The sequence below is a fragment of the Eschrichtius robustus genome, chromosome 16 (assembly GCF_028021215.1).
Source record: "Eschrichtius robustus isolate mEscRob2 chromosome 16, mEscRob2.pri, whole genome shotgun sequence".
Classification (NCBI taxonomy): Eukaryota; Metazoa; Chordata; class Mammalia; order Artiodactyla; family Eschrichtiidae; genus Eschrichtius; species Eschrichtius robustus.
The window spans coordinates 28,799,963-28,872,051 of record NC_090839.1 but is presented as its reverse complement, the minus strand read 5'-3'; the positions used below and the strand labels follow the sequence as shown (position 1 = coordinate 28,872,051).

The 72,089-nt window shown below is 43.0% G+C and overlaps 1 protein-coding gene across 1 annotated transcript; it reads right to left on the bottom strand.

Moving 5' to 3' along the window:
* Positions 1–13,141: 13,141 nt before the first annotated feature.
* On the bottom strand, positions 13,142–59,808 carry PSMF1 (proteasome inhibitor subunit 1). Its single transcript, XM_068524170.1, has 7 exons — positions 59,513–59,808; positions 53,048–53,200; positions 51,129–51,211; positions 39,225–39,407; positions 16,336–16,389; positions 15,038–15,196; positions 13,142–14,495 (listed from the first exon to the last, which is right to left on the bottom strand). Exons 1-7 carry the CDS (start codon positions 59,639–59,641, stop codon positions 14,444–14,446), a joined length of 813 nt encoding a protein of 270 aa, XP_068380271.1. The 5' UTR covers positions 59,642–59,808; the 3' UTR covers positions 13,142–14,443.
* Between the last annotated feature and the right edge of the window lie 12,281 nt (positions 59,809–72,089).

Here is a 72,089-nt window from a genome sequence, read left to right as displayed (position 1 = left end):
TCTGGTAACAGAAAAAAAAAATTTTTTTAATGCTGAATTTGTAACCTTCCTTCCCCAACTCCCCTAGCTGTAAAGTGCAGCCCCAATTTATTTAGGGAGAAATCAGGCACATTCTGGTGGCCTGAAAATTCTAGCCATATTGATCACATTTGTTCTGTTTCTCTTGTCGACTGTTTCCAGGCTCTGTCCAGACTCTCTTTAAACTACTGACAAAGAAAGGAAGTGGGCCCTAGCAGGCAAGGAGATAAAGGTGTTTGAGGACTGGGGGAGGGCATCGTCCATTCTGAAAGGCCCTAGAGGGCTTTGAGAGTACGTGCCTTCTAGGCCACTGGTGTGAAGACTCTAAAGGGGTCATTTCTGTGAGCCCCCGACCCATGCAGGTCCTACGTACTCCATCTCAGCTGGCCATGTGGGACATTGATCCTAACTGACTCTTCAGGGTGGGAGGATAGGGTGGGCATGGGGTCTGTAGGCTAGAGCAGCCCTGATTATCTGTAACCTGAGCCTTCAGTCCGGTGAGTTGAACATCTGGGCAGTGTAACATCATAGCTTCTACGACGGATCAAATATCTGCTCCTGCTGGCAGGTTTTGCCAGGAGTAGGGGGCTGGGGGAGGGCTGGAGGGGACAAAGGCTATTCAGCTTGGCCTGCCAGGTTCTGTTCCTGGTGTTTAAGAGGTGTGGTTTGAAAAGGACAAAGCCTCAAGATGGTGAAAGATTCACAAGTCAAGTCTCCAAGCGAGATGTAGAGGCAGAAAGTGGCATGAGCCATTCTAGGTAGTAGAATTGAACATCCCAAATGATGGGCCTTTCATATCCAAAATGATAATAAAAATATCAATCCAAGCCAAATGGATTATTGTGAGATATTGTCAGTTTAAATGCAATGGATTGTTTTTAGGGGCTAAATCTATTAGAAGATTAAATCTAGATTAAACCAGGAATCTCAGGTTTTCTCTAAGTCAGAGAAGCCAGCTTTGCATCCTAATACAGAAACTCCTTTAGGAAATGTGTAAAAGGGATGGAGGCAGTCATTACTTTGTCAATGTGTTACGAAAACTTGAGCGATGCCAAAAACATTTCCCCAAGATTGCAGCTGAGATCTCCCAGCCAGTGGATCAGAAACAGGGTCAGGAGGGAGCATGGCGTAGGGTGCCGAGAGCTTTCTTTGCAGGTTTTTTGGGGGTAGGTGTGAAGTGGTCCCAAGGGACCCTGTGGTAGCCGAAATGTGCCTCATCTGCAGGAACTCCCTCTCCCACCCGACAGTCTACTAGGGTCCCCAAACCTTGCTTTTCCTGGTGTATGAGAACAGATAACTGATTTTGGAGTTGGTAAAACCTGGGTTTGAATCCAGGGTCTGCCATTTATTGTCTGTGTGGCCTTGGGCAAGGTACTCTATCTCTCTGAGTATCCTGAGTATTGTTTTCTTTGGGAAGTGGGAGGAATGAAACTTCGGCCTCAGCCTCCTTGCGGGGAGAGGGGGGTTGGTGAAAATCATAGAGAAGTTAGAGGCCTGAGTGTATGAGGTCCAGTTACCATGTTCACGCTCCTTCCCCACGCCAGTTGAAGATAACTGGATTAGGCCTAAAACCTCAGGGTCAACCCTTCTTACTTCTCTCGAGCCTCCCATTCTACCCATCAGCAGATCTTGTTGGTTCCACCTTTGGAATCTGACCCCTGCCCACCCCTCAGCCATAACTGCCTGGCTCAGGTTGCTCATTAGTGCCCTAATTCCTCTACTCTGCCCCAGTTCATGTTCCACTCTGCGGCCAGGCAGATCCTATTCAAAGGTTAATTCGGTCAGGTAGCTCCTCTGCTCGAAACTGTCCTATGGCTCCCTCTCATTCCAGGCAAAAGCCACCTTTTTCGCCAGTCAAGGGTAGATTTACCATCCAGGATCCTCACTTGCCCAGGCTCCTTCCAAGACCCTGGGTCAAACTTTTATTTGTAATTTTGTTTTTTTAAAAGAGGACAGCTCCCTAAATTGCATAAGCTTCAGGTCCATCCCTCACAGTGGCCTATAAAAGGCCTACACAATCTGGGCCCTGTGCCTCTCTGACCTTATCTCCCACCCTAGCCTCTGCTCCCTCCACGGCAGCCATGCTTGCCTCCTGGCAGGCACACTCAACATGCCAGGCACACTCCCACCTCAGGGCCTTTGCACTTGCTGCTCCTGGAAGGCACCCCTTCCCTGTGGGCCTTTGGGCAAACTATTCTACCTCTCTGGTCTTCCAGAGTGAGACTAGAAACCTTCCCACTCTGCCTTCTCTTGGGACTGAGGGGATCAGGAAACACAAGAAGAGGGCTTTCCAAAGTTAAGACCATGGTACCATGTCTGGAGAGCTTTGGAAGGGCAAGAGGAGGGGGAGGAAATGAGGCATTATGAAGAAGCCACAGGAGGCAGGGTTCTAAGGGTTCTGTCTGGGAGGAAAGGGGAGGGTCAGTGGCACTGACAAGAGGCAAGGAGATGCCCTCCAGTTGGGTCTGTTGGTTTCTCCCGAGAGAGTGGGCTCCTCTTGATGTCCCCAAGGAGATGAGTTTCAGCTAAGGGAAGGAGAAGCTAGCTGAGATTCTGCCTGGGTTGGAGTGATAGGGAAGTCCTTGTCAGTGGAGGTACATTAGCATTTACTGGTCAGATGTTGGGTGTCTTCAGGGAGAAGGCATAGTGGAGTTGGGTAGGATTTAGTCACAAGGCTCCCCAGGGTCCCAACTCCCCTCCTTGGAGGAGAGCCTCTGCCTCAATGGCCAGAGCCTGGCTAAAGACAGTAGCAACCCTGGCCCTCTGTATCTTCTTTTCTTTGGCCCCAACACCCTCTTCCCAAGATCAACCCTCTTCCTGGGTCGGGTTGTCCTTGAGCAAATGGGCAGGCCCAGGAGATCTGAATGGTGCAGAGGGCGGCAGGATTACTGCCTTCCTCCTCCAAGGGGACCAAGCACTTCTGAGCTTTCTCCCTACTCCAGTCTCAGAGGGATTGGGGGCAGAGCGCCTTACGGAGAGAGTCCAGTGAGGAGCGCCCACCATGTAGTAGTATAAGGGTACTGGCTCTGGGGTCGGATGGCCTGGATGCTTAGTGGATGTCTAATTCCTCTGAGCTGCTGTTTCTTCATCTGTTAAATGATAGCACCTTCCCCATAAGGCATAGTGAGCAGTAAATGAAATACCTGTAAAGCACTTAGCATAGTGCCTGGCACTTCATAATTCACTCAATAATGTTAACTATTCATTTGTCCGTTCGTTCACACCTATCTGTATTTTTCTCTGGGTGGGGCACTACAGGGACACATGGGCCCTGCCCCTGGGGAAACAGGACAGTGCCCAGAGGGCTGTGTATGTGGGGCCAGGTGGGGGAGTGTTGGCACAGAGGGGGTATCTGATTAAGTTGTGGTCAGAAAAGCCTTTCCTGGAAGGGGTGATGTCTAATAGGATTCTTTTTTTTTTTTTAAACAGGAAGTAGGACTTATAAATTTATTTATTTATTTATGGCTGTGTTGGGTCTTCGTTTCTGTGCGAGGGCTTTCTGTAGTTGCGGTGAGCGGGGGCCACTCTTCACCACGGTGCGCGGGCCTCTCACTGTCGCGGCCTCTCCCGTTGCGGAGCACAGGCTCCAGACGCACAGGCTCAGCAGCCGTGGCTCACGGGCCTAGTTGCTCTGCAGCATGTGGGATCTTCCCAGACCGGGGCACGAACCCGTGTACCCTGCAATGGCAGGCAGATTCTCAACCACCGCGCCACCAGGGAAGCCCAGGATTCTTAAACAATGAGGCAGTATCCAGTGTGGGGTGAGAATGGGGAGCAGGAAAGGTATTCCGGGCAGAGAGGAAAAGCATGAGCAGAGGCTCAGAGGCAGCCTGGTGTGTACTGGGGAGGGGCAGGGGTGGGCGGGAGTCCTGCAGGTTCTGGGCTGGAGTGTTGAGATGAGGCATGCTGAAGAGCAGGGCCATCATAGTGGGGGCTTGCATTTCATCATCTACAGCCTGGGGGCAACCACAGTCCTTAACTCACAGGGTTGTTAGGAGGACTCGGAGTTCATACTGGTATAGCGCATACCTAGGGGCCTGGTACGTGGGGAGAACCCACTGTCAGCCATATGATTGCTTATAGATGTGTGTGGCAGGAAGACTCTTCTTTTTTTTTAAAATTTATTTATTTTATTTTATTTTTGGCTGCGTTGGGTCTTCTTTGCTGCGTGTGGGCTTTCTCTAGTTGCGGTGAGCGGGGGCTACTCTTCGTTGCGGTGCTCGGGCTTCTCATTGTGGTGGCTTCTCTTGTTGTGGAGCACGGGCTCTAGGCGCCTGGGCTTCAGTAGTTGTGGCACATTGGCTCAGTAGCTGTGGCTCGCGGGCTCTAGAGCACAGGCTCAGTAGTTGCAGTGCATGGGCTTAGTTGCTCCACGGCATGTGGGATCTTCCTGGACCAGGGCTCGAATCTGTGTCCCCTGCATTGGCAGGCGGATTCTTAACTACTGCACCACCAAGGAAGCCCCAGGAAGACTCTTCTGAGGGCAGGTGCATTGTAGGGGTGATGCTGGCATTGGGGAGGCCAGTCCATGGGACTGTCCAACTGCAGCCAGAGGACATAACCTTGAACTCCAGGCCTCCATCTCTGCAGCCTGTCCCTTCTCAGCCTCTGAGCTGCCAAGGTCGAGGTGGAGGCTGCTGTTCTCCTGGGCCTGGGGGAAGGTTAGTGAGTGGAAGGATCTTCTGGCAGGAAAGCTGGCCCCAGGGGAGCAGGGAGGACAGGGGAACAAGGCGGCTGCCATGCCAACCTTTTCGCGGGTGGGAGGGCATCGGAGCCAATAATGACTTAGGGTAAAGGGCATTCAGAAAAGGCCATCTCTCTCCCTCTCCCAATTCTTTTCAACCAGTCTCTCCCTATCCTCCTCTTTTTTATTTCTCTGTGTCTACGTCTCCTTTCACTAAAGCCACTCCTGGGGGTTAGGCACCCACAGGTGAGTTGCTACTGTTGCTGACTCACCTGCCAGCCATCTGATTCTCCTCCTGAGAGTTTCCACCCTCCCCCGCCAAAGATGAGAGAAGGGCCCCAAATGCAAATGCCTGTACAGCTTGGCAGGTGACATTCCCGAATGAAGCAGGTGGCGGTGAACAGCAGTGGCAGGATTAAAGGGGTGCCTGCTTCAGCTGGCTAGCTGTTGCCCTGGTGAATGGGCTCAGGGTTGCCAGAGCTCCTGACTTTTCAAGAGCAGCTGGACATCTGGAGCTTTGCGTGGGTAAAAGGATGCTGAAAGGGATTATCCCATTGCCTGAGAGTTGTGACGGGCCAGAACTGAGGACAAGGGAGTGTCCAATGAGATGCCACCTGCTGGGGCCAGACATCCACCCCCTCCCTGGCCCAGGGCTTACTGAGTCACTCATAGAGATGGGGGCACCCTCAAGAAGTGGACTAGACTGCCTCCCAGCTGGAGGCTCACTGAACTACAAGGTCTGCAGACCACTTGAGTGTTTCCCATCCAAGATCCTTCGTTCTTTCAACAAAGACTTAAGCACCATTCTGTGCTAGGTTTTGAGGTATAGCACCAAACAGATGAAAAAGGTTTGGGAAGTATTCTTTTTTGTTTGTTTGTTTTGTTTCTTCTTTTTTTTTTTTTTTTTTTGATCGGCAGCTAAGTTTGCCATCAGTTTTATTTTTTTTTCCCCATCTTTGGCTTGATTGTGTCTTTTGGCTGGATACCCACCAAGAGGCAAACCCAGTTTACAGGTGACAAAATTAATTTCATATTCTTTTTTACTGTTATAATGTGGCTACTAGAAAAATTTTAATTATATATGTGGTTGTCATTGTATGCCTATTGGACAGCACTGGTCTATATGTTTCAGCCAAGTATTATATGTATATACATGTATGTGCACATGATATATCTATAACATGGCTTATATCATCTTTCCATAGCATCTATCACCGTCTTATTACCAAACACTTGAGAGAACTGTTCAATGTCAAAGTGAGTGCCAGCCTTTCAACGTCAGCTGAAAGGGCTGCCCCCATCATCTGAAGTATCCACTTCCAAAGCAGAGAGTACCTGTTGACTCAGTCTGACTCATCTGCCTGACTGACCTTAGTCTGATGTTGCAGAGCCTTGGCAGAGATGACAAACCTCTTGGGAATGTTTTTATTTTTTTCTCATAACCTTACTAGTTCAGAAAGGATTATAACCATCCTGCCAACGGGTATGCACTCCAAATGGCCACACATCCTGGATTAGGCAGGAAATGACTAGGAAAGTATTCTTGAGAGGGCTTGACAAGTATCTTCTGGAGCTCGTGAATTAGTGTGAACATGGAGATGAGGTCTATTTCTGACCTGGAGAATTTCTGATGTGGGAGGCCCATGCAAACAGCCCACGCTGGCTTGAAGGGATGATGGTGCTGGGAATCAGGGAGGAATAAGGGCAGTCCTGCATCCCCTCCCAGTGTTCTGAGGCCCTTGAAGGTAGGCAGGTGAGAGGAGGCTGGAGCTGTGGGGTGGCACAGGTAGCTATGCAGCCCAGCATACTACTTCAAGAAGCAGAGGGGCTATGAGCCTCTTACGGACTGAGAGAGACCCACACTACTCTCTGAGAGTCCAGGATAAAGCTCTCAACACGCCCCCAAATTTGGCATGTTGTCTACTGAAGACTCCAGCATCAAAAACAAACAAAACCTCAGCATGAGTTAGAGTAAGAGCACCTCCCCTGGCCCATCATCATGGCTAGTGAAGAGACACTTCATTTTCCTCCCTTCTTCCTCCCCATCCCACCACAGTGGAGGAGCAAGGGTTCAAAAGGGGTCAGAGGAGACCTCTTGGAACTGGATATAAGTTGGAAAGTTTTAAACTGGACTGGACTGAATTTGAAAATCAAAGTGACCAGTTAGTTATTGGTTGGGCCCTAGATGCTGAGATGAGAAAGGGGGATTTGACAGAGGTTAGTCGGATAAAAGAAAACACTTCATGTTTCTACCATTTCAGTGAACCCGTTATGCGTTATACACATTAGACCAAATATAGTGTTCTTTCTGTGCCAGGCACTCTTCTAAGTCTTTATATCTACTAGCTCACTTAAACCTCACAACCATCTTGGAGAGTGGGTGCTATCATTACTTCCATTTTACAGATGAGGAAGCTGAGGCACAGTCAGGCTAAGTGACTTTCCCAAGGTCACACAGCTGGTAAATAGCAGAGTCAAGACTCAAATTTAATAGCATGCAGGCCAGTCAGAGCACGTTTGTGGATCTGGGCTGTGGGCTGCCACTTTGAGGCTCGTGGTGTAGACATGAATTGGGAAGCTCTGTGGGGGAGAGGAGGGGACAGTTGGGGGAGCACTGAACTTGGGCAGACCCATGGCCTACTTAAATCATGGAATCTCACAGGTGAGCAGGATCTTGGAGGCAGTCAAGCCCACCTTTATCCCCATTTTACTACTGGGGAAAACCAAAAAGGGGGGTGGAACTTGCCCAGGGGCCCCATGGCTCAGGCCACCTCTCTTCTTCCTAGGCTTCTCATGTGAATTTATGTCCTAGGAATCAAGAAGCGTACAGGATGAAACTGTGCTCCTGTGGCTCTAATCTGAAGGAGAGAGGGAAGGCGGAGCTCTGCCTTGGAGGCAGGATACCTAGGTTCAGGTCTCCTTCTCTTAGGGATGCCTGCCTGTCCCCAGGGGAGGGCCATCCTGGATTGGGGAGCAGCAGACACAAGCTTACCCTGGCCCAAAGGCTACCTCTTGCAGCTGCGCATAGGTGGGCGCTGACCAGGGTGCTGAACCTGTATGGCCCCTTCCCCTTACAGCCTCGCTGAGGGGAGAAAAGGAAGCGGGAGGGAAGGGGATTCTCCTATTTTTGTCCCTCAGAGACCAACATGACTGTTTTGGGTACTGTTTAGTAGGAAAGCCTTGGGCTAGGATTTCTGTGGTCTTTGTGGCATAGGTAAGGTCACTCAACTGCTCTGGACCTGCTTTTTATCTGTTCAATGGGGAGAGTAGCTCCCATCCTACCAAACTCAGAAGGCTGGGGCGAGCATCACTTGTGGTCAGAGCACAGAGTCCAAGGCCATTTCTGGGGCCCAGTGAAGCCTCTCAGGAGGTCACCCTTACAGAGAGGCTTTGTGGGCCTGTTTCTTCCTCTGTGGGATAGGGGTTGGGCTGGGTGGTTTCAGATGCTCCTAACCTGGGTGCTTGGGTGCTGTGGCTATAGGTGGAAGTGCTCAGAAACATGAGATACACTTTGCAAACAGGACTGACTTAGGAGTCTTAGACCATCTTGGGAATTATGCAGCACTGTTCTCATACAAGACCTGACTTGTTTTCCAGCTTCAGGAGTGGGTTTTGCCCATACTCCTCGTCTGGACAAGATGTGAGGTCTGGGTACAGCAGTTTTACTAAAAAGAGCACTGGTTTTAGAACCAGCTGACTCAGGTCCCCATCATGGTTCTGCCACCCCTAAAAGAGCAAACCCAGCACCACTTCAACTAATGCTGCTATCAGTGTTTCCTGCGGGAGTAGCCAGGTGTACTACATGAAACAAGGAAAAGCCTAGCACACTGGGGGCACCAGATACAAGCTTGTTTTCTTTGTTGGGTAGCAGCCTAAGGTTCCCCTCCTCTTGTCCATGACCCTCAGTCTTATCTACCCATGTGGCTTCAGTAATGATAGCTGGTAGCCACTGAGCTCCTGCTGTTTATAAGACACATTATTTGGTTGGACCCTGCAACAATCCTGAAGGTAGAGGTGATGCTCATTTTGCAGATAAAGCCACATACCAGCAAAGGGAGGGCTGGAAGTCGCACCCACTCCTGCTTGATTCTGAGAGCCCTGCTTGGCTTTGAGCAAATAACTAGACCTTTCCAAACCCTCTTTTTCTGGCCTAGAAAATGGGGATAGTATTTCATTATGGTTATGATTTGAAGATATAATGTATGCTATTTTACAAGGGTCCATGCCTATTTTAAAACATATATGAAACACATTTGAGTGATATGGGAGAAAAGAATGGAGAGGTTACAGGGGGTAAAACGGAAAAAACTTAAAATAAGGATGTTCTTGCATGCGTTAGTCATAGTATGCCATGAACCGAGAAGACTGACTTGATTCTTTTCACCTGATATCCAGGTAAAGGAAAAAGATATCAGGTTTGTACACTAGAGAGTTTCAAACTTTAAAGTGCACACGAATCATCTGGGCAACTTGTTAAAATGCAGATTCTCATTTAATAAGCCTGGGTGGGGCCTGAGATTGCACATTTCTAGCAAGTTTGTAGGTGATGCTGTTGGTGCTGCTGGTTTGAGTAGCAAGGATGTAGCCTTCCCTTCTCAGGAATTCTCAAACTGGTCTCGTCACATGAATCACCTGAGGAACTTGTAAAAAATGAACTTAAAGGCCCTTGCCTAGTGATTTGGATCCAGGTCTGGGTTGGGGCCCAGGATGTACTGTGTCCTTCGAGCAAGCATCTTAGGAGACTGGTAGGCCTGGGCAAGCTGGAGAAGCATGGCTGTGGTGCTCATCTCTATCAAGGCCCATGCTGTAGACAGACTTGAGACACTGGCTCATCAGAACTCTGTCCCAAATGTGCCTTCCTGAAGGGACAGGGAGGAAAAGGAAACAAGAACATTTTCCCAGGCTCCCTTGCAGCTATGGTTTGAGAGGTGATGTCGGTTCCAACTATCAGATGCATGCAGTTGAGCCTTGCACTTGGAACTGAGCTGAGAGTGGGGGCGGTCAAGGTGGCAGTATGAGGGGATTTAATTTCGGGCGCAGATCTAGGCAGTTGCTGTGAGGCTCTGGAGTTTCCTGATCCCCGGATCAAGGCAATGATGATGCGATCTTGCTGATGTCTGCATCCAAATCTTGTTTAAAAAAGCTGAAGTAGTTTCTGTTTCCTGCAGCCCTCCCACTGTCTCCTCTCTCAGAACCCCTGTCATACTCACAGTACTCACCTTACGTGGCTAATATGGAACATGGCCTTTCCTCATGGTCATCCAATCTCCTCTATTAGACTGCACTATCAGCCTAAGCAGGGACAGGCCCTGCCACTAGTGAGGTGTTCCAACCTCATGTCATTGCTGCTCTCTGCACTCTAGGGTCTATCTTTAGTCACCTGGGTCTTGCCACTCACTGGCCACCACCCTCACTGCCTGCCACTTCTACTTGTGACACACCCTCTGGGTCAGGTTCAGGGTCCAGCACAGCTGGAGTGACTTAGGGTGTGCCGTGTGGTATCCCAAGGACAAACAAGAGCTGGGGGCTTGGATGCCTGCCTTTGAACCTCTCTTTTGGTGCAAAAAGTCAATAGTGGTCCATAAGCATGTTAAGTTGTATAAAAGACAAATGTGAGGATATGCATGTGAGGGATCTTTCCTCTCCTTGGTGGTGGGACCTGTCTCATTGGAACTGCCCAAAGTAGACAAGATTAGAAGGTGACAGATATTCATTGCTCCACAGATTCTAATTTTTCTTCTGTGAAGAGGCATGGATCAGTAATAGAATGTCATTAATGAGAGTAGAAAGGGAGGCCATGAAGGAAGCTGGATTTCAAAGAATGAGGTTGTTATGGGGCTTGCTACCCACTTTCTAACTACATGTCAACAGGTACTGACCATCCAGCACAGGAATATAAAATCTGTTTTGAACATAATGCATTCTTAGAGTCAGGGTCTTGAGACCAATGATTTCACCACGGAGGCTGACAGAAGCTCATGACTAAGTAGATAAATGCAATGCAATGAAAAACACAGCCAGCTCTAAGAATTAGGAAAGAGGCAAGGCAAGGAAGAGAAGGTGGGAATGTAGGGGCTGCCAGAGATGGTACACATGGTCTATGGCACTTCACTGAAAGACGAAGATTTAGAACCAGACCTTTATTTTACTTGTAAGCCACTGGATCAACAAAGAAATTTCAAACCAAGCAAAAGTGATGCCATGAATCGCGCTAGACCCGGAAAGGTCATGGCAACTTCCCTACAGACAGGACCTTTCCTGTATCACACCCAGCCCTGAAACTTCCCCAAAAGTCAAACCCAAACTCCTCTGTGGCTCACCAGCCGTGGTCATCCCAAGGTGGCTATTACCAAAGCCATAGTCTGCTCCCCAGGGGTGACTGTCTCTGGTCTCTGTTTTGCTTGACCTAGGTCAAAATTCCTTGTTTGTTTAAAAAAGCTAAAGTAGTTTCTGCGGAGAAACCAGAACCCTCACACTCTGCTGGTGGGAATGTAAAATGGTGCAGTCACTTGGGGAAACAGTCTGGCAGTTCCTCAAAAAAATTGAGTTATCATATGATCCGGCAACTCCACTCCTAGGTGATATACCCAAGAGAACCAAAAACATATGACCACACAAAAACTTGTACGTAAATGTTCATAGCAGCCTTATTCATAATAGCCAAAAAGTGGGAACCACCTAACTGTCCATAAGCTGATAAATGGATAAAGCAAGCGTGGAATATTATTTAGCCATTAAAAGGAATGAATTACTGATACATGCTACAACATGGATGAACCCTGAAAACATTAAGTGAAAGAAGCCAGACATGAAAGACCACATATTGTGTGATTTCCACGTGTAAGAACTGTCCAAAATAGGCACATCTTTAGAGACAGAATATAGACTAGTGGTTACCTGGGGCTGGGAGGAGGGAATGGGGAGTGACTGTTGATGGGTATGGGTTTTCTTTTTGGGGTGATGAAAATGTTCAGGAATCAGACATGGTGATGGATGCACAACACTGTGAATATACTAAAAACACTGAATTGCACACTTTAAAAACCGTGAACTTTATGGGTATGTGAATTATATCCCAATAAAGCTGTATTTTTAAAAAAGAGGAACAGGTTATTAAGTGCTGATATTTATTGCTAAGGCTCCAACCTTTTGGGTTCCACAAAACATATACCCGAACCATTCCCTTTGGCTGCTTGGCTGGAAGGAGGGAAGTGGCCCAGATATACAACACATACCGACAGCCTGACTTGGAAGTTCCTGAAGGCCCCATTCACCTTCCCCCACATAACTAAGACATAGTCCGTGTTCCTCACTGTCCCTGACGCAAGGAGACCCACTCAGAAAACCTGCTGATTCTGCAGGTGGATCACTAAAGTTTCTATTTTCAGAAAACAGAATTATATTTATGGCTATCCTTTCCACTTTTGCTATTAGAAAATCTAAGTGGCGAATTTATTGTTTCAATCTTGTCCTTTCCTTGAATCAGGGTCCTAAAAGTTATCTACTTCTCCCACTTGTCTGATGTTCCTTTAAATGCTTCATTTTATAATAAAAGATGCTTTTATGAGCAAATTACCCCAAGTCCTTTTGGTTGAAGATATGATCCAGTTTCAAAACAAAAACGTTCTACCCATTTGCTGGCTCTTGAGGAAAAAGGCTATTAATGACTGCATTTGTAGCTCTGCCTGACCTCTGGGTCTTTCTCCAGAGCAGAGCTGTTCTAAAAGCTTCAAGGTGGTCTTTTACTAAATCAGTGCTTGAAATGGGGTCTGCCAGAAATGCCCAGGAAGCCGGCTCATGCTAGCCTCCCCACCTAGTCCCAGCCTCCATCTTGGATTGACCCTGGGCACATATGCCTGTTTAGTTTACTCCTAACCCACTCTCGGGCACAGCAGACAGGCAATTCAGGCTACAGCATATTAGCAGATGCCTCAGGAAGGCTCTGGTAGCCCTCTGCCCACAGATAAATAATACGTCCTAATTTAGGGGAAGGAATCCAAGGAGCTGAGAAGTTTAAGGACCCACCCGTGGCTGAAATGCTAGTTAGGGAGTGAAAGTGACTAGTGCCTTGATCTCTTGCCTCTGAGTCTGGTGCTCTAGAGTGCTCTTTCCACTCCAGCACAGGGGTTCATCACTGACCACATCTGTCAGGCCTCAGGCTGAAAAGGATCTGGAGAACACCAAAGGTCAGATGGGCCTGGACAGAGGGCACAGGTTTCCAGAGGCTGGGGCTCCCTGGGGGTGAAATGCCTTCCTGGGTTGTTTCTTGCATCACCAGCTCCTTCATTCACCCCTATCACACACTCCCCCCAACCCGCCCCCTGCCACTGGCTTTCAGAGACCAGGCTCCCTGCTTGTCCTGAAGTTCATCACCACGCTGCTATGCTTGTGTCTGGGCTGCAAGAGGGGTGAGAGGCACACAGTTGCAGACTCCGTAGGTAAGTACCACAAAAAGCCTTGAACCTTTATTCTTTCCCTTTTGCCCCAGTTCCCAGGGGTCATCAGACATAGAAGCAGACATCAGAATGTTTTACAGCAAGAAAGGCACACCTCAGATTTCGTAGGTAGACACGATGGCCCTGGGAGGGGAAGGGACCTGCTTAGGGTCACTCAGTAAGTTAGTGGGAAAAAGGAGGTTAGCCTTCAGGTCTGTTCTGTTTATTCCTCTGTTCATAGGCTGCCATTGCCCAGGCACAGAGGGACCCAGAGGACTGGCTCAGACAAGCAGAACTGGAAGATTTTGCCCTTTTCAGAATGATGCAGTCTTTCCGCAATGTGCCTGTCCTTGTGAAAGTCATCCTTGTGGCCTATGGGGTTTCCAGTCACTCATTTTCATCCATGAAGCCAGACTGGGACCCATCCTAGTGGTGTCAGGAGCAAGAGCAGTTTATGAAAGGAAGGTGCCTGAGAAGCAAGAACAGGCCCTGGGTAGGAAAAAAGAGTCACTTAGCCCCTCAAAGATTCAAACTCTCGGGGGCTTCCCTGGTGGCGCAGTGGTTGGGAATCTGCCTGCCAGTGCGGGGGACGCGGGTTCGAGCCCTGGTCTGGGAGGATCCCACGTGCCGTGGAGCAGCTAGGCCCGTGAGCCACAATTACTGAGCCTGCGCATCTGGAGCCTGTGCTCCACAACAAGAGAGGCCTCAACAGTGAGAGGCCCGCGCACCGCGATGAAGAGCGATGAAGAGTGGCCCCTGCTCGCCGCAACTGGAGAAAGCACTCGCGCAGAGACGAGGAACCAACACAGCCATAGATAGATAAACAAATAAATAAAATGTCCTTCCCAGGTTTATAAAATCATTAAAAAAAAAAAAAGATTCAAACTCTCAAGTCTCATAAATGGAAGGAACTGAGCAGCAAAGAAGCGTGGGAGACTGGCAACGTGAGTTTTGTATTGACATTTGGTTCTTAATAATAACATCCAAAATGTGTTCTGTTCTTACAGTGCTGCAACTGGGACTGCATCGGGTCGAGGGTATATGTTGCCGGAGTCTCCCTGGGAAGTGGGGAGGAGCTGGTGGTGAGAGACACTGATTTCTCTTTGGGACCTATATGCAGCCAGGTGGACAGCTGCAGCAGGTACCCTGGCCCTGGTAGGGGGTGGGGAGGCAATCCCAGCTGGCCCGCAAACACATGGGCAGAGTCCCTTGCCCCCAGCCCGCAAGAAAACGGTTGCTGATGCGGCCAGCAGTGGCAGCTCCAGGAGAGTAGAGGGAAGGCTGGGATGTTACATTCTTGAGGCCTTCACAGGTACATGTCATCGTAGCCCGGCGGGGGGAGATGGTCTGGGTTAGGTCTGGAATGGAAAGAGGGGCTGGTGAGTTGGGGCGATGGAGAGCCAGGGGCACACAGGCACACAGTGTCCTGAATGGAGGGAGCCTGCCTCCAGAATGATGTGGTGGTTTGTGCAGTTCAAGAGCATGCACTCTAGAGTTGGGTCTGAATTCTTATTCTCCCACCTTGGATTAGTTACTTCATCTTTCAGAGCCTTGATTTCTGCATGTGTGAAATGTGGACAGTAATATCTACCCACAAGTGTTGACATAAGGATCCAATGAGTTCCTGACACCTACAAAAAGTCCATTAAGTGTGAGTAGCAACCCCTCCTCTGAGTCCTCCCTGACGGGAGCTGGGGAAGGGAGGCACTGAGGAATGGGAAGCTCCTGGAAGTCTCCAGGGAGGCATCAGGCAGGTGCCTGGAGGAGGCTCCACTCTCTTGGCAGCAGGGGACAGAGTTAGTGGTGACTCTGCGCCTGGCGTCAGACGCCTTCATTCCTGCAATGCTGAGCTGAGCTGCCATCAGGTCCTACTTCTCAGCATACCTGAGTGAATACCTACCCAGATGGGCTGGTCCCAATGGGTCCAAAGGGGTCAAAGCGTGCTCCCGGGGGCACAGCGCCTGGAGGAAGCCGGTTTGGGAGGCCCGATGATGGGTCAATAAGTGCTCTTGGGAAGCCGGATCTCAGGGGATCCACGATCATGCCACCTCTCCGACACCTGAGGCAAGAAGGAACGATGGGTAAGCAAATGCGGCAAGCAGCTGTTGGAGAAGGAGTGAAGGTGGTGAGAATGGATTAAAAATGACTGGGACATCAACTCTGGATGGTTCAAGCAGACGCACGTGGATGGCTGCCTGAGTGCCAGCAGGAAGTGGGCAAGAGCAACGACACAAAGAGCACACCTTCTCTGGCAATCGTGGCCTCTACTTTCAGCTCTACAGGCTCCCTGAACCCACAAAATTGAGATCCCTGCCATCTCCTGCACCCAAGGGGGACAATTTGATAGAGAACATGTGCCAGAACTTGTCAAGGTCAATGCAGAACCATCACAAGGCTCTGCAGGCTACTACTTTAGGTCTAAGGACTAATGAATTGAGACAATTCATGATGCTAGCTTTTTGCTCTGTTTCCTTAAAGGGTCGCAGGGCAATCCATAATTTGGTTGCCCAAGTCTGGCTCCTGACAGCATCTGTCCCTCATGGAGTTCCATGGATCCGACCTCATGGCTCAAACTAGGATGAATAAGCTGATGTTCCCCAAACTTTGAAGTCACTGTTCAAGCTTAACTGCAGACTTATATGATTTCCCCATGGTCTAAAAGTGAGACACTCAAGCTGGGGACACTTTGCAGCAGAGGTTAAAATCTAAAAGCATTCAGAGAAGACAGTGCCTAGCTGAGGCTGAAATAACTTTGTTGGGGACTTGACAAGAACCACACCAGAGTCTAATGAGGATCAGAGACTCCCCTTACCAAGTGAGGTGACCTCTGAACAGCCCTGAACTGCCCTCAGGTCTGTAGCCCACTGTGTGCTCTTCAGTCTGCACCTGATAGATCCCCATGGTATCCTTCCATCCAAGGGACAGCTGCTGTCTTCCATCAAAACAAGCAGGGCCAGAAAACAACAGAGGAGCTGCCCACTGGGCTTGCTCAGCCACTCCCCAACACTCAGAGCCCTCCTGCACTGCTCCAGGTATGGCAGAGCAGAACAGCGGCAACGCTTTCTCAGCCACTCAGCAACAACTGCTTCCTTCACCCCAAAGGAAGACTGATGAAAAGCTCTAAAATTAGAAGATGAGCTTGGGCTGAAAGGCCATAAGAGCAAGTCGTGTTGCTGTCACCTCCCCAGCAGTACTCACCCAAAGGGGTCTAGGTCCTCTCCCCCGACAGCAAACGGGCCCAGGGGATCACACCTGAAACAAACAAGGGACAATTACTGAAAGTCCCAGAGCAGCCTGGTGCCTGGGCTCCCAGAGGTCCAAACCTGATGCCTTTGGGGACACAAATGTACTCCCAGGCATGGGGGACAGGGGAAGCCCCTGCATGAGACCAGAACACAAGGGATATTTCAAAGTGGTCCTTGGCACAGACTAACACTGAAATTATTACAATGGCAATTACGCGAAAAGAGCTGGACATAAAACTAGAAACATGGAGGATCTCAATAATGTAGAAAGATAAAAATATGAACATTGGTAACCAGATAAATTTTATTTTATTCATACCTTTCTCAGGCTCCTAAAGTGTGTACAAAGAACCAAGAACATTTAGATCAGAAAAATACTATTCTAAAACCCCAAACCAAAAGCTCAGATTTAAAAGCTTCAAAGGGTGGAGTGAGATGGGTGCTCATATACAACTAGAACTGTGCTTCTCAACCTTTTTCTCATTATGGCCCCTGCATGAAATGTTAATATCACAGATACTGCACTGGATAGCCACAAACCATTGTAATTTTGAAGATTTTTTTCACCCCCCAACCAAGAACCAATTTTTGCCCACACTTAGACTGCAGGAGCCAGGAGCATAAATCAGTGCGTGCTTTGTGGAGACTAAGTCTATACTAATATATATATACACACAAAATATACCTGCCTCTCAAAAGCCTTCTGTATCTTTACATTCTGTGATCTGATTATTTTATGCCTAGGTATCCATCTTAAAAAAATAATACATAATTCAAATGAAAATATCATCATAAAGACTTTAACCAAGGGAACAGGATTGGCTGTAAATGGGGACCAGTTAGGCAGATCATGGTAATGCAGCCATGCAAACAATGTTCTTAGAATGTTTTAAAATGATGCGGAAAAATGTTTATGCTCCAGTGTTAACTGTGGGAGAAAAGGGGATTATCAATAGCCTAGGAAATCAACTATGAAAAATGTATATGTGTGTGTGTGTGTGTGTGTGTGTGTGTGTGTGTGTGTGTATATAAATAAAACGAGAAACAAGCATAACTGAAAATTTAAACAGTGACAGTTACACATGGGAGAAGTTTCTTCTTTATACTTTCCTATTTTTTCTATAAAGGATATGGCTATGGATATAATAAAACAAAGAAGATCTGGTATTTGAAAAAGTGTGCTTTGCAATCTGCCTGGAGCCCCGGTGAGCAATACAAACCTGACAGTTCTGGGGTATGGGAGACCTCAGAAAAGCCTGGTAAACAGCAGCTAATCAAAGCTTACAGGTAAGACGCCATTAATTAAGCAACTAGGAAAATAATCCAAAAGTAGGTGCTTCTCCAGTCAGTTCTACCTTATGAGCTGGAAAGGACACCATGATTTAGGTGGACATGGCTCCCAAGGGAAGCAATTTTTCCTGACCTAGGTTATTGTTTCCAAGCCATGGTTCATGGAGCTGGCAGTTAAAACTTTCTGGTGGCCTCCCAACAACCTGCCTCACTGGACAGACCAAGTGGTGCAGAGGGCAGCAAGCATTTTACACTTATCTCCACAAACTGCCCCCTACAGAGCAGCAAACAGAAGGAGCTTCTAGTGGCTATAAAAATGACTTGGAAAACAGAGCCTTGATGGCTCCTGAAACATGAAGCCATCTCTGTTTTTCTCTCCTAGGCCACAGAGCGTGGGGAGGAAAGAAGAGGTAGAGCACAATGGAGGCTAGAAAGGTAGCTGCCAGGCCCACCCCAACAATCTGCATTCTTGCAATTGTCACGGCATATCCTTTAGGCTCACACTCAACACAGTCTAAGTGCAACACATGCACACTTCTGTGAGCTCATTATATTCATTATATACACACCCAGATCCTATAGTCTCAGCACTGGATATCCTGAATGAGGCTCTTGGGATTTAAAAAAAAAAAAAAAAAAGAAACTAATTTTTGTAAATGGTCTCTAGAATCAAGCCCCTAAAACTTCATCTGGTAATCAACTGAAAGAGAGTGCTGTACACTAAATGCTGTAGGCGCAACTGCCTAGCTGGGCCCACTGGACAGGAAGGCCCAGCTTCAAAAGGGGCCCTTTGGGATTGAGGCCCTTTGAAGGCCCTTTGGGATTTGGGGGTGATCCTGACCACACACAATTCCTCCTTATGTGCTCTCCTCTCCTCTTAGATAAAAACAACACGCCTCCCTTGGGCACACAAATCCTGTTGACGCCATGCTTATGGCTGAGGTGGTCTGGTGAACAGGAAAAACCTCAGGACTCTGGGTGGCGGATTGTCTGGCTGGTTGGCAGGGGTCTGTCACAAAACCTTTGCACCTCAGTCTTTTACGATGGAAAATCTAAGTAGTAACACTCAAAGAGTCTGCTGTCATGGTGAAACATAGTATTGGACATGAACAGATTTGTTGACAGGAAAGGCCTGGAAGAATGGAATAATTCCAGCTGCTGATATTTACTGACAGCTTGCTTTGTGTCAGGCACAAATTTAGTTTTTAAAATTTAGTTTGCTAAATTTAGTTTTTAAAATTTAATTTTCTGAATAGGTAATGCCTTCACCAGTTTCAAAATCCAAAACAATACACAGATTGAATTCAAAATTCAAAGGATACATAGATCCATAATCTTAGGCTGGATGTGTTTTGGAATTCAGAATTTTTCATGTTTCAGAAAGGTCAGATGAATGTACCTAACATATTATTGTGTAGTACCCTATAACCAATACCCTAATATTTCTGCAAAATGAATGAGAATTCACACAAAATGAACATATAAGGAGCTTCATGCCACCTCAGTTCAGGTTTTGCTACCAAACAAGGTGTGGCACCAATCTTATGAAAAAAACAAAACAAAATAAAAAAATCAACAACACCTGGTTTTCAGAGCTCTTTTGATTTCAGAGTTGTAAGATAAGAGACTGTGGACCTGTACAAGTAAAAAAATCTCCCTCTTAGCCCTGTCCTCCAGGCTACCCACAGACAACTAATGACATCAGTTTCTTGTATGTTCTTCCGAAGATACTTTGCATATATGAGCAAATATGTATTTCCCCTACTTTTTAAACAGATGGATGTGCTGAGCTCCTTATAAACACTACCTTGTTTTATCTTTGCAATAGCCCTCTGAGGAAGTACAATTTTTTTCCTATTTTACAAACGAGGAAACTGAGGCTCAGAGAAGCAAGTGTTCTTACACATGGCCAGATGGGTAGTAAGTGGCCAAGAATGAATTCACACTAGGTTTACCCAACTTCAAAAGCCATGACCTTTTAATTGGTGTGTTGAGACCATTTACATTTAATGTGGTATGTTTAGATTTAGATCTGCTATTTTATTATTGCTTTTCCAATTGTTCTCTTTCTTTCCTCTATTTTCTCTCTTTTTAATTCAACTTCAGAGTTTTTGACTAGATCTCTTTGTAGTTTTTTCAGTGGTTGCTTGAGGGATTACAATAAACAGATGTAACTTTTCACAGTCTACTGAGAAATAGTATATTACCATTTCAAGTAGAAGGTAGAAACCTTATCAGCATAAGTTAAGTCCTTTCATTCACCTTCCTTGTCTTATATAACATACAATATTGTCATATTATATGACATATATAACTACAATGAATTTGTTCTAATTTTTGCTTTCAATTATAAAACATGTTTTAGAGAAGTCAAGAGAACAGTCTATTATGTTTATCTAGATATTTACCATTCTTATTGCTCTTCCTTTACTCCTGATGTTCCAAGTGTTTATCTGGTATCCCTTCCCTTCTGTCTGAAGAACTTTCATTAGCAATTCCTTCTGAGAAGATCTGTTGACTATGAATTTTCTTTGTATCCTTTTACTAAGAATATCTTAAAACCCTTCAGAAAGAAAGATGACGTATTTGCTGGATATAGAATTCTGGGTCTGACAATCCTTTTTTCTCCATGCTTTAAGAATGGTGGTCTACTTATTTCTGGTTTCCACGTATTCTGATGAGAAATCCATAATCATTCAAATTCTTAGTCCTCTATAAGCAATGTGTGTTTTTCTCTAGTTGCTTTCATGACTTTCGTTTTTAGCAATCTGATTATGTTTGAGCATGGACTTCTTTGGGTTTATCCTACTTAGGATTTGCTGAGCTTTTTAAATCTGGAGGTTTATGTCTTTTGCCAAATCTGAGAAGTTTTCAGCCATTATTTTCTTCAAATAATTTTTCTGTACTACACTCCTTCTCCTCTCCTCCTAAGACTTTCACGACCGCGTTAGCTCTTTTATAATTGTCCTGCAGGTTCTTGAAGCTTTATTTTAAAATATTTTTTCTCTGTATTGTTCAGATGATTTCTACTGATCTAGTTCAAGTACTTAATCTCTCCTCTGTTATCTCTATTCTGCTACTGATTCATCCAGTGAAATTATTTTGATTACTGTATTATTATTTTTCACTTCTAAAATTTCCATTGGGTTCTCTTTTGTACCTTGTTTCTTTGCTGAGATTTTCTATCATTCCATTTGTTTCTAGAATGCCCTCACTTCTCTAAGCATTTTTATAATAGCTGCTTTATATCTCTGTCACATAATTATTCCAACATTTGCATCACATTGGAATACTGGCATCTGTTGATTGTCTTTTTGTGAGCTGAAATTTTCTTGATTCTTTGTATGCCCAATAATTTTGAACACTTTGTTATGAGGTTTGGGGAGAATCCTGGTATTTTTGTCTTAGCAGGCAATCGACCCAGCTGGGTTTGGGATCCAAGTTCAGGTTTCAATGTCAGTTCTGTTTGGAAAGCCTTTGCAGTGCTATCCAGTTGTGTACCACATATGTGCTAACCAGTGGTCAGTCTGAGACCTGGCAGTGGGCTATCCGTAGTTCTGTTCTCAAAGTCTTTGGTGTGCTATTTACAATCAGATCCACTTATGTACAGTTTGCAGGTAAGGCCTGGAGTCCATAACTTTATGGAGTTGCTTTCTGAACTCTTCCGTTTCTGTGATCTATCTCCTTGGTACCTTCCAGTTCCCTGGGGCTCCTCTTTTGGTCCTCTGACCAGAAAGCTGGGACGCTGCTTACCTTGCTCTGCCATGTATTTCCCCTGACAGTGCCTGTGTCCACATGTCTATATCAAATGGAGGGAGAACAAAGAAAGAAAAAAAAGCAACAGTGGTTCACTCCATACTCTTGACACGAGTCTTATTGGAAAGGAAAGGTCTTCTCCCTCAGTTTTAAGTTTGTGGACTGTCACATGCTGGAGTATAAAACAATGGAGAAAAGGAAGAAGAAACATGGGAGATTTTCCCCATTCTCTCTTGAGCACTAGACTCCATTCCCCACTCCTTTAGCCAGAATGGAGGGCTGTGCTGGAGTGCTCTCTTTCCATGCCAATATCTAATTCCTTGTTTTGGGCTTCCTTGAGTTCATACTGGAGGCCAGTATGGTGGAATTTCAACCTCTGGTCTTCTTTCCCAATCTATCTGCTACTACTTTCCAGCATCCTCAAATAATTGCTCCATGCATTCTATATAGCTGCAGTCAATGGGAAAGTCAGGAAGGAGTGTGCTTATTCCAGAACCAGAGTCTTCCAAACCTAGGCTCTTAACCGGTACAGAACATCAATATGGCTGCTTTCAACACAGCTGCTGGTCTGCACCCATTGGAGATCACCAGGCGTGAACGCAAAGCTCTCCATCTGCACATCAGAGTTCTTTAGGAGTGCCGGCTGTGCTTTCACAGTGCATCCAGCAGCAATTACCTGAAGATTTCCAGACCCTGATCCCTGAGTCGGTTTTCATGGCATTGTTTGAACCACCTAGGCCAGTTCTGTTCAGGTTGTAATGTGCACATGAATCAGTGGGAGAATCTTGCTAAAATGCAGGTTTTAATTCAGAAGATCAGGGATGGGACCTGAGATCCTTCATTTTCTGAAAGCTCCCACATGATCTGGCATTGCTGGTCTGGGGAGCACCAACGGCTAGGCTGCTTCCCAGCGAGGGTACAAGTTCAGCTGGGGAATTTTTGTGGTCTGGGTTTATTTGCCTTGTCCTGCCAAGTGTGGAAACTTAGGACTGGGAAAATGGAAATGCTGATAGCTATAGACAACAGTGTGTGCACATAAACAAGGAGAGCACCAGTTATGTGCTCTGAGCAAGCAGGGCACTACACCTTTCCTTTTCCCCACCCCTAGATGAACTCATAGGATAGGATATCCTATGAGTTCAAAGGTGAACTGGGGACTGAGAATGGTTGGAAAATACTGAATTTAGGCTAAGTGAACAAAGATTTTCAAAAGAAAGAGAAAGAAAACATATGCATATACTAAAAAATTATAAGAAAAATGTCACCCATCATCTGACTCTAACACAATGACTATTTTTGCTATTCTTTCCTAGTCTTTTTATAAGCATATTTTTAGACAATTATAATAAATATAATTTTAGATCTCACTGTTTTCCTCCACTTGTGTCCTATATTTCTCATGTTGTTTGTCTTTGCTATTAACATTTTTAATGGCCAAATAACAGTCACTCAAGTGAAGCAAATTTGTAAAATTTACTTAATCTTCTACTGTAGGTATTGGTGTATTGCTTCTGGTGTGTGTAACTATAAATAATGCTGTAATTAAAAACTTTCATGCTCATATTTTTTTCCAGGTTAGAAATCGATAACTGTTATTCTTTGCCCATCTGACCACTGTATGATGGGAACAGACAACCTATTTCTCTGGTCAAGAGACAGAAAGCAGTTGTACTCAGGAGCTTCAACTGTACCTGATTTAGATGATTTAGAAGGTTAGATTTAGGTCCTTTAAGCTGATGAGATTTAGATAAGATTTTAGGCTGAGCTGATACAGTAACGGCAAAAGACTCCTCAGAACCCTGGGGGAGGGGAAATGTATTTTGCCTTTGGTAGAAATGTCCCCCTCTCAAGATTCCACACCCCTTAATCCCCAGAATCTGTGAGTGTGATGAGAAATCACTCCTGCATTTATGTTTTCTGGCACAGTTGACCTCAAAAAGGGGGGATTATCTGGGTGGGCTAATCTAATCATATGGACCTTTAAAAGCAGAGAACTTTCTCTAGCTGGTGGCAGAAGTAAAGGTGGAAGGGAAGATTTGAAGCATGAGAAGAACCTGACACACTGCTGTTGGCTTTAAATATGGAGGCAGCCACGTGAGAAGAAATGCAAGAGGTTTAAGGAGGTGAGAGGCCTCCAGCCAATAGCCAGCGAGGAATGGGGTAACAAGAAACTGAATTTGGGTTCAGTTAGCTTACAAATGTTATGGGGATGATGCCTTTCTAAATAATTTAAAAGAAAAAGGAGACTAACTCCAGCAGTGAAAAAGATGCGGAAATGACACCAAAATATAGGGGGAATGCGAATTAATACTACTGTTTAGGGAGGCAACTGGGCAATACGTATCAAAATCTTTAAAAAGAGGCTTAGTCCTTAATATATTAATTCTACTGTCAGGAATGCATGCTAAGGAAATATTCAGATGTGCTCTAAGTTGCATGAAAAGTATGTTCCCTGAAGCATTACCTATGGTAGCCCCAAATTAGAAATGACTTAGGCTGAAAAAAAAAAACCTCCTTGCATCATCCTTGCTTTTTCTTCCCATCATCAGGCCAACCCATAAGCAAGTCCTGCATAGTATACTTCCAAATATATCCCAGATCATCTACATATCTGCCACCACCTACCACCTACCATCATTATTTCTTGCCTGGGTGCCTGTGTCAGCCCCTTACCTGGTCTTTCTGTTTCTACTCTTGTCCCTCTCTAATCCATTCTCTACAAAGGAGCCAGAGGAATTAAAAACAAAAACAAAAAAAGGTAAATAATATCAAGTCCCTGTCTTCCTAAATACACCTAGTGGCTTCCCACTGCTCCTGACAATGACCCCAAGGCTCTACACAAACTGTCCTTTGCTTACCCCTACAGTGTCATCTCCCATCACTCTACCCCACCATGCTCCAACCATACTAGCTTTCTCTTTGTTCTTGGAATAATCCAAGCCAAGACAGTTTCTTTTGAAGCAACTGCTGATATAGGTATCAAAAGGAGAAAATACCCCTTTGAATCCCACACCGATGTTTATGAGCTGTGTTTCTTTGGGCAAGTTGATTAACCTCTCTGTGTCTCAGTTTTCTTTTCTATAAAATGGGGATAACACTAGCACCTATCTCTCATTCTCTTGTTAATGAAGGTTAAAAGAGATTATATTTTATACTTAACGTAATAGCTCAGCACACAGTAAAGGCTCAATAAATATTACCTATGTTAGTTGCCAGAATCTAAGTGGGATTCCTTAAAAAAAAAAAAAAAAAAAGTCAGTGGTTAAAGGGGTCCCAAATGGATCACTTTCTAACCAAAACATTTTGATGGCTTCCATTACCCCAGGATCAAACCCAGCTCCTTAGCACATAAGGCCCTTTGTGATGTGGCCCCCACGTTCACCTATTCTCCCTTCACATGCCAGCACAAGTAATATATAACCCCCTGATCCATCCCCTGCCTATACACACACACACACACACACACACGATGATAAGATGATTTCATAGCCCCATTTGTACCCACTGTTCCCTTGGCCACAAATGCCAATTACTCCCAATACTACAGATTTTTTATTAGTCCTTTAAAATTTAGTTCATCATGCATTATCTCAGTGAAGCCCTTCCTTCTATATCCTATCTCAACCCAGTCCTTCAGAATAATCAACCTTCTCTGAGCAGAAGACCTCAGACATACTTCTTTCACGATTTTAAAAAGAGTTACGGTCTGGAATAAAAGGGGCAATCAGCCCTAATCGACTGTGAACTCCTTGAAGGTTAGGTCCATACCTCATCATGTATTCCCAGTGCCTAGCACAGTATCTGACACATAATTGACACTTAGACCCACTTGGGGCTAAGAAATTGTGTAGAGGATAAAAGCAAAGGTTTCAGAGTTAGACCCAAGTTCAAATTCAGGCTTCACCATTTAACAGCTGTCTGACCTAGGGCAAATCATGAAATCTCTAAGCCTTATTAGTTTTCTTCCCTGTAAAATACAGACAATAGTATCTATTTCTCAGGGTTGTTATAAGGATTAAATGAGAATGTCTACAAAAGCTTAGCACCTGGTACACAATAAAGAGTTTAATAAGTAGTATCCAATATTCTATTATTATAATACAACTTCTGCTCCTTAATGGTTGTGGTCAAGTTACTTACACATGAACCTCAGTTTCATGTAAACTGTAAAAGGGGGATAGCCCTTACTGATCTCATGGGGTTGAGAGGATTAAATAAAAGCATGTGGATGAAATGACTAGTATGTTGTCTGCAACGGTTGGCATTCAATAAAAAGTAGCCATATAAATATTACTGAACTAGCTTTGCCATCCATGGGAAAAAGATCAAAGGGATAAAGATTCCAAGGAAAAGAATGAGGGCAACTATTATTGTTTCACAAGTAATGAAAAATGAAAATTATTAAGGTGGCACAGGTAGAGGATAATTCTTTTCAAAATATGGTGCTAGATCAAAGCTAAAATATGAATCTATCTCACAACACACATAAAAATTAATCTCAAATGGATTATCTTAATATAAAAGGTGAAACAACAAAGCTTCTAGAAAATATGAGAAATTCTACATGACCTTGGGGTAGGGCAAAAATTTCTCAAACAGATCAAAAAAGCATCACATATAAAGGGAAAGTATTGATAAGCCAAACTACATAAAATATTAAGAATGTTTTAATTTAAAAAACACCATTAACAGAGTGAAAAGACAAACTACAAGAGGGAAGATATTTGTAATACATGTATCTGACAAAGGACTTAAATACAGACTATATAAACAATGCCTCAAATCAAAAATAGACAAGACAACCCAACAGAAAAATAAGCAAGAGATTTGAATAGATTCTTCACAAAAGAGTAAATTCAAATGGGCCTGTAAACATTAAAAAAAAAAAAAAAAAAAAAGAGTCAAAATGTGGTCCATGGACCCCTGGGGGGTTCCTGAGACTCTCATTTCAGGGGGTGTCCATGAGGTCAAAACTATTTCATCTTAGAAGCTATTTGCTTTTTTCACTGTGTTGATATTTGCACTGATGGTGCAAAAGCAATGGTGGGTAAAACAGTTGATGCCTTAGCATGAATCAAAGCAGAAGCATTCAACTAGCAGTCACTGTAACCTCCCTCACCAGCCACTCCGACCACTCCCACCCCCATCCAGTTTTGCTTCAGAATGTCCTTAAAGAATCGTTAAAAATTACCAAGTGTTCTAAACTCTCGATCTTTGAGTACACCTCTTTTTAATATTGTGTGATGAAATGGGAAATATGCATAAAGTACTCCTGTTGCATGTAGAAATACAACGGTTGTCTCAAAGAGAAGTACTCGTGCAGTTGTTTAAGTTGCTAGCTGAAGTAGCCGGTTTTTTCATGGAAAACCATTTTTATACAAAACAATGACTGACAGACAAACAAACCATGGTTATTCAGACTGGGCTACACAGTTGATACTTTCTTGAAAACCATGTGAACCTGTTACTTCAAGGAAAATAACTGACAGTATATGTTGCCAATGATAAAATTCAACCTTTCAAGTGAAAATTAGCAATTTGGAAATCTGTATTCACCACTAGCTTGACAGCTCTCCCACAGTGATGCTGATGAGATCGGTAATATTGATGAATGTGATTTTTAAAATATTGTGTAATAAAATGTGTCAACATTTAGCGAATCTGCACATCTCAGTGGACCAACAGTTTCCAAATAACCAATTCATGATCTCCCAATAGATAGCATGCACTAGTAAAAGATCCATTAAAAGGGCATGATAGAGCAGTGGATTTTAATGTAATAATGTACAAAAAGTTCACTGATATAGATTCAGATTCTACATTGCAACTAACCCTTTGTGAAAATTAATAAAGGGAAACTAACTAAAATGGAATCAAGAGGCCAGAAGGGAGAGCAGAGCCTTCATGCACGAATCACTTGACATCAACACAGACTCCAGCAGGAAGAGAGTACCTTACATCTCCCGCAGGAAGTAATACTACTTTACTACTGCCAGGAAGAGGAAGAAAGATTTTCTCCTTGTCTGGCAACAGCTCAGCCAATGAAAGAATCTCACAACTCAGCCAATGAAAAGCCATTATACTGCAAACTCCCAGTTTTCTCCTATGGGCTTTAGGTTTATAACAGCCCCTCCCAACTTCCCCTTATTCTCTATAAAAGAACTTCTCCTTTGCTTTACCAGACTTGCATGTGGTGAACCACAGCTGCATGTCCCAAACTGCAATTCTTTGCTGCTCCTGGATAAACCTGTTTTGTTGGTAGTAACTGGCTATTTTATTGTTTTACCTTAACACCTTAAAGAAACTATCACTTATCAAGTTCTGGTATAATGCAAAGAATATCCACAATTACTACTACTCTCTTTTCCAACAACCTATGTTAAGGCTTAAACAAAAACATTATCACCTACAGACTAAATGCAGAAGCAGAAATGAGAATCTAGCTGTCTTCTATGCCACTATTAAAGAGATCTGCAACAATGAAAACAATGTCACTCTTCTCATTAAGTTTTTGATTTGGAAAATAGTTATTTTCATAAAATTTGTTATTTAGGTTAACACACAACAGGTTTATTATTATTTTTAAATGAATGAATAAATGTATATTTAAATTTAAAATTTAAATTTTTAATTAAAAATTTCAGCTATAATTTATAATATGGTAAATATTGATAGATACAACTCAAACAAACAAGAGCTCTTCTGGGGGTCCTAGATAATTTGGGGGAATGCAAGAGAGTTCCTGAGACAAAAAAGCTTGAGATCTGCCAGCACAGAAAATACAACTCCAGGAAATAAAAGAAAACATTTATATACAGATGTTCAGTGTACTATTTAAAATGAAAAATTGGACATTCTTGAAATTCCCTGTGGAGGTTAGGCAAACTACAGCATAGCATATATTAGTAGAATAAAGTATCAGATACTAAAAAGTATATGTTTACCACCTTAGTAATAAACAAAATACAAAATTTTAAAAAGAAAATGTGGAACACAAATATTGGGAACATTTAGAAAATATGTAAAGATATAGACTGAATGGGATTAAAAATGAATTCTGAATGACTTAAATAAGAGCTTTATATCTAAGGATTAGTTTTAGCAAAGCTGGTTAAGCATAGGAAATTTTGATTTTTCAAAACAAAGAACAAGATTTGGGGCATACAGTCTCCTGACTGAGGACAGATGGAGCAAAGGGAAATGGGTTAGAACTGTAATGACAACAACAACAAAAAGTTAGGCTTAGATGAAAAAAAATTCCCTTAGAGATGGCTTGTTTTCAGTATTTCTTCCCTAGAGATCTCAGGAGTAGAACAGACCTAATCTTCACCTTCAATTCTCTATCACAATGGAATGTCCTCTCCATCTATACCAGCATCACACCAATAGCCTCTGACAAGGTCTGGACACACATCACCACACACTTAGTGAAGCAAGACATCCCAACTTCAGTTAGCATCTGGAGGTTTCCAGGTGTGGGACAGGTAATATGGTGTGGAAAGTGAGGGGTGAGACACAGAACTGTATCCTATGGGAAGGGGCAGAGGCTGTTGTTTCCTACTCAGAATGTAAGCCAAGGCTGTTCAGTGATAGGGTAATTAACAACCTGCAGCAGCCAGATGGGCCCTCTGCTTTCCTGCTTTCCCTTCTTCCTGCCCTAAGGCCCCACCCTTAAATCTGGCATTTGTGGGAAAAACAAAAAGGTGAAAGTGTGAGTGGCTGGTTGCCCAGCAACATGGTAGTGATGGGGCTCTCACAAAGAAGTCGTCATTATAGGCATCTGTGCTGACAGAGGAAGGGGGCTGGCAATGGGTGGGGGTGGAGAGTGAAGGGGACTACAGAGGCAAGACCTGTCAATTCACTAGTGGCTGACAAAAAGCCTCCTAAACATTCCGCCTCCTCTTCTAGTTCAGTGTCCCAGTCCCGGGAGATAAGCTTGCCTGAGAAAGATCTAACTGAGTGGGGTTAGGGGATGGATTTTTCTCCATAATCAGTGTGCACTCACTACACTGAACTTGTACACAAATTGATTACATGAACTAACACTGAAGGGTGCAATGGGGAAAGCATAAGCTTCTGAGTCCCATGTAGGGGCAAACCCCAGTCTTCACCCTCCCAGTTAGATAATTCTGGGAAGTTATGCTACCTCCCTTATCCACTGTATACTGTTCTGTAAAAGTAAGGATGCTGCTGATTTCCGTGTAGGACCGCCTGGAAGATGAGCAACCATAAATGAAAACACTTGGTATGGTGGTCAACACATGGTGGACAGCCAAGAAATGGCAGTTTCTCCTATCCTCGATAAGTGGTGGCCAACATGATGACAGAGGAAACAATGTCCATAAAGGTCCTGGGCCCAAATGTAGTTGCCCAGCACACCCTCTGGGTCGATACTCTCACACCTAAGTGGTTCCACAGCATCAAATCCTTTTCTAGGAGGAACAGACTATGTATTTAAAAAAAATAAAAGAAGGTTCTCTCTTTCGGGGAACCCTCTAGTCATTATACCTTCAGTCTCGTTCTCATCTCTGCTTGCTACCTGAATAGGATCCACTGAGTATTTCCTGAGCATCTACTATGTTTTGAGCAATGAGCTCAATACGTGACATCATCATATTCCATGCGAAGAAACCTGAGACAGGTATAATAATTCCCAAGGTGCAGATGAGAAAACCAAGGCTAACTGTGCTCACTGAGAGACAGGCAAAGCTACAAGGCTAGGGTTTGAACCCAGGTGATCAACCTCCAAAGCCTGTGCTGCTAACTGCCATATAATACTCTCTTCTTGACATGGGAGGTAGGTGAGGTAGCAGAAAGAAGGGGAACAAGTTCCATCTGCTAAGAGTGGTATACAGGAGTGATGAGGCTTGGCCCTCTGCCTCACTCCCTCCAATCCACCAGGATCCTGAGCCAAAGACACTAACATCCTCTCTCATCAGCATCCTTCAATGGTTTCCAACTGCCCATGGGGGAGATTCATGTACTTGTCATCAGGGTCCTCTCCTTCACAGCTGTTATAGCCTAGGATTCCGACATGAATTCTTTCTCTAGACAAAATTCAGGGACAGTCCCATGCTTTCAGACCTTGATGCCTCTGGCCTGCTGGTCTCACAACCTGGAACAACCTCCCCACGAAAGGAATCTTAGGAAATAATTCAGACACACGAAAAGGAAAAAAGAAAAGGAGCTTAAGGAATAGTTCTCCTCTTCCCCGTGAAGACACAGCTCAGGCAGCACCTCCTCCAAGAAGTCTTTCCTAGGTTACCTATGAAGGATCTCTGTGCTAACCTCTGCAATGGCACTCTTATTTACTCACCTGTCTCCCACATCAGAGAGAGAGCACATGCCTCAAGAGTAGGGGCCCAGGCCCAGGGATCGCTGAACCCAGAGGGGAACAGTTGCTGAACACAGAATTCATCAAAAATGTGCATGGCATAGGTCCGGGTGATGGAGATACAAAGAGGTGAAAAAGTAGAGCAAAGGGGATATGCACCTGAAAAAAGCCAATAATCTTGCAATTAGACAAAAAATAACTGAGTGGTAGTATTGTCAAAGATGGGGTGAATGCCAGGGCTAGGGTGCCAGGAGTTTTAGTCAGCCAAAGGAACACGAAGGGCAGGATGGGGCAAGACTGGCTGTGCCTGCAGCAGGCCTGTGCTTGGCTGGCACTACTCCCAGCCTCTATTTTCCCATCTTCTAGGCCTAGAACAATGCCCACATATGTCCCAAGGCCTTTCTCAACCCAAAGACTTAGAGCCCTGACACAGTAAATGTTCCCTGAACCAAGGCCCAAAACCACTCGCTGGGTGGAAAGTACTGTACCCTTCCCCTCCCCACTAAGTGGGGAAGCCTGCCCTGGGCTCAGCAACCGGCTCACCACCACCACTGTACCCCTGACCAGCTCTAACCACACCACCTGTTCTTCCAGGGCTCTGCACAGGACAGACTTTCAGGCTGGAGCCCCCATTCTACCCTACTCTTCGCCTGGTTAACATCTCCTCCTGCTTGGAGGTGAGTCCCTTCTTAGGGAAGCCTTCCCTGAACACCAAATGTGGTTCAGGTTCCTCTTCCTACGTGCTTCCAAGTATCCCATTCATCCCCATGAGATGAGGTAAGAGCAGGAGCAAGAATGGCATCACTGGCCTTTGTGAAGCACCCAGCGGGAGATCTAGTGCCCCGCATATAGTGAGCTCAATAAATACAGTGGACTTAAGAACCTACATGACTCCTCAGCATCTAAACTTTAAAATACTTTTTACCTTGAAATAATTAAAGATTCACAGGAAGCTGGAAAAATAGTACAGAGAAATCCTGTGTACCCTCACCCAGTTTTCCCCAACAGTTACACCACCACAAAGATCTCCCTCACGCTATCCCCTTTTATTAACACACCCACAGCCCTGTCCCATCCACAACCTCTGGTAACACTGGTCTGTTTAGTACCTCTATAATTTTGTCATTGCAAAAAATATTATATAAATGGAATCATACAGTACGTGACCTTTTGGAATTGGCTTTTTTCACTCAGCCTGATGACCTTGAGATCCATCTAACTGTTGTGTGTATCAACAATTCATCCCTTTATATTGCTGAGTAGTATTCCACGGAATGGATGTTTGTTTAATCATTCACCAATTGAAGGACATCCAGGTTGCTTCCAGTTTTTGGCTATTACAAATAAAGCTGCTTATGAACATTTGTGGATAGGTTTTTGTGTGGCATAATTTTTATATCTGATAAATGCCCAGGAGTGTGATTCCTGGGTCTTACCATTAAGTGTATGTTTAGTTTAAAAAACTGCCGAACAATTTTCCAGAGTAGCTGTACCATTTTATGTTCCACCAGCAACGTATGAGAGATCCCAGTTCTCTGCACCCTCTCCAGCATTTGGTATCATTACTTTCATTTCAGCTTTTCTAATAGGTATGAAGTATCTCACTGTGGTTTAATTTGCATTTCCCCAATGGCCAGTAATGCTGAACACATTTTCCTGTGCTTATCTGCCATCTGTATATCCTTTTCAGTGTAACATCTCTTCATATCCTTTGCTCATTTTCTAATTGGATTGTTCGTTTTTTTAACCTGTTGAGTTTTAAGATGATCTTTCTAGATACAATTCCTTTGCCAGATATGTGGTTTGCAAACATTCTTTCCCAATCTGTAGGTTATGTTTTTATCCTAACAGGGTCTTTCACAGAACAAAAGTTTTTAATTCTGATGAAGTCCAATTTATTGATTTTTTTTTTTTCTGTTATAGATTGTGCTTTTAGAGTCATATCTAAGAACTCTTCACCAAGCCTTGGATCCTTAAGATTTTCTCCTTTGAGTTCTTCTAAAAGTGTTGTAATATTAAGTTTTACATTTAAATCTACGATCCAATTTGAGTTAAACTATATATAAGGTGTGAGGTTTAGGTCAAGGCTTATTTTTGCTTGTGACTATCCAATTGCTCCATTGATTTGCTTGTGCACCCTAGTCAAAAGTCAACTGGCTATACGTCTGTGGGCCTATTTCTGGGTTCTCTATTCTGTTCTATTGATCTATGAGTCCATCCATCTAATGTAGCTATATAATAAGCCTGAACATTGGGTAGAGTGATTTCTCCCTCTTTATTCATTTTCAAAATTGTTTTAGCTACTACAAATTCCTTTGCCTTTCCAGATAACTTCTGGAATAATCTTGCTCTATCTACAGAAATTTTTGTTGGGATTTTTATAGGAATTCAATTAAACTAGTAAGTCTATTTGTGTAGTATTTGACATCTTTACTATGTTGAGTCTTCCATCCTTGAACATGTTATGTCTCTCCATTTATTTAGGTCTTCTTTGATTATAGTTTTCAGCATAAAAGTCTTAAACATGTTTTGTTAGATTTATACCTAAGTATTTTTTTCAGTGATTGCAAATGGTATTGTATCTTAAATGTCTGTTTCCACGTGTTTACTGCTAATATAGTGAAACATAATTGACTTCTGAATGTTGAACTGGCATCCTGCAACCTTGCTATTATTTTTTTGGGTAGATTCCTTGAGATTTTCCATATAGACCATTATGTCATCTGTGAATATAAACTTCCTTTCTTACCTATATGCCTTTTCTTTTTCTTGCCTTAAGAAAGACAAAGACAAACACAAAACTCTCAGTACTATGCTGAATAAGACTGGTGAGGGTGGATATCCTTGCCTTGTTTCTTAGGGGGAAGGAATCCTTTTGCTAGTATAATGTTGGTCCCATAAAATATTGTTTAGGTATTACCAAACCACTCTCTAGTTGAAGGAAAAATACAAAAGTCTCAATCATGGGCGATTATTATCAGTTCTCTTATAGTTTGATCCTGGGAGCCTCATTTCTATTGTTATATATTCACATTTCCAATTAAGTCAAGGTTAGGACCTTTAAAATTTTTTTTTTACATCTTTATTGGGATATTTCATGTTTCATAAAATTCAGCCACTTAACAATGGTTTTTAGATGTTCACAGTGTGCAATTATTCTAATTTTAGAACATTTTCTGCACCCTAAAAAGACACCTTGTACCCATTAGTCATTCCCCATTCATGCCCTCTAATCCTTCCACCTCAGCTCCTGGCAACCACTAATCTACTTTCTGTTTCTATGGATCTGCCTATTCTGGACATTTCACATAAATGGCTTTTTTCACTTAGCATAATGTTTTCAAGGTTCACACATTGTTGTGACGTGTATCAGTATCAGTACTTCATCCTTTTTTATTGCTGAAATATTCCATCGTATGCATGTATCACATTTCTTTATGCATTCATCCGTTGATGGACATTTAGGTTGTTTCCATTTTTTGGCTATTATGAATAATGTTGCTATGAACATTCATGTACAAAAGCTGTACATGAATATGTGCACAAACAAGTAGTATATCATTGTAGTTTGGATTTCCACTTCCTTAATGATTAATAATGAACATCTTTTCACATGTTTATGGGCCACCTGTACATATTACTTGGAGAAATGTCTATTCAAATCCTTTAACCTTTTTAAAATTGGGTTTTCTTTTCATTACTGAGATGCAAGAGTTCTCTATGTATTCTGGATACAAGTCTCTTGTCAGATATATGATTTGTAAATGCTTTCTCCTATTCTGTGGGCCGTCTTTTCACTTTCTTGATACTGTTCTTTGATGCAACAAAAGGTTTTATTTTTGATGAAGTCCAATTCATTTCTGTTTTCTTTTGTAGCTTGTGCTTTTGGTGTTGTATCTAAGAAACCACCTCTAATACAAGGTCATGAAGATTTATTCTTAAGTTTTCTTCTAGGAGTTTTATAGTTCTATCTAGCTCTTACACTTAGGTCTATGATCCATTTTGAGTCAATTTTTGTGTATAGTTTGAAGAATGGGTCCAACTTCATTCTTTTTCATGTGGATATCCAGTGTCCCAGCACCATCTGAAAAGACTACTGTTTCCCCAATGAACTGTCTTGGCACCCTTGTTGAAATCAATTGCCCATGAATGTATGGGTTATTTCTGGACTCTCAATTCTACTCCCTTGCTTTACATATCTATCCTTATGCCAACAGCACACTGTCTTAATTACTGTAGCTTTGTAATAAGTTTTGAAGTTGGGAACTGTGAGTCCTCCAACTTCGTTTTTTTAAGATTGTTTTAGTTATTCTGGTTCCCTTGCACTTCCATATGAATTTTAGGATCAGCCTGCCAATTTCTACCAGAAAACCCCACAAAAAACCCACACACACAAGCCTCCCCCAACCCCCCTACCCCATACCAAACAAAAAAACTCTGGGATTCTGATTGGGATTGCACTGAGTATGCAGATCAATTTGGGGAGCATTGCCAAATATTGTCTCCCTATCTATGAAACACTGGATATCTTTTTGTTTAAATCTTCCTACTTCTTTCAGCAACATTTTGTAGTTTTCAGTATACAAGTCTTGTACTTCTTTTGTTAAGTTTATTCTTAAGTATTTTATACCTTTGGGGGTTATTACAAATGAGATTATTTCCTTAACTTCATTTTCAGATTGTTTACTACTGGTGTATAGAAAATGCAATTGATTTTTGTTTACTGATCTTATATCATGTCATGCTGCTGAACTCATTCATTAGCTCTAGAAGGTTTTTAAAAAGGATGCCTTAGGATTTTCTATATACAGGATCCCATGTCATTGGCAAATAAAGATTGCTTTCCTTCTAAGTTTCTAATCAGGATACCTTTTATTTCTTTTTCTTGAGTGATTACGCTGGCTGGAGTTTCAAGTACCATGTTGTAGAAAAGTAGCAATAGCAGATATCCTTGTCTTGTTCCTGACCTTACCGGGAAACACTTCCATCTTTCTCCATTAAGTAGGATGTTAGCTGTGTGCTTTGGGAGTTGGGAAAGTCTCCTTCTATTGTTGAATGCTTTTATTGTGAAAGGCTGTTGGATTTTGTCAAATGCTTTTTCTCTATTGAGATGAACATGTGTTTTTTGTCTATTGTTCTATTAATTATGGTATATTACACTGATTTATTTTAAGATGTTAAACCAAACATTCCTGGAATAAATTTCATTTGGTCATGGTGTATAACCCTTTTTATATGTTGCTGGATTTCTTTTGCTAGTATTTTGTTGAGGATTTTTACATTTATATTCATAAGGGATACTGGTTTGTACTTTTCTTGCGATGTCTTTGGTTTTGGTTATCAGGGTTAATACTGGCCTCACAGAATGAGTTGGGAAGTGCTCCTCCCTCTTCTATTTTTTGGAAGAATTTTTGAAGGATTGGTATCAATAAAAAACTCATTATTAAGGAAAGTACAAAGTACAAAGGAAAGTACAAAGTACAAAGTCTAATTTATGAACACCCATGTACCTTTCCATTCAGTTTTAATAATTATCAATATTCTACCATTCTGGGCTTCCCTGGTGGCACAGTGGTTAAGAATCCACCTGCCAATGCAGGGGACACAGGTTCGAGCCCTGGCCCAGGAAGATCCCACATGCTGCGGAGCAACTAAGCCCATGCACCACAACTACTGAGCCTGCGCTCCAGAGCCCGCGAGCCACAACTACTGAGCCCACAAGCCACAATTACTGAGCCCGTGTGCCACAACTACTGAAGCCCACGTGCCTAGAGACTGTGCTCCACAACAACAGAAGCCACCATGATGAGAAGCCCACGCACCGCACCGAAGAGTAGCCCCCGCTTGCTGCAATTAGAGAAAGCTGCACACAGCAAAGAAGAAACAAAGCAGCCAAAAATAAATAAATTAAATAAATAAATTAAAAAACAAAATATTCTACCATTCTTATTTCACCTACACTCATTTCCCAATGTCTCACTCTTTTAGGGGGTGAAATTATTTTAAAGCAAATCCCAGACATATCATTTCACCCTTACATACTTCAGTTAATAAAATTATATATATACAATAGACAAAGACTTCTTTTTTTTTTTTTAACATAACCAGAATTTAATTATTTCACCTAAGAAAATTAGCAGTAACATTATCAAATACCTGGTCCCTGTTCAAATTTCCCCAAATATCTCAAAAATAATTTTAGAATGAGTTTATTTGAATCAAGATCAAAACAAAGTCCAACACTGGATTTAGCTGATAAGACTCTAATTAACAAGCCCCCTCTTCCTTTTCTCCCCATGCCATTATTTGATGAAAAAAAAACAAGATCAATTAATCCTGTAAAAATTTTTCATGTTCCATACATTGGCTGGAACCCATGTATCCTCATGTGTCTCTTTAACTCATTCTTCTACCTCTCATGCTTCTTTTAAACTGGGAGTTCAATCTAGATTCATGTTGTTGTGAACCTACTATTGCATTATATTAGAATACACAAAGTCTGGCTGTCCCACTTTTAGTGTTATGATTGACCTATGGGTTCAGGTGCTATCAGTCTGATTCATCCATTATAAAGTTGCCCATCAACCTTTTACCTAATGGTTTTGGCAACCATTGACAATTTGTGCCTAGTCACTACATTATTTCAGCAGAAGCTGCAATATGGTGATTTTCTCATTCTTTCTGTTCTTCCAAGGCTAGGATTTCTTACCTTCATAATTCCAGATTCAGGTCTATGATTCCCAATTAGGATGGCAGAGTCTCCAGGTGCCCTGGAGGTGTTTTTGTTTGTTACAGTGATTGGAGAGTGCTTATAGCATTTATAGGCAAAGACCAGAGATGCTTCGTGCTCTATAATCCACAGTAGAGCTCCACATAATGAATAATCTACATCCTACACAACTTGCCAAAGTCTTGTTAGACATTCATAGAGATGTAAAGCCTACATAAAATTACCTACCATAAGTTAGTCTAAGGCCATTTTATATGTGAACACAAAGTATTTTTATACTGTTTCAATAAAAATTTTTCCAGAAATGTAACTATAACATAGCACATGCCTGCTTTTGTTACTGTCGAATTCAAAGTAATTCCATATACAAGTGCAAATGCCTATCTTTCTTCCAGTGTAATCATGCTCAGGCATCTACACAATGAAATACACATTATCTTATTAATTACTCACTTTTTATTTCTCATTTATATTATAGTCAGGACTTTATACTGATCCTTTGTGAAACTGTCCATTTGGTAAGTTAGATCATCTATGAATTCCATTTTGAGGCAGTGAAGGAGACTTCAGAGAATATTTGTTTTGAAATAGGAAGTAAATCTGAGAGACCTGAGAATTACTATCTACTTAAGGTCTAAAAGTCTCCCCCAATTTGATTGCTGTCCAGGGCTTATCCTTAAATCTTCCCACCATATTCTGGTTGCATCACAACAGAGCACTGTGCTGGAGTGAGGACACCTGGACCCCCAGCCCTGGCTCTGTCTCTTTATTAGTGGCTGGTGACCTTAGGCAGGTCATCTTAAATAAAGAGGTTAGATCAGACAAGCTGTTCCCAACCTTTCAACCACTTTTTATTATCCTCCACTCTCCCCACAGAACCCAATATTTCCAAGGATTGCCAGAGACTTGCCAATTATTACTTATTATAGTAATTAAACAAATTTCCTATTTATTTAACTAACCAAACGTATATCATTGCAAAACAGAGTCACTTTTAACAACGGCAGCTAACACTTACTGAGTGCTTATTATGGCCGCACAGTGAGCCCTCTCCACAACCCCGCCAACCCCACCATTACTACCACACTGTGGACTCCAAACTGGGACGTGCCATCTCAACTAGAGACTAAGGTGTCCCTGGTCCTTGTCTTCTCCCTCAGAGCAGAAACCTCCAGTCCTAAGTGCTGCCATCCTAATCTGCAAAGACCTTGTATATGACTTGCTTATACCTCATGCTGTTTTGGAAAAGTTTTCAAGTTGTAAAAGAGATCAGGGGACTACAACGAAGTGAAAGGCAAAGAAAGGGAACATTGGGAACATATTTCCTCCAGGAACTTCCAGTATTTCTACATCTTCGCATTTTCCCCAAAAGCCTGGTCCAGGGTCCTGCACAGACAAAGAGCTCTGGAATAAAAAACTGAACTACCTGGGCAGCAACTCTGCAGGGCTGCACACACACCTCAGAGGCACTGACCCTTGGGCAGACTCAGAGGCTGTGTGTGGCCTCTAGAAAGGAGGCAGGCAGCCTTAGGATGCTGGGTTGTTGGGGTGACTAGTAGCAGTACAAGAACTCACTGCTCCACTTACATCTCCACTTTCTATCTCCACATACCAAGACTCTGACAATTCTATTGAAGACACATGGAGGCCAGAGGGGGGTCAAGTGGCAAGATGGTCATGGTTAGAATCCTTCTGCAGAGGAAGGGGCTGCCACTGTGGGCTCTGTACTCACCAGGGAGGCTGCCGGCTGGTATGTGGGTGGTGTGGGTGAATCCGGAGTGGGTCCACCTCTCTGGCAGTGGCAGGGGGCAACTCCTGGTGGGGACTTACGCTAGCCTTGACCCAATGCTCATGGATAGGTGTGATGATCCCAGACACAAGACGAGACCGAAGTTCCTCACTCTTCTTGTAGACCCTGCGGGAAGGAGACGAGGTGTCAACTGCTTGCACCTGGTTGGCAACCCTGCGTACAGTATTTTGGCGGCGGCGGCAGCGGCAATGGCGGCGGTGGCCCTGATAGCTCTTGGCGTCACGCTTGGACTGTTTGCAAGGGTAGGAATGGGCCGCCCGGCGGACCTGGGTGAGGCGGGTAACAGCCTGGCGTTGTCTCCGAGGTTTGGGCCTAAGCTTCTTAGGCATCTGAGTTGCCCCTCCTCGCTTACCACCCCATTAAAAAGCGGTGAGAGTGTAGGGGCACAGGGCCTAGACTGGCTACTCCTCTGTGCCCTGCCCACCCCACCCCACCCCACCCCACCCCACCCTCAGCCTCATTGTGTGTTCATCACATGTCATGGGAAGGGTCATGGAAGGCAAAGGCTCCATGGGGAGGATGAACCAGGTTCCTGGTCCAAGTAGGCAGGGCTCTCAGGGCTTAATGTCCAATTCTGTCACTAACTCAGGGGCCCTTGGAAGGCTGCTCTAGGCCTCTTTTCTCTGCTGGTGAGAGACAAGCAATGTGAGCTATAGCTGAAGTGTTGAGGCAGACTGAGGTAACAGGGAGTGGGCAGGACTCCACAGAGTTCCTAAAAATCTGGTGTTTTAAAATGAGCCATATCCGGGGTCAAAAAGCAAACCTTATAAATCAGGGACATAGAGAGCAGACTGGTGGTTGCCAAGGGGGAGGGGGGTGGGAGAGGATTGGATTGGGAGTTTGGATTAACAGATGCAAACTAGTATATATAAAATGAATAAACAAGGTCCTACTGTATAGCACAGGGAACTACATTCAATATCCTGTGATAAACCATAATGGAAAAGAATATGACAAAGAATGTATGTACATGTATAACTGAATCACTTTACTGTACAGCAGTTATTAACACAACATTGTAATTCAACTATATATCAATAAAAAGTAAGTTAAAAAAAAAGCAAACCTCATAAATGTAAAAAAAAAAACTGAAATCATACAGAGTATGTTCTTTGACCATACGGAATCATACTAAGCATCAAAACTGGAAGGAAGTCTCTAAATACATGGCGTTAAGCAATACAATTCTAGATAATCCATGGATCAAAGAGGAAGTCTTGAAAAAAAATACAAAGTACTGAATAATAATAAAAGTACAACATATTAAATTATGTGAGATTATAGCTAAACAGTGTTGAGAGGAAACTTTATAGCACTAAATGTTTACACTGGAAAAAAGGAAAGAAATCAACAATTTAAATTCTAACCTCAAGAAGCTAGAAAAAGAAGAGCAAATTAAACCAAAAGCAAGCAGAAATAAGGAAATAATAAAGAATAAAAATAAATAAATGAGGGGCTTCCCTGGTGGCGCAGTGGTTGAGAATCTGCCTGCCAATGCAGGGGACACGGGTTCGAGCCCTGGTCTGGGAGGATCCCACATGCCGCGGAGCAACTAGGCCCGTGAGCCACAACTACTGAGCCTGCGCGTCTGGAGCCTGTGCTCCGCAACAAGAGAGGCCACGATAGTGACAGGCCCGCGCACCGCGATGAAGAGTGGCCCCCACTTGCCGCAACTAGAGAAAGCCCTCGCACAGAAACGAAGACCCAACACAGCCATAAATAAATAAATAAATAAAAATAAAAAAATAAACAGGAGCTGTTGTTTTTTTAAAAAAAAAAAAGCATGGTCCCCACACTAGCAGGATCAGCATCGCTTAGAAGCCCATTAGAAATGCAGATTTACAGGCACCTCCCAGAAAAATAAATAAATAAATAAATAAACGAGAAAACAGAAAAACAAGAGAAAATTAAAAAAACAAAAAGCTGGTTCTTTCAAAAAATGAACAAAATTGATAAACTTCCAGCAAGAGCAACAGATATAAAAAGAGAAAAGACACATATCACCAATATCAAGAATGCAATGGGATATTATACAAATCTGTTGCCATTGACAGGATAAAAGAATACTAATAACAACATAATTGAACAACTTAGAATAGACTAATTCTTCAAAAACCACGAACTGTAACAATTTAGGCAAAATGAAATAGATAATCTGAATAGTTCTATTAAAGTAACACAATTCATACTTAAGCACCCCCCAAAAGAAATATCCAGGTCCAGATGATTTCAGTGGAGAAGCCTTCCAAACATTTAAAGAATTAACACCAATTTACAGTCACTTCCAGAAAATACAAGAGAAGGGAACATTTCCCAATTCATTTTTATGAGGCCAGTATTATGCTGATATCAAATCCAGACAAAGACAGTACAAAAAAAAGAAAACTACAGACCACTATTTCCCATGAACTTGGATGCAAAAATGCTCAACAAAATATTAACAAATTAAATTCAAAAATATATAAAAGAATTACATACCATAGGATTTATTGTATGTACGCAAGGCTGGTTCAATAGTTACAAATCCCTACTATATCAATAAGCTAAGAAAAATGATATGGTTATATCAATTGATACAGAAAAGGTATTTGACAAAATCCAACATGATAAATCCATTCATGATAAAAACTCTCAACAACCAGGAACAGAAGAGAACTTCCTCAACATGATACAGAGCATCTACAAAAAAACTACAGCTAACAATATACTTAGTAATGAAAGACTGAGTACTTTGTCTTTAAGACTGGGAACAAGGTAAGGATGTTCTCTCTAACCACTCTTATTTAACATAATACTGGAAGTTCCAGCCACTTCAGTAAGGCAAGAAAAAGAAAATGCACACAGATTAGAAAACAAGGAATGAAACTGCTCCTATTTGCAGATGACATGCCCGTCTATCTTGAAATTCCCAAGGAATTTACCAAATAAACCCCTCCAAGAACACTACGAATTCAGCAAGGTGACAGGATATAAGATCGACACACAAAAATAAACTGCATTTCTATATACTAACAATGGACATTTGAAAATCAAAACCAAGAACGGAACACCATTTATAATCACCTCTCACACCCCAAAAGAACAAAAAACATGTCCAGGACCTATATGTTGAAAATTATAAAATGATGATGAAAGAAACAGAGCAAGACCTAAATAAATGGAGAGACATACCACATTCATAGTAAAAATGTCAATTTTTCCCATTTTAGGTTAAATGATCTGTAAGTTTAATGCAAATCCTATCAAAATCCCAGCAAGGTTTTTTATGGACAAAGAGAAGTTTACTCTAAAGTTTATACAGAAAGGCACAGACTCAAGAATAGTGAAAACCACCTTGACAAAGAAAAAGTGGGCGATCTTGAATCACTCTACTCAATATTCAGGTGTACTACTGATACATAGTTACAATAACAGATACTGTGTGACACTGGCAGAAGAACAGACATAAAGATCAATGGGAGAAAAAAAAGAGAACCCAGAAATAAACCAACACAAGTACAGACAACTGATTTTTGACACAGTTGCAAAAGCAATTCAATGACAAATGGTGTTGGAGCAACTGGACATCCATAGGCAAGAAAATGAACCTCTCCCTAAACCACACAACTTATACAAAAATTACTTTAAAATAGACCACAGACTTAAATGTAAAACATAAAACTATAAAATGTTTAGAAAAAAAAATAGGAGGAAAGCTTTGAGATCTAGAACTAGGCAAAGGGTTCTTACACTTGATGGCAAAAGCTTGATCCATAAAAGCAAAAATTTATCAAATAGCTATTATCAATTAAAAACTTATGCTTTGCAAAAGACCTTGTTAAGTGAATGAAAAAACAAACTACAGGCTGGGAGAAAACATTTATAAACCAAGATCCAACAAAGGAATTGCATCTGAAATATACAAGGAACTGTCACTAGCCATCAGGGAAATGCAAATTGAAACCACAATGAAATACTACTATACATCAGAATAACTAAAATGAAAAATAGTGATAACACCAGAAACTGGTGAAGATACAGAGAAACTAGCACTCATACACTGGTGGTGGATATGTAAAATGGTACAGACACTATGGAAAACTGTTTGGCAGTTTCTTAAAAAACTAAACATGCAATTAACATTGAACTCTTGGCATTACTGTAGAGAAATAAATATGTCCACACAAAAGCCTGTACATGTATGTTCATAGCACTTTTATTTGTAACAGCAAAAAATGAAACAACTCAGATGTCCTTCAACTAGTGAATGGTTAAACAAACTGTGAAATGCCATGCCTACCATACCATGAAATACTACTCAGCAAGACAAAGGGACAAACCATTGATGCATGCAACAACTCAGATGGATCACAAGGGTATTATGCCGAGTGAGAAAGGCCAATCCCAAAAGTTACATACTGTATGATTCCATTTACATAAAATTTTTGAACACTCCCTAACACCATACACGAAAACAAAAACTCAAAATGGAATAAAGATCTAAATGTAAGGCCGGATACTATAAAACTCTTAGAGGAAAACATAGGCAGAACACACTCTGACATAAACTGCAGCAAGATCTTTTTTGATCCACCTCCTAGAGTAATAAAAATAAAAACAAAAATAAACAAGTAGGACCTAATTAAACTTAAAAGCTTTTCCACAGCAAAGGAATCATAAACAAAACAAAAAGACAACCCTCAGAATGGGAGAAAATATTTGCAAATGAATAGACCACCAAGGGTTTAATCTCCAAAGTATACAAACAGCTCATGCAGGTCAATATCAAAAAAAAAACAAAACAAAAAAAATCAAAAATCAAAAAACGGGTGGAAGATCTAAACAGACATTTCTCCAAAGAAGACATACAGATGGCTAAAAAGCACATGAAGAGATGCTCAACATCACTAATCATTACAAAAACACAAATCAAAAGTACAGTGAGGTTATCCCCTCACAAGAGTCAGAATGGCCATCATCAAAAAATCTACAAACAATAAATGCTGGAAAGGGTGTGGAGAAAAGGGAACCCTCCTACGCTGTTGGTGGGAATGTAAATTGGTATAGCCACTATGAAGAACAGTATGAAACTTCCTTAAAAAACTAAAAATAGAGCTACCATATGATCCAGCAATCCCTCTGTGGGTATATATCCAGAGAAAACCATAACTCAAAAAGATACATGCACCCCTATGTTCATTGCAGCACTATTTACAATAGCCAGGACATGGAAGCAACCTAAATGTCCATCGACAGAGGAATGGATAAAGAAGATGTGGCACACATATACAATAGAATATTACTCAGCCATAAAAAAGAATGAAATAATGCCATTTGCAGCAACATGGATGGACCTAGAGATTGTCATACTGAGTGAAGTGAGTCAGACAAAGGCAAATATCATACGATATCACTTATATGTGGAATCTAAAAAAATGGTACAAATGAACTTATCTACAAAACAGAAGTAGAGTCACAGATGTAGAAAACAAACTTATGGTTATTGGGGGAGGGGGGAGGGATAAATTGGGAGATTGGGATTGATGTATACACACGACTACATGTAAAATAGATAACTAATAAGGACCTACTATATAGCACAGGGAACTCTACTCAATATTCTGTAATGACCTATATGGAAAAGAATCTAAAACAGAGTGGTATATATATATATGTATAACTGATTCACTTTGCTGTACACTTAAAACTAACACAACATTGTAAATCAACTATACTCCAATAAAAATTAAAAAAAAAAAAAAAAGACAAAATTTTAGAAATGGAGAATAAATGATGGTGGCCAGGGGGTTAGGGGTGGGGAGGGGGAGCGGGTGTGGCTATAAAAAGCATCAGGAAGGATACTTGTGGTGATGCAAATACTGTCAGTGTATCAATGTCAATATCCTCACTGTAATATTTAAGGTAGTTTTATACAATGTTATAATTGAGATGAAATGTATAAAGGTAAAATGTATAAAGGATACAAGTCTCTCTGTATTATACCTTACAACTTACAACTGCATGTAAGTCTACAGTTATCTCAAAATAAAAAGTTTAATTAAAAAATCACTTATTACATAACCATAAAATCACTGAGATTAGACTAGATCAGTGGTTTCAGGGCTTCCCTGGCATGCAAGGGGGCCCAGGAAGGGCAATGGAGAAAGCCAAGTGGATAGGGCACAAGGACCTCCATTTGCTGTCCCTACTCTTTCCTCCAGAATCCTAAAGAACATGAAGAGATAATTGTACACCCATGTTCAAAGAAGCATTATTCAAAATAGCCAAAAGGTGGAAGCAACGTAAGTGGCCACGAATACCTAGGATAGATGAACGGATAAACAAAATATGGTAAATACGGACAATGGAATATTACGCGTGCTTGAATAAAGAGTTCCATGACTAAAAAGTGTAACACCTGCAATGGTTTAGAAGTTCTAAGGGCCTGTGGTCCATACATCCCTACAAAGATCAGGTTCCTACTTAGAACACAGAACTTTGTACACCATGCTGCTTCCCTGACCAAGTTGGGTAGCGGGGATAAATCTAACTCCTCTTTCCTTTCAGTAAGATGAGCTGTGTGTGATACAGGTGGAAGCCCTCTGATCTCCCTATGCAAAAGGTTTACCTGTAGAACTCAGGTCTGATTAAAAAACTACTGACTCCCAAAGGAGAAGTTCTCGCATGATTTCTAAGCCTTAGGAGAACTGCCATTTTGGTAGTAGCAAAAGACAGCCTGTCATCCTAACATAGTAGAGGCATGACAGAAAGGAACAGGTTTATACTCCTTAGCAAACCAGTTTACTCAACTAGGGGCACAGATTTCTACCTAGAAAAGACATGACATGCCATGACGACCTAACAAGGAGGGCCAGATGGTGGAAGGGGGCCAGAAGCAGGCAGCTCAGTGCTGCTGCCAGAAAGGCAGAGGAGAGAGGGAGGGCCTTATGATCAGGAGAGAGATCCAGACCCCAGCTCTCTGAGCCTCAGTTTCCATGGAGATGATTCCTTGTGATCAGATTTCTTTCGTTTGCATATTCATGAAGGGCTGGGCCCAGCACTAAGCACTCTGTGCTGACATCTCTTCTCATTCTCAGAACACTCGGAGGTAGTCCTACTATGTCATTGTACAGCAATCAAAACACACCCACCCCCAAACACACACAAAACTCCAACAACAAATGTTATTTTAAAAAAGCAAAATGGAGATATTATCATCGTTTCTCTCTCAGTATTGCTGAGGGGACTAAATGCTCTAAGGAGCATGAACAGCCTGGTGTACAGGCCTGGGTTTTTCCAGAGGTTTTGTCAATTTCTCTCCCAATGGAATTCCAGAATGAAAAAGTCAAGGGAGAGGCCACACTCCCCGTGTCCTTCCCTTTACCCTCTTAAGGGGTGAGGTAGGGTCACGGTGTGGGCAGCACCCAGAAGAGCAGCTCTGCCAAGGCCAGGCCTGGCCTCACTTCACTCCTTCATTCCTTTGTCTACTGTGTGAAAAAGACCCAGATCCTGCCCTTAAGGAGATCACAGGCTAGTAGGCAGTTAATCATAAAATACCCACTTATTAAATGCTTAAAAGGTTCAAACATGGGGGGAGCAGGGGAGGCTTCTCTGAGGAGCTGATGTTTAAATGGGAACTGAAGGAAGAAGAGCAGTTGGCTGTGGGAAGCGGCTGGGGAGAGCACTCTCGGCCAAGGGGAGAGCTCTGAAGAGGGAGGAGGCACACGGCACCACAGCTGAGACACAGGAACTAAGTGGGAAGTGGCACAGGATGAGGTTAGAGGGGCTGGGCCCTAGGCTTTAGGCCTCACCAAGGATTCTGTTCTTCATCCTTGGAGAAATGAACACTCACTGAAGGGTTTGGGGTTTCTTTTTTAGATTTAATTTGTAAAAAATTTACCAACACTGTAACCAGTTTAAGTGTACGGTTCAGCAGTATTAAGTATATTCACGTTGTTGTGCTATCACCACCACCACCTATCTTCAAAACGCTTCCTCTTACAAAACTGAAACTCTGTACCCATTAAACAATAATTCTCTATTCTCCCCTCTTCCAATCCCTGGCAACCACTATCTTACTTTCTGTCTCTATGAGTTTGACTATTCTAGGTACCTCATATACGTAGAATCATATAGAATTTGTCTTGTGATTGGCTTATTTTGCTTAGCACAATGTCCTCAAGGTTTATCCATGCTGAAGCATTTGTTAGCATTTCCTTCCTGAGTAATATTCCATTGTCTGTATATACCACAATTTGTTTATCCGTTCATCTGTCCTAGGTATTCATGGGCACTTACACTGCTTCCACCTTTTGGCTACTATGAAAAACACTTCTATGAACGTGGGTGCACAATTATCTCTTTGAGACCCTGCTTTCAGTTCTACTGGGTATATGTCTAGAAGTGGAATTGCTGGATCATATGGTAATTAATTTTCTGAGGAACCACCACACCATTTTTCATAGTTGCTGTACCATTTTACATTTTCACCAACAGTGTACAAGGGTTCCAATTTCTCCACATCCTTACTAATAGTTGTTATTTTGTTTTTTTGATAGTAGCCATCCTAACGTGTGTGAGGTGGTATCACTGAGGGATTTCAAGCAAGACTTTTAATCATAACCTGATCTGTGTTTTAAAAACGTTGGTCCAACTGCTGTGTGGGAAACTGACTGGAGGGTGATGACCAGGAGTGGAAGTTGGGACCTCCTCACATAGAGGATGCGTGAAAGAAGGATGGAGACAAAGAGGGGTGGCCAGAATGATGCGGGCAGGTTGTCTGAAGTCTGGGAGAAGTGGAGTGGGTTCAAGATGGTTATCGCTGATTAGATGCAATTAAATCCAACAGGGTTTCTAGGCAGTTCTCATGACTGAATTTATAGTGATGCCAGGCTTCCGCCAAAACCCTGAAGAGGTCAATGAGGATGGGGATAAAGTCCCCGAAATGGAATAACATGGAAACAAATGGGCCCAACTATCTATCAAACAGATAATTTCATTACACTGATGGACAAACAAGCATTAAATCTAAGTACATTTTGAACACAATACTCTGACGATATACATGCTCAGTGGCACACGGTCAAAGGACAAAAAGAACTGGAAAGAAATTGTATTTGTGACTTTACTTAGTAGATCTGTTCTTGGTCGGCACTGATGTAGCAGTTCAAAAACTATCTGTGTGTATTTTAGAATCAAACAAATGAGTAAGTATTTTAAGGCTGTTGGGCATCAGGGTTCTCAACACAGAAGGGAGTTACAAGTACAGAATAAGAGAACACAAATCCTGCAGTGTTAGATTAAAAATAAAAGTATCAGTTTGAAATGTTAAGGAAAAAAAAAAAAAAAAAACTCCAGGAAAGTTTCCTAGCTCATTTCCCTAAAAAAGCCTGAAAGCAATGACATTCTTCATATTAATGAGCACACTCAGGGCCCAGATTTTGGAAACTATTACCCACCAAAAGAAATCATGTTTCCTTAGAAAAATCCCTGGTTTCAAGGCAGGGGCAAGTAAAGTACAAGGTGAGGGCAGAACACCTTACTGTGCCAGGAAGTGTGAAAACGCTCTGACATGGTGACATGTCAAAAAGACAGGTGAAGTAGCTTGAGAGAATTCCTACTGGTCAACTCTGGAACAAGTTGAGCATTCAAAGAATGACAGAAATGGAATATAACTTTGAATAAAAAATAACCCAGGAGTCTATTTTGATATTTTACGAACTAAAAATAGGGACTTCCCCGGTGGCGAAGCGGTTAAGAATCCACCTGCCAATGCAAGTGACGTGGGTTCGAGCCTTGGTCCGGGAAGATCCCACATGCCGCGGAGCAACTAAGCCCGTGCGCCACAACTACAGAAGCCCGCGTGCCTAGAGCCCATGCTCTGCAACAAGAGAAGCCACCGCAATGAGAAGCCCGCGCACCGCAACGAAGAGTAGCCCCTGCTCGCCTCAACTAGAGAAAGCTCACGTGCAGCAATGAAGACCCAACGCAGCCAAAAATAAATTTAAAAATTTTTTTAATTAAAAATAAGGGGGACAGAGAACAGAAAGCTTTTAATTAAAAAATCTAACTAATAAATGTAGAAAGGATTATAAACATAGAAAATTACTGTTTTATAATCATCACAGTAATAGTTGATTCATGCAAGAATCATCAACAGATGCTAAAACCACTGGGTAAAAGACTGTTGGGAGGCAGAATATTCAGTCTGCTAATACAATACCACAGATCACTTATTAAACACAAAGGAAAACAGATGCCTTTACTGGAGAGAAAGGTGGCAGATACTGTCATAACCAAATGATCAAACTGAACAAAATCAACAATAAGATAGATGTCACGTGCCTGATGTAAAACACTTAGGAGAACACAGCTTCCCTTACATAGTGTTCTTGTTGAAAATGTTCAACCTGAATCAAATGATGAGGAAACACTCTGAATGTTCTACACAACAACTGACCTCAAGTCTTCAAAAATACCAATGCTAAGAACAACAAAAGTCTAGGAAACTGTTCTAGTTGAAAAGTAATTGAAAAGACATGAAAATAAATGCAATGTGTGATATTTGGTTGGATAAGAAAAAAAATACCTCAAACCTAAAACCAAAAGACTAGCTAAAAAGGACACTGCTGGGATGACTACAGAAATCTGAACATGGACTGTGTATTAAATGACATTAATGCATCAATCCTACATTTCCTGATTGTGATTAACAGGAGGGTGTCTGTGTAAGAACAAGGAGATACATGATGAAATATTTAGGGGTTAAGGTTTATAAAGTCCGGAAATAGTTCTCAGATGGTTCAAGAACAAAAAAGCATACAGAAAAACTAAGCAGAAGTGGCAAAATGTTAAAAATTGGTGAACCTAGGTAATGGGTATATGGGTGTTCATTGTTAGTATTTTTGCAAACCCTCTTTTCTGTGGGGTTGCAAATTTCAAAATAAAAAGTCAAGACAAGTCAGACTCGAAGAAAATACTTGCAAAACACATATATGATTAATGACTGTTATCCAAAATATACAAAGAACTCCTAAAACTCAACCATAAGAAAACAACTCGATTAAAAAATGGGCCAAAGACCTGGACACCTCACTAAAGAAGATATACAGATGGCAAATAAGCATATGAAAAGATGCTCAACATCATATGTCATCAGGGAACTGCAAATTAAAACAAAAATGAGATACCACTACACACCTATTAGAATGGCCAAAATCTGAAACACTGACAAGGATGTGGAGCAACAGGGAACTCTCATTCATTGCTGGTGGGAATGCAAAATGGTACAACCACTTTGGAAGACAGTTTGGCAGTTTCTTACAAAAGTAAACACATTCCAACACCACCAAGAATGGAACCTGGGTGATAATGTGTGCCAGCGTAGGTTCATCAACTGTAACAAATGCACTACTCTGGTGGACTGTGAGAGTGCGGGGCAGGGGGGAGGTTCAAGGAAACTCTCTGCACTTACCGCTCAATTTTGCTGTGAACCTAAAACTGCTGTAAAAAATAAAGTCTATTTTAAAAATTGGGGGATGGAGTGTACCAGATTAGGTACACTTTTTCCTCCTAGGAACTCACTCCGACTGACTCCCCTGGCTAGGCCCCATCTCCACCCTGTAGACTTGTGGACTCTTGATTGCATCATTTTATTTCAAGTGGCATTTCCCACGTGAATCTTCTCTTCAAATAAACAGAAAAGAGAAATGAGAAGTGACTGTGCCCAAGAGAGAAAGATCCTTCTGTTAACCTTCCTCCATTCTCTGACACCTCAAGTCCATTCCTTATATCTGGCCACTGGTTCTCTCTTCTTTTTCCCAGGGAAAGGCCAACCCTTAGAAATACCTGTGGAAGTCCACCAGGTGTTCTGAATCGATATAATCATTCAAGTTCAGGGTCAAGTCTGACACTTGCTGTGAGCCATGTTCCTAGAAAAATGAAAATAGAAAATGAGAGACTGGGGTATTTCTGGTCTAATGAGTAAGTGGCGGGGCGAGGGGGGAGAGGAACAACTTAATTACTCAACCTAAAGAAATACATATGGGCACAAAGAGACATATATAAGGACTGTTTGTAATAGATGAAATACATTTCTCATGCTTGGGGACTTCTCTGATCTAGGAATAATGCCTTTCTGAGGCAGAGCCCAGAAAAACCTACTTCCCAGGCTCTTTTGCAGCTTGGACACAGGCATGGAACTGAGGTGCCAAATGGATGCACAACTTCAACTTGGAGGTGAGCACCATGGATAAACAGGCTGAGTAAGGGGCAGACGTCTTGCTATCGAGGGTAGCAGCAAGGGTCACAACATCAGTGGCTCCTGAGAAGGGGCACCTGGGTTGGCAGTCAGCCAGTACCTAATGCCCTGGGGTGGTGGCAGCAGCAGTGGTTTCCATGGCATGGTTTGGAGCAATGCCCTGGAAGCCCAGCCTTGAAACTGTTTCTCCAGCCCTCCCGACAATTCAGTGAGTTACCCCAGTTCTTTTAATAAACCTCACTGTTTAAACAAACCTGAGGGGATTCTGTTGTTTATAACTAAGAACACTGTGTGATACAAAATCTAAACGTTCATCAAAAGGGAGAGGGATAGGGCTTCCCTGGTGGCGCAGTGGTTGAGAATCTGCCTGCCAATGCAGGGGACACGGGTTCCAGCCCTGGTCTGGGAAGATCTCACATGCCATGGAGCAGCTGGGCCCGTGAGCCACAATTACTGAACCTGCGCGTCTGGAGCCTGTGCTCCGCAACAAGAGAGGCCGCGGTAGTGAGAGGCCCGCGCACCGTGATGAAGAGTGGCCCCTGCTTGCCGCAGCTAGAGAAAACCCTCGCACAGAAACGAAGACCCAACACAGCCATAAATAAATAAATAAATAAATAAATAAATAATTTTTTTTTTAAAAAAGGGAGAGGGATAAACAAATCATGGTATTATGGAATACTATACAGTGGCTAAAATGAATAAGGTATAGCTATATGCATTCCCATGTAAAGACCTCCAAAACATATTGAGGGAAAAAAGGCAAAGTGCAGCACAATACAGACTGCATGATACTTTTGTATAAATACAGACAACCAGGCTAAACTTAAAAAAAGAGTCACTGCCCTCAGGGTGCTTATAGTCTATATTACATAGACTACAGAATATTCTGCTATAGTGGTAGAATACAAATATTACACCAAAGCGTAAATAAGTACACTAATTACAGACTGTGTTAAGTACCAGGCAGGAAAATAAAATGATGAAGCAGAGGCATAATTTAGATTTTTCTGGCAGACGAGAGTAAGTAGTCAGGACTGAACTTTTTGAGTAAGTGAAAAACAAGAAGGAGTCAGTCAGGCTAAAGGAAGGGTGGAGGGTGTGTATCTGTGTGAGGCGGCAATGGTACAGAGGAAGAGCTTTCCAGCATAGGAAACAAGAGGTATACAGGCTCCAAGGCAGCAGAAAGCTAAGCTTACCTAAAGAACTAAAAGTAGCCCCCAGGGCTACAATAAGCTTTTTTCTCCCAAGCTGTCCCTGAATGGATTTACCTTAATTTACTTAACTATTCCTCTGTGATGGAAAGTCCCTCCTCTTACAGTAATAGGCAGGGAACATCTCTGAACACAAAGCATTTCTACATTTAGAGTCCTCGCCTCAAAATAAAGTTCTGGAAGTAGGATCACTGAGTAAAGGCTTCACGAACATTGAGGGTTCTTAAATGGGTTTCAAAAAGGTGATCCCAAGGTCTACTCCCATCAGCAGACCCCTCTGTGTCCTAGGGACTCACCAGCACATTGATGATCATGCTGTTCTCCACAGTGACAGCCTTCACAAGGAGCTTTCTGGACCCATCCTTTGACTCATACCGGAGGACATACAGGTCTTTATTGTTGTTCCATTCCGCTGGCAGCAGTTCTGATTTCTTATCATTGGGACCCGGCTGAGAAGACACCAGAGATGAGGGGTGAAAGATCATGACCTCAGATCTAAAAAGGACCTTACAGATAATCTAATCCCACTCCCTCACTTCACTGATGAAGACATGGAGGTCAGGAGAAGTAAAATGTCCAAGGTCCTACAGCAAGTTAGAGGTCTGGGGTCTCTGGACTCCTGCTCTAGTGATCCTCCCTCATATCTGACTGCCTTTGTGACACAGCACTGGAACCTGTCAAGAATCTGTAGCCTTGGTTTAACAATCTCTTCTCTACCCCCCTGTCAAGAATAAGGTCAGTCACCTAAAGGGATACTGTGAAATTCTAAGACAGTGTTTCTCGAAGTTTGGAATTCAGGCCATCTGCAAAGGGATCACAGAAGTGTTGACTAAAACTACAGATCCTAATGTACACCTCTCCAGACTACTGTAGTGTCTTAACAAAAATTATGAACAACTTTCATACAAACAAAATATAGCACACGTACAAGATAAAAAAAGAATTATAAAATGGACACCTATGTATCTACAGCCAGCTTAAGAAACAGAACGTGGCCAGTTCTGCTCAAGCCTTGAGTAGCGTATCCCCGATGAATCTCCCTCCTCCTCCCTCATGGGTAATCACTAGGCTGTTTTTAAAATTTCTTTACTTTTCCTTATAGTTGTGTTACTATACACAAATCCTAAAAATATATTGTTTCAAATGTTTTTGAATTTTATATAAATAGCATCACTTTTATCATCTGCCGTTTTCAATCAATATTGTTTTGAGATTCATCCATGTCAATACACTTAATAGCTGACTCACTGTACAGCGTTCCATTTTTGCTATACAGTTCACAGCCATATAGCCCATCATTGCATGAATATGCTGCAAGTTACACACTCACTTGTTGATGGATATTTGGAGTGCTTCCAGTTTATTTGTTTTGCTATTATAAACAATGTTGCTATGAACACTCTTGTACACATCTCCTAGTACACATATGGATGAACTCCTGTAGAGTATCTCTAGGGGAAGAACTTTTAATTTATAAGATAAAGTCAACTTGTTTTCAAAAGAAGTATGGATTCACACTCCCATGAGCAATGTATGAGAGTTCTTGTTCCACGTGGTCAGCAACATTGCTATTGTCCAATTAAAACATTTTTGCCAACCTAATGGGTGTAAAAATGCATCACTGTGAGTTGTGATGGCCTCATTTCTTTAAAAAAAAAAATCCTAGGACTTTCTTTTTACATACTAACGTTTGAGAAATAGTTCTCAAACTACCTCTATAGTAAAAACTAATACAGTGATTTCCAGGTGGGGAAAGATTTCTTAAATGAGTCCACAAAAGAAAAAAAGTGCTGCCTTTGACACTGCTCATAATTTAAAGCTCCAGATCAACAACAGATACTACAGACAAAGTTAACAGGCAGTCACGGGCTAGGATGAGCTATGTGCCGTGGCTGCAAAAGAAAAGAATTAATAACTAGTACAAAAAGAGAATGCCTGGAAAACGAACAATAAAAATTGGGAACCCACTTGAAAAAGGTATGAACAAGCAAAAGATAAGAGCAGTTAACAGTGTATAAAGGACTATTCAACTTTACTAGCACTCAGACACACGTAGGTTGAAATATGAGATACCAGGATCCACCCATCAGACTGCTGTTATCTATTTTTCTATTTTTTTGCCAGTGTTTGTGTGGGTGTGGGGAGAATGGCAACCTCCAGGTGCTGCTGGTGGCCGTTCACACTCTTACAGCCCCTTTGGAGAGCAATCTGGTAATATTCAGTGCAATTAGATAAGCCGACACCCTGTGACCCAAAACCTTCACTCCTGGAAGAAATTCTGTGCACAGAGGCACAGGGATTATGACAAGGGATCTTCATCACAACCCTGTTGGAGGAACCAAACGGGAGTTAAAATGCAAAATATGTTCACAGTGGAATACTGTGTAGCAGTTAGAAGGAACAAACTAGATCTAATTGCAGTATTATAGATAAAAGTAAACAATGTGACAAAGAAAAGTTTTTTTAAAATGAGATTTACAGCCAGGTACCATTTATGCAAAAAATTTAAAAACACACCAAAAATCTATATATTGTTTTCATAGATGCATAGTTCTACAGCTAAACACGCAGCAAGTGGACTGGGAAGATCTGTATTCATGAGACTACGGTGGGGGGGAGTGGGACCAAAGATGAGAAACAACAACAAAAGACAAAGATCCAGCAACACAGACCTCACACCTCACCAAGGACAACGGAAGGCCAAGAATGGAGATCGTGGGCCTCTCCGCTTTGGTCACCTCTGGGGCTCAGGAATCAAACTGGGAAAGTGGTCCCAAATAAAATTCAAGACATTGCAACTGGCATGGTTTCAAACCTGGCTAAATGACAAGGAAACTCACAGGCCTGAAGCAGAGAAATGAGAGTGACAGAAAACAAAAGTGAAACTAATCAGCCCACTCTGCTAAGAGAAAGAGAAACTATCCCCTCACCCTCAACTGGGTAAATTTCCTATTACATGTTTAGTGTCCTGGATTTAACGTTTACTTTGGAAGCCAAGAATTTGATGACATGCCTTGTCTTTGTTCTATCAAGGGCCTTTGAATTTATATTTATACCTCCACGTACAGCATTCAACCCACCAGAATTTCTTCTTGGAGTATAAATAATTCAGCCTGCTCACTCTCCCATAACCTCAGGCTTCCAGAGCAAGAGAGAATCCTAGGGCCTGGTGAGGCTGATACCTCTCACTGCAGTGGAACCAATGCTCCCCCGCTCAAGGGCTGCCCTGATATGGGAAAACAGGTGGGACTGAAAGAGACTGGCCTTGGTGATATCAAGCCAAACATGGCATTCAACTGCCCTCTAGAGCAGGACATCAAATATCAGACCTCCCAAAGAGCTACGATTGGAAAGCAGCCAAAGTACATGGTTGTGTAAACTCGTTGGGATGAAAAAAAATCTAAGGGGGGCTGAAAACTGCCCAAGGTCATGGTAAGTCAAGTGCAGAGCTGGGTTTGGCATTCAGAGCTCCTGATTGCCCACGCTATGGCTGGAGATTTTTCCCAGCCAGGTCCCCCAGACTGGCCCCCCAAAAGTAAAGATAGTTGTCCCCTTAGGCAAAATCCTGGGGCTGGAAGCATTCTTTAATGGCCATGAGTTCATTCCAGTGTCCCTGGGCTAAAATGCACCCAAGGAAGATCATGTGGGGCATTTTCTCTCTTTTGTCATAATCTTTAGATTCCTACAACAGAAAACAATATTCTCAAAATTAAGTCTATGGCCATCTCTATTCCCTTGCTACTTAAACCACCTGACACAGCTGTAAAGCTCTTATGAGGAGCGGTGCTGACTTCAAGAAAGAAATCCAAATTCAAATATTGAATTTTTTATTGAAGATGTATTGCTCTTCTAATCAAGTTTTATGTACACAATTCCCCTGTACCAGAGGACACAAAACCAAAGAGAAAAGCAGACAATTTAGCTTTCTATTTAACTGTCAACATATTAAATGATCAAGCACACAATTTCAGGACCTTCCTCTCTCTCTTATCACCCCCAGAAGGGTGGGAAGCAGGAGGTGGCTGGAGAGGCAACATAACTTCCTCTGAACTTGGCAAACACTACTGGTCTCAGCTGAGACTGCTGGCCCCACGCTGAAAAACTAAAACCTCTCTTAAATAAACTAATAGGAAAGATGTGCCTCCAAAAGGTTTCTACTCTGAATGAAAGTAAACTCAGCAGAAGTGAGAGGAGGACAAGTGCAACCTGAACTCCAGTGGCACTTAAGGAGCAGAGAGAAGCAAAAACACACCACGCTCTAGTGCACAGAACAAATGCCCATCCCCCCACCCCGCGGGGGAACATGCTTGATTTAGCACTGGGGTGGACAGATGGACAGTGGGCAATGCCTTCTAAACCCCCATCCGCACTCCCCTGGGCCTCCCCTAAGATGTCTGGAGCCAGCATCTTTTTCTGGCTTGCATGAACTTGACATGTGGCATCATAAACAGAGTGGAATTAGATAAGACCTTTGGGATTCAGTTAAGTATCTCTTATTTATTTTTTTAGACCAGGATTGAAATGAGATTGTGTTCTTTCTGAAAATTTGGAAGCCTGGAGTACATGGCAAGGGGATGGTGCCAGTTAGGAGGAGGCAATGACCTACATGAACTGATGTCCCTAAGCTGTCAAAGTGACTCAGACAGAGTTGCTGACAGGATCTGTGAAGGGACGAGTGGTGGGAGCAGATCTGCAGTGTTGATATGTGTGTGTGGAAGGGGAAAAGAGAAGGGAGTCACACAGGCGCTCCGTAACAAGTTCCTGTTCCTGGGGGGAGAGGTTCTAACAGTGTGTCAGGGCAGCAGTAGCTAGCTGAGAGTAAAATACAGAGAGTGAGGTATATGAGGAGGGGAGAAAGCAGCGCAAACCTGTTAGATCTGAAGGACAGGGCAAGGGGCAGGGAGGGGTGGGGGGGCGGCGGTGAGAGCCTATAGGGGAGCCCCAAGGTCAGGAACAAGTCTTACCCCCTCTCCAATTCCATTGTCCCCTGCACCATCCTACGCATCAGCTTTCTGGGAGAATGTCCCAGGAAAAGGTGAAATGAAATGCCTGGGGCAAGTGAAAGAGCTGTTAAAGATTAGAAAGCTGGAATGAGGCAAGCGAGGAGACGTAAGGTTTCTTTTGGGGTGATCACATACTGAAAGTGGAAACCTGACACTCATGATTCTGGGCCCTGCCTCTACCTGATCCCAAGGTCTGAAATGTTGAAAGGCAAGGTAAGTGGAAGGAAGCAAAAGGTGAACAGAAAGGCCAGGAACAAAGGCATCTGGGAGGGAGAATGGTTCCTGCTTCCAGGGTGTGTTGTGTGTGTGTGTGTGTGTGTCTCTGTGTCTGTGTATAACGCTGGTCCTTCTTTTCCCGTAAGCCTGGAGGTGGTGGTGGAGAAGTTTACTGTGTGTATCTGGGGTCCCAGTGAGACACCTGAGGTCTGAGGAGGGGAAAAAAGAGCCAGAAATCCATGACAGTTCTTGTGTTGCTTATTCCTGTTGGTGAGGGTAAAGCATGAGGGGGTGTGATAGTCTTGGTCACGAGTTCTAAGGGACAGAGAAATGGAGCAGTGAGGGTGGGGGGGGGCGAACCTGGCTCTAGAAGCCCAGGATGTGTAAACTGTGTCTGAGGAGGGATCCCTAAAGCTCTGTGTCAGAAGAGGAAAAGTTAGGACTCTGGATGTATATCTGAGAAACTAAAAAAGGATTAGGGAATTTGAGAACTAAAGCAGTTAGAAATGAGAGTGAGGTTAAAATCTCACTGTAAGATGAAAGGAGTGAAGCGCCCTGCTCCCCAGAGCTGGTCTAGGTTCTGAGAGTGAGAAGAGAGTGACAGTGAGGGGCAGGCAGAGAGTCCTGAGCATGTGTATGGGAGGATATTTTCTCGGATGGAGCAGAAGGGAAATGAAGGGGCAGTAAGGGGCCCAGGCCCAGTTTTCACACGAAGCTGGTGTGTACAACGATGTATAGGGGGAGAGTCACAGGGGAGAGTCACAGGGAAGGGGCAGGGAAGATGGGAGAATGCTACGGCAATGAATTAGTGAGGCCGGCTGGGCCCGGCAGTCCTGGGGCTCTGTGGGGATGACCACAGGGCCCCCTGCTGTAAGAGGCAGAGCCTGAGGATGGGAGAGCAGGAGGGGCTGGTCCTGCAGGGACAGCTGCTGGGGAGGAAACTTACTTGGCCCTACACCCAGAGTGCATGTCTGTACGTGTGTGGGAGGTGGTTGTTCCCCCGGAGCCTGAGTGAAGACCATAACGGTCAGTGGGCTGCACCAGGCCCTTCAGTAAAGCGTGAAGGGGGTCTGAGCTCTAGGGGATCTTGACTGGAGCTGAGTCCCCCCATACCTGTGCCTGGATCCAGATATCTGGTGGGCGCTCGACTACAGTATGAGGAAGGTAGTACTGGGTACAGCCCCACCCCACCCAGCAGCGTGGGAAGGAGCTTGACGGAGTTCAGGTAGGTGAGGAGTACTCAGGAGAGTAACCCCTGTCTCGCTGCCAGATCCGCACAATCCCGGCCTCGGAGACTGCCAGCCTGTGCTGCAGCGAGTTTCTGTCCTTGGGTTTTCAAATCGTGCTGTGCCAGCTAGGCTGGGACAATAGAGCACCTCCCCGACCGGTAGACTAAAGGTACCAGTGGTGTCATGACTCGTAGGACCCAGACCTGGGAGGAGGGAAGGTCAGGCACTTTGGACAGAGCCTCCGGTCCTCTGGGTTTGGGCAGAAGACACCTCACCCCCTCCACACTGGCCCCGGGCCGGCTCCGTGGCGTACCTGGTCGCCGGCACCCAAGCCGTAGTAGCCATGCGTGACCACCTCCCAGTGCAGGAAGCAGACGAGCGCGTCCTGCGCGCAGGTGATGGCCGGCGCCGCCGACGCGAACAGTACCTCCAAGCCCGCCATGAGAGCCCCCGGCTTCTGCGGGCGGAGGAAGGAAGGGAGAATGTGCGGTGAGCCGATTCGGCCCTCACAGTTCTGCTGACTCCGCTCCGCTACTCCGCGGGATCTCGTCGAGTCTCCACCTGCGCGGCCAAAATGGAGACACTCAGCTTTGGGGTGTGGCCGCCGGAAGTAACTTCCAGCTCCGGCGCTGCTGCGCGAGCGCGCCCGGCTGGAAACAGAAGGGAGACGCTAAAAGGTTCCGACAGGCAGCGCGTGAGCGGGACAGGACCCCTGGGGACGAGGTCCTTCAAAGCTGGAATCTCCGTCTTCCCCGCAGCAGGCAGGTCCGCTACACGTAGGTTGTGGCATCGTTTGAAGAGAGGTTACCTTGTTCTGAGCCACAGACCTCCCATCTGCAGAATGGGGTGGACGTATGCTGGTGGGAGAAGAGGTAATGAAATAGGGCTAAAATATATTCAGAATAATAATTGACACTTATGCGGTGCTTGCTCCATGGAACATTATTCTGACTGCTTTACTTGTATTCATTTATTTAATGCTCACCACCCAACCCCATAAAGTTGGTATTTGATAGCTCCATTTTACTGATGGGTAAACAGACACACAGAGGGGTAAATTTCACAAAGATGAGTGAGTGGCAGAGATGGTACTGCAGTCTACCAGTCTGGCTCCTTGGATAACATTTATTAAATATTTACTGTGTGCTAGATCCTGTGTCAAAACATTCACATCACCCTATCAAAAACTCTATGAGGTATGTTCCATTATCATTCCCATTTTGCAGATTTGTCACCAGCTTAGAGAATGGAAGCCGCTTCCCCCAAGAAGACGCAGCTGCTGACTGGAGAGCTGGCGCTCCTGATCCACTACCAAATGTCAGGCATTTATTTGTCTGTCTCCTTCATGATTTTTACCACTTACTGTTTTTACTCAAATAAATTTAGTTTTCCCATCCCAGTCAGCACCCTGCAAGCCATCATCATCTCTCACTTGGATGTCTGCACCAGCCTCTAAACTGCCGTACTCCATCTCTGTTTCCCTAAAGTCTGTTCTACACTCTGCAACTAGAGATTCTGTTAGAACACATGCCAGATCACATCCCTTCTCTACTCAAAACCCTCCCAGGGCTTCCACCACACCGAAAAGAAAAGTAAGTCCTTCCCATGGTCTGCAGGAACCTTCCTGTGGTCTGTGCTCCCCACCGCAATGTCTCTCTCTAACATTACCTCCTCCAATTTCCCTGCACTCTTGACTGCAATAACCTTGACTCCCCTCTTCTTTCACACCCACATCTGATCCAACAGCAAAACTAGTCAACTTAACCCTCAAAATATATTCTGAATCGAACCACTTCCACCCACCTCCACTGCCTCCACCCTGGTCTGAGCTTCTGGCATCTCATACTTGGACTATTGCAGAAGCTTCCTAACCAGTCTCCCTCTTCCGCATGTTCTATTCTCTAGGCCTTTGCATATACTCCCTCTACCTGGATTGCTCTTTCCCCAAACATCTGCATGGTTTGCTCTTTCATTTTAAATGACTCCTTCCCTCATCTCCTATCAGTCTCAACAGAGGGCTTCCCTGGCATCCCATCCAAAATAACCTCCTATTCTTAACCCCTTACCTTGCTTTCTTTCCTGCAAAGCATTACTCATAAGCTGACACTATATTAGATATTTATTTGCTTAATTATTTAATGACTGTCTTCCCACTAAACTGTGACAAGTGAGAAGGGACCATGTCTGTCTTGTGCACAGGTATATACCTGAATGCCTTCCTGGCTCAGTATATACTTATTGAATGAATGAATGCTGAATGAATGAATTATTGGCCTGGGCTCAGGCCAATTGGGCCAGTCTCACTGCTTTGCAGTCCACCACTCACTTTGTTAGCTGGCCCTGTACTTTTCCAAATTTTGTGTTCTTGGGGTTCCCCTGGGATGCCCAGATTCTTGAACCCCATCTGCAGAGATTCTGGCTGAGCATTTCTGAGGTGGAGCGCAGGTATGTTGACCACACTCTGGGTGACGCTAAAGCTGGTGGCTATGGAACTCCTGAGATGTACTGCCTGTGACATAAAGCTATTTGCCCTTTCCACTGAGAAGCTTTGCACTTGCAAACTTCCTACTTTTGCTTGCTCTGTCCCTTCTGCTTGCAGTGTCTTTCCCCACTTATTGAAAGTTCTCACCTATTCATTCATTCATTCACTAATTCACTAAACCTCCATAGGCTGGGTTGCCATGGATAGTGATGCAGGCTGTGCACTGCACAAAAGTACCCACCCAGTAGCAGCCCCATTCCTAAGTGTCTACTATGAGCAAGGCCCAGATGACCAAGCCGTAGTTCCTGCCGCTATGGAGCTCACTGTCTAGTGGTTAAAAAAAAATTACAGATAGAAGTAACCTAGTGAAAACTGCCATGGCAGAGGGGCACTTGGAGGACTGTACCAGGCAGCTGGTACTGGGTGATTAGAAGGTCACTGCTACAAACTGAGGCCTTCCCCCATCTCCTGCGCCCACAATGACTCTCTCCTCAGTGCAGCTGGCCTCAGTGGAGTGCCAAGGAGCGGGCATGGGACAGTGAGATCTATCAGCTTCAGGGGGGAGGGGAATTTTATCACTGAAGTTGGTTAGAATGACTGGTTCATGGTGATAATAAAAAGTAGACTGGCTGTTGGTCCATGTTATTTCTGCTTTTAAGTTTTTAAAGACAATGTCCCCCCTACCACTATTGCCTGCCCTGGGCAGACAGCTCCCCTTGGTTCAGCCACTGCTTTGCGTGCAATCGGTTAGAGCTCACATCTCACAAAACTTTGGTTCCTTGTTATACATCATCCCTGTTAGCTTGGGTTCCCTCAGAAGCTAATTTGAGATGAGGATTTGAGTGGTTTATTGGGGAGCTGATTCCAGGAGATAGCAATAAGGGAGTAGAGAAGTGAGATGGGATGAAAGGCAGCCAATGTATGTTATGTGCTCAAGCCTGGAGCTCTGGACACCTGGAGCTCAGTCCTGCCAGGCAACTCTGGCAAACAGTGTAGGACATGTCTCAGAGTTGTTTCAATTGAAGGCAAGGGAACTGGTGTGTTTTGTTCACTGACTCCCATCTGCCACAGGTCAAGGGCTGCTTCTGGGGGCATGAAAAGCCCTCAGGCAGAGAATTGCGAAGTTTAAAGAAAGAAGCCTGTGGTTCTTAGAGGTGACTGCTGAGGAGTGAGTGGGGCACCATGGAGTCTGCTATGTGCCGCATCCCCCACACCCTGGTCTGTGGGTCAGCAGCCAGCATGGAGTAGGCACTAGCATCTGGGTATTGAAAGAATGAAGTGAGCTCTGTCTCTTGCACTAGGCTGTGAGTCCCTTGAGATCAGGACTGTGTTCCATCCACACTGGACCCCAGGGTCCTCCATGGATGGAAGCAAATGGGAGAATCCTCTGGGGCTGGAGGTTGTCTGAGTCCTTCCCCCCAGTCCATCTAGCACTTTCTGTGGACTTACCTCCATGAACAAGAGTCTCAGTTGTCCCTGTGAGGCCTGTGAGTGGCTGAGAGGAAAGCAGGTGGAAGGTGCCTCCCTAGCTGGGCCCCCGGTGCCTGGGCTGTGCAGAGCCCATGCCAGAGATGAGGGCCCAGGATGATGGAAAGAACGTGGCAGGTTGCTGCAGCTACCAGTTCTTGGTTGCCAAGTGACAGCAACATGGGTATTCCAAGTTCTCTGGAAGCTATCTCCCTGGAAACTGTGAAGCAGTGAGCTGAGAAGCAGGATCCAGATGAACACTGAGGTGGAATCATTCACCACTGGAATTCTGCCCCTTTGGCCTAGCATCAGCCCAACAACTACACCTCCTCCGAGAAGCCCTCCATGATTAATACTGTTCAATAGTATCTGAACTTCCCATTCCCCTTGTCGATGAGGTGCCCAGCATATTTGACACCTGGAGGAGATAACTTTTTAAAAAAATTATATATATATATATATATATATATATATATATAATTTTAATATAACGTAGTTTTTTGAAAGTTTTTTATTGTCGTAAAATACACATGACAAAATTTAACTATCTTAATGATTTAGAAGTGTACAGTTCAGTGATATTAAGTACATATTGTTGTGCAATCTCCAACATTCATCTTCAGAACTCATTTTATCTTGCGAAACTGAAACTTTGTATCCATTAAACCTTAACTCCCCATTCCCCTCTCTTCCCAATCCCTGACAATCATCATTCTACTTTCTGTAGAGTGATGTCTCTAAGGATTTGACTACTCTAGATCCCTCATTTAAGTGGAATCATACAGTATTGTCTTTTTGTAACTGGCTTATTTCACAGCTTAATGTCTTCAAGTTTCATCCATGTTGTAGCATGTCTCAGAATTTCTTTCCTTTTTAAGGCTGAATAATATTCCATGTATATATTTGTATCATAGATATATATCTATATATCTATTTATCTATCTATCTACCTATTGGAATATCTATACCTATCACATTTTGCTTATCCACTCATCTGTTGGTGGACACTTAGGTTGCTTCCATCTTTCGGCTATTATGAATAATGCTTCTATGAACATGTGTGTACAAATATTTCTTTAAGACCTTGATTTCAATTGTTTTGAATATACACCCAGGAGTAGAATTGCTGAACCAATGGTAATTCTATTTTTAATTTTATGAGGAATTGCCCTACTGTTTTCCACTGAGGCTATAACATTTTACATTCCCAACAGTGCACAACAGTTCACATTTCTCTACATCATTGCCAACGCTTGTTGTTTTTGGTTTTGTTTTCTGACAGTGGCCATCCTAATGCGTATGAGGCGGTATCTCATTGTGGTTTTGATTTGCATTTCCTTAATGATTAGTGACGTTGAGCATCTATCCACGTGCTTATGGGCCATTTGCATATCTTCTTTGAAGAACTGTCTGTGCAAGTCCTTTGCCCACTTTTGAATTAGGTTGTTTTCAAATAGGCATTATTTTTAGAGCAGTTTCATATTCACAGCAAAAACTGGGAGGAAGGACAGAGATTTCCCACATACCCTCTGCCCCAACACATGCGCAGCCTCTCCCTTTATCAATATCCCCCCCAGAGTAGTACATTTTTTATAATTGGTGAACTTACATTGACACATCATTATTACCACAGTTCATAGTTTACATTAGGGTTCACTCTAGGTGTTGTACATTCTACGGGTTTGGACAAATGTATAATGACATGTTTCCACCATTATAGTTTCATACAGAGAAATTTAATTTCACTGCCCTAAAAATCCTCTGCTCTCCACCTATTCATCCCTTCCTTCCTTCCTCCTAATCCTTGGTAAGCAGCGTTCTTTTTAGTCTTCATAGTTTTGCCTTTTCCAAAATATCATAGAGCTGGAATCATACAGTATGTAGTCTTTTCAGACTGGCTTCTTTCACTTAGTAATACGCATTTACGATTTTTCCATATGTTTCATGGCTTGATAGCTTTTTTTTCTGGTCTTTTTTTTGTTTGTTTTTGTTTTTAAGCACTGCATAACATTCCACTATCTGGATGTACCACAGTTTACCCATTCACCTACTGAAGGACATCTTGGTTGTTTCCAAGTTTTAGCAATTATAAGTAAAGCTGTTATAAACATACATGTGCAGGCATTTGTGTGAATATAAGTTTTCAATTCCTTTGGGTAAATACCAAGGAACATAATTCCTGAATAGTATGGTAAGAGTATGTTTAGTTTTGTGAGAAACTGCCAAATTGTCTTCCAAAGTTGCTGCACCATTTTGCATTCCCACAAGCTATGAGTTCCTGTTGCTTCATATTCTCACCAGCATTTCATGTTGTCAGTGTTCAGAATTTTGGCCATTCTAATAGGTGTATAGTGCTATCTCATTGCTTTCATTTGCATTTCCCTGATGATATATGATGTGAGGCATCTTTTCGTATGCTTATTTGCCATCTGAGTATCTTTCATGAGGTGTCTGTTCAGGTCTTTGGCCCAATTTTTAATCAGGTTATTTTCTTATTGTTGAACAACTCTTATTGTTGTTAAGAATTCTTTGTATATTTTGGATTAAAGTCCTTTATCAGATATGACTTTTGCAAATATTTTCTCCCAGTCTATGGCTTGTCATTTTATTCTCTTGCCAGTGTCTTTAGCAGAGGAGACTTTTTAAATTTTAATGAAATCCAGCTTACTGATTCTTTCTTTCATGAATTGTGCCTTTGGTATTGTATCTAAAAAGTTATTGCCAGACTGTAGGTCATCTAGATCAGGGGTTCCCAACCCCCAGGCCACAAACCGGTACCGGTCCGTGGCCTGCTAGGAACGGGCCCACACAGAAGGAGGTGAGCGGCGGGTGAGCCAGCGAAGCTTCATCTGTATTTACAGCCGCTCCCCATTGCTCGCATTACTGCCCGAGCTCTGCCTCCTGTCAGATCAGCGGCAGCATTAGATTCTCATAGGAGCGCGAACTCTACTGTGAACTGCGCATACGAGGGATCTAGGTTGCACGCTCCTTATGAGAATCTAATGCCTGATGATCTGAGGTGGAGCTGAGGCAGCGATGCTAGTGCTGGGGAGCGGCTGCAAATACAGATTATCATTAGCAGAGAGGTTTGACTGCACAGAGACCACAACAAATCAATTGCTTGCAGACTAATATCAAAACCTTATCAGTGAGTGGCAAGTGACAAGCTGCATCTGGTGGCAGGCTTTAAAGTGGCAAGTGAGTTGATGTACTTCAATTGTACAGCTGCATCTTGTGGCAGGTTTTAAGACAGAATCCGACACTTATTTTAGTCTGCATGTGACCCCCCGCCCATTATTTTATTTACCACTTCTGTCCGTGCCTCTTTCCTGCACTGCGTACTTGTCTCAGTCACAGTTTTGGTAAGCCCACAAGCTAACTCTAGCCAAAATTAGTAAAAAACAAGCATCGCTGGAGAGCTTCTTTGAAAAGGGGGAAAGACCCAGTGATGAGACAGCAGAAGACTCTAAGACTGCCAACAAAAAGAAAGCTGCATTTAAAAGAAAAATACCAAGAGTCCTACTTAAATTATGGGTTCATTGCAACAGGTGATTCACATTCTCCAAGCCCGCTTTGTATAATATGTGGCGACCAGCTATCCAATGAAACCTTCAAAACTGCTTCACTACATGGAGACCAAGCACCCTGCATTAAAAGACAAGCCTTTGGAGTTTTTCAAAAGAAAAAATGTGAACACGAGGAACAGAAGCAATTACTGAAGACCACTACTTCATCAAATGTGTCTGCACTGAGAGCATCATTCTTAGCGGCTAACCGCAGTGCTAAAGCTAAGAAGCCCTTTACTATTGGTGAAGAGTTGATCCTGCCTGCTGCTAAGGACATTTGTCGTGAACTATTAGGAGAGGCTGCAGTTCAGTAGTGGCACGTGTTCCTCTTTTGGCTAACACCATAACTAGACGAATTGATGTAATAGCAGAGGATATTGAGGCACAATTGTTAGAGAGGATTAATGAGTCACCGTGGTATGCAGTCCAGGTTGATGACTCTACCGATGTTGACAACAAGGCAACAATGCTTGTTTTTGTGAGTTACATTTTTCAGGAGGATGTGCATGAGGATATGTTATGTGCACATTTGTTGCCAGGGAACACCACAGCTCCATAACTATTCAAGTCTTTGAATGATTACATATTCAAGAAAACTGAATTGGTCATTTTGTGTTGGTGTATGTGTGACGGAGCAGCTGCCATGACTGGACGGCTTTCTGGTTTCACTACTCGGGTCAAAGGTCGCTTCTGAATGTGAGTCTACACACTGTGTCATCCATAGGGAAATGCTGGCTAGCTGAAAAATGTCACCTGAACTTAACAACGTTTTGCAGGATGTGATTAAAATTATCAACCACGTTAAATTACATGCCCTTAACTCACGTCTGTTCGCACAGCTTTGTGAGGAGATGGACACAGAGCACACACGTCTTCTCTTATACACAGAAGTGAGATGGCTTTCTAAAGGTAGATCACTGGCCAGAGTTTTTAAGTTATGAGAGCCGCTCCAGAAATTTCTTCTAGAAAAACAGTCACCACTGGCAGCACATTTCAGTGACACAGAATGGGTCGCAAAACTTGCTTACTTGTGTGACATATTCAAACCTGCTCAGCGAACTCAATCTGTCACTTCAGGGGGGAACAACAGCTCTGTTCAAGTCAGCATATAAAGTGGATGCATTCAAAGCCAAACTGGAATTATGGGAGCGATGAGTGAACATTGGGATTTTGGACATGTTTCAAACATTAGCAGAGATTTTGAAACAGACTGAGCCAGGGCCTTCTTTCTCCCAGCTGGTGCATGATCACCTATCTCAGCTTTCAAAACAGTTTGAGCATTACTTCCCAACCACAAAGACCCCCGAAGTGGGAAGGAATGGGTCCGCGACCCATTTGTGAATAAGCCAGGTGAATCAGTTGAAAGTTTTGTCTGTGCTAGAAGAGGATCAACTGCTTGAGACCGCAAATGACGGCGGCCTTAAAAGTATGTTTGAGACAACTTCAAATCTCCGTATGTTCTGGATTAAAGTCAAGGCAGAATATCCTGAGATTGCCACAAAAGCACTGAAAAGCCTGCTTCCATTTCCAACATCCTATCTTTGTGAAGCAGGGTTTTCTGCAGTGACAGCAACCAAAATGAGATTACGGAGTAGACTGGACATAAGCAACACACTTCGGGTGCCACTGTCTCGCATCACCCTCAGATGGGACGGTCTAGTTGCAGGAAAACAAGCTCAGGGCTCCCACTGATTCTGCATTATGGTGAGTTGTATAATTATTTCATTATATATTACAATGTAATAATAATAGAAATAAAGTGCACAATAAATTTAATGCATTTGAATCATCCCCAAACCATCCCCCCCACCCCCAGTCCGTGGAAAAGTTGTCTTCCATGAAACCGGTCCCTGGTGCCAAAAAAAGGTTGGGGACCGCTGATCTAGATAACATCTCCTACGTTATCTTCTAGGAGTTTTATAGTTTTGCATTTTAGATTTAGGTCTGTGATTCATTTTGAGTTAATTTTCGTGAAGTATGTAAGGTCAGTGTCCAGATTCTTTTGTTTGTTTGCATGTAGATGTCCAGCTGTTCCAGGACCATTTGTTGAAAAGACTATCATTTTTCCATTATATTGCCTTTACTCCTTTGTGAAAGATCGGTTGACTATATCTATTTGGGTCTACTTCTAAGCTCTCCTTTATGTTCCACTGATCTATTTATTTGTCTGTTCTTTCACCAATACCACACTGTCTTGATTACTGTAGCTTTATAGTAAGTCTTGAAGTCGGGTAATTGTTCTCCTTCAATATAGTGTTCACTATGCTGGGTTTTTTGCCTTTCTACATAAACTTTAGAATAAGTTGATATCCACAAAGTAGCTTGTTGGGGTTTTGATTGGGACTGCATTGAATCTATAGATAAAGTTTGAAAGACCTGACATCTTAATAATATTGAGTCTTCCTATCTGTGAACATGGAATATCTCTCTATTTAGTTCTTCTTTGATTTGTTTCATCAGAGTTGTTTGTAGTTTCCCTGATATAGATCTTGAATTGGGATTGTGTGTGTGTGTGTGTGTGTGTGTGTGTGTGATAGAATTTTAAAAACTCTTTATATATTCTGGATATTAATCCCTTATCAGATATATAATTTGCAAATATCTTTCTCTCATTCTGTGGGTTGCTTTTTACTCTGTTGATAGTGTCTTTGAATATACAAAAGTTTTAAATTTTCATGAAGACCAGTTTGTTTATTTTTGTTGTTGTTGCCTGTGCTTTTGGTATCATATCCAGGAAATCATTGCCAAATCCAATATCATGACGCTTTTACCCTGTTTTTGTCTAAGAGTTTTATAGTTTTAGGTCTTACATTTAGGACTTTGATCCATTTTGAGTTAATTTTGTGTATAGTGTGAGGTAGGGGTTCATCTTCATTCTTTCGCATATGGATATACAGTTTTCCTAGCACCATTTGTTATAAAGACTGTACTTCCCCTGTGAATGGTCTTGGCACCCTTGTCAAAAATCATTTGACCATATATGCAAGGGTTTATTTCTGGGCTCTCTATTCTGTTCCATTGGTCTATATTTCTGTCTTTATGCCTGTACTACACTCTTTTGATTACTGTAGATTTGTAGTAATTTTTGAAATCAGGAAGTGTGATTCCTCCAATGGAGCGTTCCCCCCATACATATCATCACTTGAGATAATCAGTAAAAATTATTTTCCTGATTCGTTCTTTTTTTCATGAAAGTATAACTCATACATAATACAAATCCTCCTTTTTAGTGTACAAGTCTAGTTTTGACAAATGTGCACAGTCCTATAACCACCACACACACTCTAGATATTTCTCGAAAGCAGAGATTTAAAAAAAAAATCCTTATTGAAGTGTAATTTGTATACAATAAAATCACTGCTTTAATTGTACACTTCAGTGAGTTTTGACAAATGTATACACCAGTGTAACTACCATGATAATCAAGGCATAGAACATTTACATTACTCCAAAAAGTTTCCTCATGCCCCTCTGCAGTCCGTCTCTCCAGTCCCTGGCTCAGGCAACTACTGATCTGCTTTCTGTCTCTACAGATTAATTTGGCCCCTCTTAAAATTTCATAAAAAAGAATGTCAGTTTGGGGCCCTGGGAAGCAGATGTCAGAATGGAGTTAGCGGTTCTAGAGATTTACTGCAGATAGGGCTTGTGAAAGAAAAAGGAGAGCAGGAACAGGTGTAGGTGAGAAGGATTTTCGTACTGTGATGCAGGTCTAACACCTGTGAAAGAAGAGGGGGAAGAAATGAAAACTGGACAGGAGGAGCCTCAGGCTTCGGTGCAGTTCTTAGAAAATCTCAACCAGCCCAGAACGAAGAGTCCCATAGAGTCCCATGTTGGGCTGAAACAGCTGGGCATCCCTCTGTACTCCCTCTGTGACCTGTCACTGGGTGAGCTGCCGTGAAGAGCATGGCCTCAGCATTACCAAAGGTGCTACAGCTGTGGGCTATTGGAGAACTTCACTCCTCACAGCTGATTGGCAGTTTCTTTCTTGAAGAGAGACTGGCACACCTCCATGGCTGACACATAAAATATACACTCTTTTGTGCCTGGCTTTTCTTCACTCTCACTCATCGTCATGTCAGAGGTTCATCCATGTCGTTCTATGTATCAGTTCCTTCCTTTTTATTTCTGAATAATATTCTGCTCTATGGCTGTACCACAGTTTATCTTATTGATGGACGTTTTGACTATTTCCATGTTGGAGTAATTATGAATAATGCTACTATTAACATTCACGTACAGGTCTTGGTGTGGACAATGTTTTCATTAGTCTTGGGTACATTCCTAGAGTGGGATTGCTGGGTCATGTGGTAGCAGTGTATGTTATAAGAAACTGCCAAATGGATTTCCAAGGTGGGTGTGCCATAGTATACTTCCAGAACAATGAATGAGAACCCTAGTTGCTCTGCATCCAGCAGGAATGGATTTAATATGAAAAATTGGGAGCTTACAAAACCATTAGATGGCTTAAAATATAAAGATTAGGCTGGAGACAGCTTTCAAAGAGTCTGGAAGTTGCAGGAACTGCAGGAAACCACTGGCAATGATCACAGCTGCCTCCTATCCTGAGGCTGTGTTCAGGGAAAAGCCTGCGGAGGTGTCTGCAAAACTGAATCCCGAAACTAGAGATTCTCCTACTGCTGTTGGAGAAGCAATAATGTGCCTTTGCTGCCTCCCATTGGCTGAATCTAACCTGGAACTCTGATGGCAAGTCAGGCTTCAGGCCCCTGCAATATAGGCGAGAGGCATAGCATTTGTTTGTGTGTGTGTGTGTGTGTGTGTGTGTGTGTGTGTGTGTGTGTGTGTGTGTGTGTGTAGAACAGGAATGGTACTGTGGCTTTAACAGATAAATTGGCCAATGAGTATTATCGCATTTAATTCTCATAACCCTTTTAAGTAGAAACTATTATGATCTTCATTTTTAAAATGAGAAAAGTAAGGCCCAGCAAGGCTGTACAATTGCTCCTAAGTGATGGATACAGTCAGGATTTGAACCAAATGGTGTGCCTATGTGCTACACCACCACATGGCTGTGCCCGCTGATAGCATCAAAGGGCTTGCAGGAGCCCAAGTTTTGTGTTCCAAGGTCTACGCAGTAAAAGATGAGAAAACTGAGTAAGTTTTTCAGGCCTCAGCCGGAGGCAGGAAAAGCTGGGAATAGGGGAAAGGGTCCAGGCTGGAAACAGAGAAATGGTCTAGGCACGGGCAGCCCCTCCAACCACAGGGACACATGAAGGGTCCATGCATAGACAAGGGAAGCCACAAGAGGGCGCCTGGGCCCACCCAAATATCCACCGAAGGCAGCCATGCAGAGTGAGGTGTATGTTATCACCTTCATCCTGATTCTTTCTACCTGGAGGTTCGGGGAGCCCTAGATT

Excerpts from the sequence above, each read along its gene's own strand:
- PSMF1 (XM_068524170.1), bottom strand. The coding sequence starts at position 59,641 with ATGGCGGGCTTGGAGGTACTGTTCGCGTCGGCGGCGCCGGCCATCACC. Across the intron at positions 15,197-16,335 it reads GAGGACCTAGACCCCTTTGG|GTGTCGGAGAGGTGGCATGA; the intron begins GTGAGTACTGCT and ends TTCTTGCCTCAG. Across the intron at positions 14,496-15,037 it reads ATTGGGACCAGCCCATCTGG|ACCTAACCCAGACCATCTCC; the intron begins GTAGGTATTCAC and ends TTTCCATTCCAG.